Consider the following 72089-nt stretch of genomic DNA (forward strand, 5'->3'; position numbering starts at 1 on the left):
TTATACCGGGGGTCTAGTAGCGTGGCCACCAAGTACAGGTCATTCTCCTTCATCCTTTTTATACGAGGGTCCCTCAACAGACATGACAGCATGAAAGACCCCATTTGCACAAGGTTGGATGCCGAGCTACTCATTTCCCGTTCCTCCTCCTCACTAATGTCATTGACGGTCTGTTCTTTCCCCCAGCCACGTACAACACCACGGGTCCCAGATAGGTGACAACAACGAGCACCCTGGGATGCCTGCTGTGGTTGGTCTTCCTCCTCTTCAAAGCCACATTCCTCCTCTCACTCCTTTTCCTCAGACTCCTCTTGCAGCGTTGCCGCAGGTCCGGCAAGCGATGATGACAAGGCTGTTTCTGATGGTGAACAAAACTCTTCCTCTTCACGCTCATCTACAGCCTGATCCAGCACTCTTCGCAGGGCACGCTCCAGGAAGAAAACAAATGGGATGAGGTCGCTGATGGTGCCTTCAGTGCGACTGACTAGGTTTGTCACCTCCTCAAATGGACGCATGAGCCTACAGGCATTGCACATGAGCGTCCAGTACCGTGGCAAAAAAATTCCCAGCTCCGCAGAGGCTGTCCTAGCACCCCGGTCATACAAATACTCGTTGACGGCTTTTTCTTGTTGGAGCAGGCGGTCGAATATTAGGAGTGTTGAATTCCAACGTGTCGGGCTGTCGCAAATCAAGCGCCTCACTGTCATGTTGTTTCGGCGCTGAATGCCTGAAAAGTGTGCCATGGCCGTGTAGGAACGCCTGAAATGGCCACATACCTTCCTGGCCTGCTTGAGGACGTCCTGTAAGCCTGCTTACTTAGACACAAAGCGTTGGACGATGAGATTCAACACATGTGCCATGCACGGCACAAGTGAAAACTTGCCCAAATTCAATGCCGCCAACAAATTGCTTCCATTGTCACACACCACTTTGCTGATCTCCAGTTGGTGCGGGGTCAGCCACTGATCCACCTGTGCGTTCAGGGCGGACAGGAGTGCTGGTCCGGTGTGGCTGTCTGTTTTCAGGCAAGTCAACCCCAAGACAGTGTGACACTGTCGTATCCGGGATGTGGAATAGCCCCTGGGGAGCTGGGGGGATTCAGTTGATGTGCAGCCAGACGCTGCAGCAGAAGAGGACTCAGCCGAGGAGGTAATGGAAGAGGATGGAGTAGGAGTAGAGGAGGTGGCAGTAGGCCTGCTTGCAAGTCGTGGCGGTGTCACCAACTCCGCTGCAGAACCACGCATTCCATGCTTGGCAGCAATCAGCAGGTTGACCCAATCAGTGCTCCTTCCCACTGATGAAGGAGCAGTAAGCTCCGAAACGTGTATGGGGTATTGAGCCAAGCCCATTGTAACTAGCTAGCACCAGGATCCTACAACCAAAGAAAAAGCTCCGGAGCCTATTTTCCCTCCTGCAAGCTGTAACGTCTCTTCCCGCCACCTATCTCCACGTGGCAAGCTGTTATTGAATTGAGCGGGAGATCCCTCACACGTATGTGACGTCACCGGAAGTGACGAAGAGCAGCAGCAAACCAACGGCCGGATTACACAGCGGGCGCGAAGAACACACGTGGACGCCAACCTGCAGGCAGGAGCCGCTCCCCGATCCACTGACGGCCCCGATCCATGACGGCCACCAGGAGGGTAATGTACCTGCTTTAACAGCAGCAATTGATGGCTACATAGTACTATCACCAAATCGGATACGATTGATTATCAAATAATAAGGAGATATCTATTCTGCACTATTCTACATTACTTCTTATAGGAAGCTTTGATTTTTCAGGAGACTATACCACAATATATTGCTGGATATCGAAACTTGAGACTAATTTCCTCCTACAGGTCTACAAGACATCTCCTATTATTCCCCCTTCCTCAACAGTATTTCTTTCACTAATTTATGTTATTTATGATCTATCAGGATAAGTGACATTATACATGAGGATACGTTATCAACTCCTTTTACCTAAAGACTGAATTGTCTTAAATAGATCAATTTTTATACAGATTTCTATCCATTTTTATACAGACTTCTAGGACTTTTATTCTTTCTTTAACAGGATTTTATAGAATCAATATGTTGTTATTCTAATGTGCTTTATTCATACTGCTATTTTATGTATGTAATTTTACTACTTTGATACAACCTCCTATCATATTTTACTACATAAGGTATATCTAGCCACCCCTTAATAAATATATTAATTTATTTACCCATACAACACAAATGTTCTGAGTGCCATCCCTTTCCTTCCTTGCACATATCCCTGTTATCTACATCCCCTGGCAATAATGGTTGCGCATCACTAATTTCATCCAACTGATGTGTAAATAAATCCTCTGAGGGATCAAGTGAAGTGGCTGTGGTGGCTGTGGTGGTGGTGACGGCGGGCGGGAGAGTGGTAACTTGAGAGCAGGTGACCAAAGCTGAGTTGGAGGAGGATGGTGCATCAAGGTTCTTAGCGAAAGCTGTTGAAGATTGGGTGTCCTGTGTAAGCCAGTCAACTATTTTCTCAGAATTTTTTGGGTTCAGGGTACGTGGCCTCTGAACACTGGGCATTATTCCAGGGCTAGTGGAAATCACAGCACCACGACGGCCCCTGCGGGGTGGCCTGCCTCTACCTGTCATTTTTTTCTGATTAGTTGTACTATGCGTGCAAGCTACTGTGCCACCCTATATAAGTGGTAGGCAGTGGGCACAGTACAGTCTGTGTGGGCCTGACACGCACGGGCTTGCAAATGTGATTATATCACAGAAAATTTTTTAATAAAATTTTCTTTATTTGCAAGGTATTTGAGTGAATGACACCCTGTAACGGTATGAGTGGAGGCCTAGCCACTAGCCAGTGGCCACAATACAGTCTGTGTGGGCCTGACACACACGGGCTTGCAATTTGCAAATGTGATTATATCACAGAAAAATTTTAAATATTATTATTTTTTATTTGCAAGGTATTTGAGTGAATGACACCCTGTAACGGTATGAGTGGAGGCCTAGCCAGTGGCCACAATACAGTCTGTGTGGGCCTGACACACACGGGTTTGCAAATGTGATTATATCACAGAAATTTTTTTTATATAATTTTTTTTATCTGCAAGGTATTTGAGTGAATGATACCCTGTAACGGTATGAGTGGAGGCCTAGCCACTAGCCACCGTGTGCTGCCCGCATCAATATGTCCATTCCGTTGCTCCGCTAGTGCATGTCCTATTTTTTTCTAGTTTGCGGACAAGTATAGGCATTGTTACAATGGATCCGCAAAAAAAAAAAACGGATCCGCAAAAAAAATGGATGCCACACGGAACGTCATCCATTTTTCTAGCGGATCCGCAATTTGCGGACCGCAAAACACATACGGTCGTGTGCATGTAGTCTAAGGAAACATGGAGCATCCCCCTCTCAATGACAGACTATGTTCTGCTCTTTTTTGCAGGTTGCTTTACTCACAGGAAATGGATCCACAGAATCTTCAGTGGGATGAGGACCTTAAGGCTGGTTTCAGATGAATGAGTGTCACTTTCCGGACTCACAGCGGAGCTCCCGTCCTGAACTTCCAGCACTGCTGGGGTCGCATAGCATTATATTGATTTATGATGCTATATAACTCTTACGGTTCTGGAATGTATTAGATAACAGTGACAGCATTATGTTCTAAGTGTTACATAGCATCATAAATAGGGATGAGCGAACTCGAACTGTATAGTTCGGGTTCGTACCGAATTTTGGGGTGTCCGTGACACGGACCCGAACCCGGACATTTTCGTAAAAGTCCGGGTTCGGGTTCGGTGTTCGTCGCTTTCTTCGCGCTTTTGTGACGCTTTCTTGGCGCTTTTTGAAAGGCTGCAAAGCAGCCAATCAACAAGCGTCATACTACTTGCCCCAAGAGGCCATCACAGCCATGCCTACTATTGGCATGGCTGTGATTGGCCAGAGCACCATGTGACCCAGCCTCTATTTAAGCTGGAGTCACATAGCGCCGCCCGTCACTCTGCTCTGATTAGCGTAGGGAGAGGTTGCGGCTGCGACAGTAGGGCGAGATTAGGCAGATTAACTCCTCCAAAGGACTTGATTAACTGATCGATCTGCAGCTGTGGATCATTGAGCTGCTGATCCTCAATTGCTCACTGTTTTTAGGCTGCACAGACCGTTTGTCAGTCACATTTTTCTGGGGTGATCGGCGGCCATTTTGTGTCTTGTGGTGCGCCAGCACAAGCTGCGACCAAGTGCATTTAACCCTCAATGGTGTGGTTGTTTTTTGGCTAAAGCCTACATCAGGGTGAAGCTGTCACACCAAGTGCATTTAACCAGCAATAGTCTGTTCATTTTTTGGCCATATACTAAATCAGGGGCAAGCTGCGCCTGTCACCAAGTGCATTTAACCCTCAATGGTGTGGTTGTTTTTTGGCTAAAGCCTACATCAGGGTGAAGCTGTCACACCAAGTGCATTTAACCAGCAATAGTCTGTTTATTTTTTGGCCATATCCCAGTCTAATTCTGTCACTAAATCCATACCGGTCACCCAGCGCCTAAATACTAGGCCTCAAATTTATATCCCGCTAAATCTGTCCTTAGTGCTGTAGCTGGGCGAGTTATTTAGTGTCCGTTCAAGCACATTTCTTGTTCTGGGTTGAAATACAATTCCCAATTTAGCAATTTCATAATTTAGTGGTTTCTGCTATATCAGAGCTATTTGAAATCTATCCCTAAAAGGGTATATAATATTCAAGGTGCACATTGGGTCATTCAGAATAACTTCACACACACCCGCTACTGTGTATTTCCAAGTCTAATTCTGTCACTAAACCCATACCTGTCACCCAGCGCCTAAATACTAGGCCTCAAATTTATATCCCGCTAAATCTGTCCTTAGTGCTGTAGCTGGGCGAGTTATTTAGTGTCCGTTCAAGCACATTTCTTGTTCTGGGTTGAAATACAATTCCCAATTTAGCAATTTCATAATTTAGTGGTTTCTGCTATATCAGAGCTATTTGAAATCTATCCCTAAAAGGGTATATAATATTCAAGGTGCACATTGGGTCATTCAGAATAACTTCACACACACCCGCTACTGTGTATTTCCAAGTCTAATTCTGTCACTAAACCCATACCTGTCACCCAGCGCCTAAATACTAGGCCTCAAATTTATATCCAGCTAAATCTGTCCTTAGTGCTGTAGCTGGGCGAGTTATTTAGTGTCCGTTCAAGCACATTTCTTGTTCTGGGTTGAAATACAATTCCCAATTTAGCAATTTCATAATTTAGTGGTTTCTGCTATATCAGAGCTATTTGAAATCTATCCCTAAAAGGGTATATAATATTCAAGGTGCACATTGGGTCATTCAGAATAACTTCACACACACCCGCTACTGTGTATTTCCAAGTCTAATTCTGTCACTAAACCCATACCTGTCACGCAGCGCCTAAATACTAGGCCTCAAATTTATATCCAGCTAAATCTGTCCCTAGTGCTGTAGCTGGGCGAGTTATTTAGTGTCCGTTCAAGCACATTTCTTGTTCTGGGTTGAAATACAATTCCCAATTTAGCAATTTCATAATTTAGTGGTTTCTGCTATATCAGAGCTATTTGAAATCTATCCCTAAAAGGGTATATAATATTCAAGGTGCACATTGGGTCATTCAGAATAACTTCACACACACCCGCTACTGTGTATTTCCAAGTCTAATTCTGTCACTAAACCCATACCTGTCACCCAGCGCCTAAATACTAGGCCTCAAATTTATATCCAGCTAAATCTGTCCTTAGTGCTGTAGCTGGGCGAGTTATTTAGTGTCCGTTCAAGCACATTTCTTGTTCTGGGTTGAAATACAATTCCCAATTTAGCAATTTCATAATTTAGTGGTTTCTGCTATATCAGAGCTATTTGAAATCTATCCCTAAAAGGGTATATAATATTCAAGGTGCACATTGGGTCATTCAGAATAACTTCACACACACCCGCTACTGTGTATTTCCAAGTCTAATTCTGTCACTAAACCCATACCTGTCACCCAGCGCCTAAATACTAGGCCTCAAATTTATATCCAGCTAAATCTGTCCCTAGTGCTGTAGCTGGGCGAGTTATTTAGTGTCCGTTCAAGCACATTTCTTGTTCTGGGTTGAAATACAATTCCCAATTTAGCAATTTCATAATTTAGTGGTTTCTGCTATATCAGAGCTATTTGAAATCTATCCCTAAAAGGGTATATAATATTCAAGGTGCACATTGGGTCATTCAGAATAACTTCACACACACCCGCTACTGTGTATTTCCAAGTCTAATTCTGTCACTAAACCCATACCTGTCACGCAGCGCCTAAATACTAGGCCTCAAATTTATATCCAGCTAAATCTGTCCCTAGTGCTGTAGCTGGGCGAGTTATTTAGTGTCCGTTCAAGCACATTTCTTGTTCTGGGTTGAAATACAATTCCCAATTTAGCAATTTCATAATTTAGTGGTTTCTGCTATATCAGAGCTATTTGAAATCTATCCCTAAAAGGGTATATAATATTCAAGGTGCACATTGGGTCATTCAGAATAACTTCACACACACCCGCTACTGTGTATTTCCAAGTCTAATTCTGTCACTAAACCCATACCTGTCACCCAGCGCCTAAATACTAGGCCTCAAATTTATATCCAGCTAAATCTGTCCTTAGTGCTGTAGCTGGGCGAGTTATTTAGTGTCCGTTCAAGCACATTTCTTGTTCTGGGTTGAAATACAATTCCCAATTTAGCAATTTCATAATTTAGTGGTTTCTGCTATATCAGAGCTATTTGAAATCTATCCCTAAAAGGGTATATAATATTCAAGGTGCACATAGGGTCATTCAGAATAACTTCACACACACGCTACTGTGCATTTCCAAGTCTAATTCTGTCACTAAATCCATACCGGTCACCCAGCGCCTAAATACTAGGCCTCAAATTTATATCCAGCTAAATCTGTCCCTAGTGCTGTAGCTGGGCGAGTTATTTAGTGTCCGTTCAAGCACATTTCTTGTTCTGGGTTGAAATACAATTCCCAATTTAGCAATTTCATAATTTAGTGGTTTCTGCTATATCAGAGCTATTTGAAATCTATCCCTAAAAGGGTATATAATATTCAAGGTGCACATAGGGTCATTCAGAATAACTTCACACACACGCTTCTGTGCATTTCCAAGTCTAAGGCCTCTTTCACACGACCGTTTTTTTTTTTCGTTTTGCGGGCCGTTTTTTGCGGTCCGTATACGGTCCGTATACGGAACCATTCATTTCAATGGTTCCGCAAAAAAAACGGAATGTACTCCGTGTGCATTCCGTTTCCGTATTTCCGTTTTTCCGTTCCGTTTAAAGATAGAACATGTCCTATATTTGGCCGCAAATCACGTTCCGTGGCTCCATTAAAGTCTATGGGACCGCAAAAAAACGGAATGCATACGGAAATGCATCCGTATGTCTTCCGTATCCGTTCCGTTTTTTGCGGAACCATCTATTGAAAATGTTATGCCCAGCCCAATTTTTTATATGAAATTACTGTATACTGTATTTGCCATACGGAAAAACGGAACGGAACAACGGAACGGAAACGGAACCACAACGGAAGCAAAAAACGGAACAACGGATCCGTGAAAAACGGACCGCAAAACACTGAAATGGACATACTGTCGTGTGAAAGAGGCCTAATTCTGTCACTAAATCCATACCGGTCACCCAGCGCCTAAATACTAGGCCTCAAATTTATATCCCGCTGAATTTGAATACAATACATTGGGCCAAATAATATATTTGTTGTTGTGGTGAACCATAACAATGAGAAAAACATCTAGTAAGGGACGCGGACATGGTCGTGGTGGTGTTAGTGGACCCTCTGGTGCTGGGAGAGGACGTGGCCGTTCTGCCACATCCACACGTCCTAGTGTACCAACTACCTCAGGTCCCAGTAGCCGCCAGAATTTACAGCGATATATGGTGGGGCCCAATGCCGTTCTAAGGATGGTAAGGCCTGAGCAGGTACAGGCATTAGTCAATTGGGTGGCCGACAGTGGATCCAGCACGTTCACATTATCTCCCACCCAGTCTTCTGCAGAAAGCGCACAGATGGCGCCTGAAAACCAACCCCATCAGTCTGTCACATCACCCCCATGCATACCAGGGAAACTGTCTCAGCCTCAAGTTATGCAGCAGTCTCTTATGCTGTTTGAAGACTCCGCTGGCAGGGTTTCCCAAGGGCATCCACCTAGCCCTTCCCCAGCGGTGAAAGACATAGAATGCACTGACGCACAACCACTTATGTTTCCTGATGATGAGGACATGGGAATACCACCTCAGCATGTCTCTGATGATGACGAAACACAGGTGCCAACTGCTGCGTCTTTCTGCAGTGTGCAGACTGAACAGGAGGTCAGGGATCAAGACTGGGTGGAAGACGATGCAGGGGACGATGAGGTCCTAGACCCCACATGGAATGAAGGTCGTGCCACTGACTTTCACAGTTCGGAGGAAGAGGCAGTGGTGAGACCGAGCCAACAGCGTAGCAAAAGAGGGAGCAGTGGGCAAAAGCAGAACACCCGCCGCCAAGAGACTCCGCCTGCTACTGACCGCCGCCATCTGGGACCGAGCACCCCAAAGGCAGCTTCAAGGAGTTCCCTGGCATGGCACTTCTTCAAACAATGTGCTGACGACAAGACCCGAGTGGTTTGCACGCTGTGCCATCAGAGCCTGAAGCGAGGCATTAACGTTCTGAACCTGAGCACAACCTGCATGACCAGGCACCTGCATGCAAAGCATGAACTGCAGTGGAGTAAACACCTTAAAACCAAGGAAGTCACTCAGGCTCCCCCTGCTACCTCTTCTGCTGCTGCCGCCTCGGCCTATTCTGCTGCTGCCGCCTCGGCCTCTTCCTCCGCCTCTGGAGGAACGTTGGCACCTGCCGCCCAGCAAACAGGGGATGTACCACCAACACCACCACCACCACCTCCGTCACCAAGCGTCTCAACCATGTCACACGCCAGCGTTCAGCTCTCCATCTCACAAACATTTGATAGAAAGCGTAAATTCCCACCTAGCCACCCTCGATCCCTGGCCCTGAATGCCAGCATTTCTAAACTACTGGCCTATGAAATGCTGTCATTTAGGCTGGTGGACACAGACAGCTTCAAACAGCTCATGTCGCTTGCTGTCCCACAGTATGTTGTTCCCAGCCGGCACTACTTCTCCAAGAGAGCCGTGCCTTCCCTGCACAACCAAGTATCCGATAAAATCAAGTGTGCAATGCGCAACGCCATCTGTGGCAAGGTCCACCTAACCACAGATACGTGGACCAGTAAGCACGGCCAGGGACGCTATATCTCCCTAACTGCACACTGGGTAAATGTAGTGGCAGCTGGGCCCCAGGCGGAGAGCTGTTTGGCGCACGTCCTTCCGCCGCCAAGGATCGCAGGGCAACATTCTTTGCCTCCTGTTGCCACCTCCTCCTTCTCGGCTTCCTCCTCCTCACCTTCACCACCAACTTCAGCACAGCCCGGGGTAAACGTCAGCAGGCCATTCTGAAACTCATATGTTTGGGGGACAGGCCCCACACCGCACAGGAGTTGTGGCGGGGTATAGAACAACAGACCGACGAGTGGTTGCTGCCGGTGAGCCTCAAGCCCGGCCTGGTGGTGTGTGATAATGGGCGAAATCTCGTTGCAGCTCTGGGACTAGCCAATTTGACGCACATCCCTTGCTTGGCGCATGTGCTGAATTTGGTGGTGCAGAAGTTCATTCACAACTACCCCGACATGTCAGAGCTGCTGCATAAAGTGCGGGCCGTCTGTTCGCGCTTCCGGCGTTCACATCCTGCTGCTGCTCGCCTGTCTGCGCTACAGCGTAACTTCGGCCTTCCCGCTCACCGCCTCATATGCGACGTGCCCACCAGGTGGAACTCCACCTTGCACATGCTGGACAGACTGTGCGAGCAGCAGCAGGCCATAGTGGAGTTTCAGCTGCAGCACGCACGGGTCAGTCGCACTACAGAACAGCACCACTTCACCACCAATGACTGGGCCTCCATGCGAGACCTGTGTGCCCTGTTGCGCTGTTTCGAGTACTCCACCAACATGGCCAGTGGCGATGACACCGTTATCAGCGTTACAATACCACTTCTATGTCTCCTTGAGAAAACACTTAGGGCGATGATGGAAGAGGAGGTGGCCCAGGAGGAGGAGGAGGAGGAGGAGGAAGAGGGGTCATTTTTAGCACTTTCAGGCCAGTCTCTTCGAAGTGACTCAGAGGGAGGTTTTTGGCAACAGCAGAGGCCAGGTACAAATGTGGCCAGACAGGGCCCACTACTGGAGGACGAGGAGGACGAGGATGAGGAGGAGGTGGAGGAGGATGAGGATGAAGCATGGTCACAGCGGGGTGGCACCCAACGCAGCTCGGGTCCATCACTGGTGCGTGGCTGGGGGGAAAGGCAGGACGATGACGATACGCCTCCCACAGAGGACAGCTTGTCCTTATCCCTGGGCAGCCTGGCACACATGAGCGACTACATGCTGCAGTGCCTGCGCAACGACAGCAGAGTTGCCCACATTTTAACCTGTGCGGACTACTGGGTTGCCACCCTGCTGGATCCACGCTACAAAGACAATGTGCCCACCTTACTTCCTGCACTGGAGCGTGATAGGAAGATGCGCGAGTACAAGCGCACGTTGGTAGACGCGCTACTGAGAGCATTCCCAAATGTCACAGGGGAACAAGTGGAAGCCCAAGGCCAAGGCAGAGGAGGAGCAAGAGGTCGCCAAGGCAGCTGTGTCACGGCCAGCTCCTCTGAGGGCAGGGTTAGCATGGCAGAGATGTGGAAAAGATTTGTCAACACGCCACAGCTAACTGCACCACCACCTGATACGCAACGTGTTAGCAGGAGGCAACATTTCACTAACATGGTGGAACAGTACGTGTGCACACCCCTCCACGTACTGACTGATGGTTCGGCCCCATTCAACTTCTGGGTCTCTAAATTGTCCACGTGGCCAGAGCTAGCCTTTTATGCCTTGGAGGTGCTGGCCTGCCCGGCAGCCAGCGTTTTGTCTGAACGTGTATTCAGCACGGCAGGGGGCGTCATTACAGACAAACGCAGCCGCCTGTCTACAGCCAATGTGGACAAGCTGACGTTCATAAAAATGAACCAGGCATGGATCCCACAGGACCTGTCCGTCCCTTGTCCAGATTAGACATTAACTACCTCCCCATAACCATATATTATTGGACTCCAGGGCACTTCCTCATTCAATCCTATTTTTATTTTCATTTTACCATTATATTGCGAGGCTACCCAAAGTTGAATGAACCTCTCCTCTGCCTGTGTGCTAGGCCTAAATATATGCCAATGGACTGTTGCAGTGGTGGCTGACATGAAGCCTGATTCTCTGCTATGACATGCAGACTAATTCTCTGCTGACATGAAGCCAGATTGTCTGTTACGGGACCTCTCTCCTCTGCCTGGGTGCTGGGCCTAAATTTATGACAATGGACTGTTGCAGTGGTGGCTGACGTGAAGCCTGATTCTCTGCTATGACATGCAGACTGATTCTCTGCTGACATGAAGCCAGATTGTCTGTTACGGGACCTCTCTGCTCTGCCTGTGTGCTAGGCCTAAATATATGCCAATGGACTGTTGCAGTGGTGGCTGACGTGAAGCCTCATTCTCTGCTATGACATGCAGACTGATTCTCTGCTGTCATGAAGCCAGATTGTCTGTTACGGGACCTCTCTGCTCTGCCTGTGTGCTAGGCCTAAATATATGCCAATGGACTGTTGCAGTAGTGGGTGACGTGAAGCCTCATTCTCTGCTATGACATGCAGACTGATTCTCTGCTGACATGAAGCCAGATTGTCTGTTACGGGACCTCTCTCCTCTGCCTGTGTGCTAGGCCTAAATATATGCCAATGGACTGTTGCAGTGGTGGCTGACGTGAAGCCTCATTCTCTGCTATGACATGCAGACTAATTCTCTGCTGACATGAAGCCAGATTGTCTGTTACGGGACCTCTCTCCTCTACCTGGGTGCTGGGCCTAAATTTATGACAATGGACTGTTGCAGTGGTGGCTGACGTGAAGCCTCATTCTCTGCTATGACATGCAGACTGATTCTCTGCTGACATGAAGCCAGATCCTCTGTTACGGGACCTCTCTCCTCTGCCTGGGTGCTGGGCCTAAATTATGACAATGGACTGTTGCAGTGGTGGCTGACGTGAAGCCTCATTCTCTGCTATGACATGCAGACTGATTCTCTGCTGACATGAAGCCAGATCCTCTGTTACGGGACCTCTCTCCTCTGCCTGGGTGCTGGGCCTAAATTATGACAATGGACTGTTGCAGTGGTGGCTGACGTGAAGCCTGATTCTCTGCTATGACATGCAGACTGATTCTCTGCTGTCATGAAGCCAGATTGTCTGTTACGGGACCTCTCTGCTCTGCCTGTGTGCTAGGCCTAAATATATGCCAATGGACTGTTGCAGTGGTGGGTGACGTGAAGCCTGATTCTCTGCTATGATATGAAGACTGATTCTCTGCTGACATGAAGCCAGATTGTCTGTTACGGGACCTTTCTCCTCTGCCTGGGTTCTGGGCCTAAATTTATGAAAATTGACTCTTACAGTGGTGGGTGACGTGAAGCCTGATTCTCTGCTATGATATGAAGACTGATTCTCTGCTGACATGAAGCCAGATTCTCTGTTACGGGACCTCTCTCCTCTGCCTGGGTGCTGGGCCTAAATTTATGACAATGGACTGTTGCAGTGGTGGCTGACGTGAAGCCTGATTCTCTGCTATGACATGCAGACTGATTCTCTGCTGACATGAAGCCAGATCCTCTGTTACGGGACCTCTCTCCTCTGCCTGTGTGTGTGCTGGGCCTAAATATATGCCAATGGACTGTTGCAGTGGTGGCTGACGTGAAGCCTCATTCTCTGCTATGACATGCAGACTGATTCCCTGCTGACATGAAGCCAGATTCTCTGTTACGGGACCTCTCTCCTCTGCCTGTGTGTGCTGGGCCTAAATATATGCCAATGGACTGTTGCAGTGGTGGCTGACGTGAAGCCTCATTCTCTGCTATGACATGCAGACTAATTCTCTGCTGACATGAAGACAGATTCTCTGTTACGGGACCTCCCTCCTCTGCCTGGGTGCTGGGCCTAAATATATGCCAATGGACTGTTGCAGTGGTGGCTGACGTGAAGCCTCATTCTCTGCTATGACATGCAGACTAATTCTCTGCTGACATGAAGACAGATTCTCTGTTACGGGACCTCCCTCCTCTGCCTGGGTGCTGGGCCTAAATATATGCCAATGGACTGTTGCAGTGGTGGCTGACGTGAAGCCTCATTCTCTGCTATGACATGCAGACTGATTCTCTGCTGACATGAAGCCAGATTCTCTGTTACGGGACCTCTCTCCTCTGCCTGTGTGTGTGCTGGGCCTAAATATATGCCAATGGACTGTTGCAGTGGTGGCTGACGTGAAGCCTCATTCTCTGCTATGACATGCAGACTAATTCTCTGCTGACATGAAGACAGATTCTCTGTTACGGGACCTCCCTCCTCTGCCTGGGTGCTGGGCCTAAATATATGCCAATGGACTGTTGCAGTGGTGGCTGACGTGAAGCCTCATTCTCTGCTATGACATGCAGACTAATTCTCTGCTGACATGAAGACAGATTCTCTGTTACGGGACCTCCCTCCTCTGCCTGGGTGCTGGGCCTAAATATATGCCAATGGACTGTTGCAGTGGTGGCTGACGTGAAGCCTCATTCTCTGCTATGACATGCAGACTGATTCTCTGCTGACATGAAGCCAGATTCTCTGTTACGGGACCTCTCTCCTCTGCCTGTGTGCTGGGCCTAAATATATGCCAATGGACTGTTGCAGTGGTGGCTGACGTGAAGCCTCATTCTCTGCTATGACATGCAGACTGATTCTCTGCTGACATGAAGCCAGATTCTCTGTTACGGGACCTCTCTCCTCTGCCTGTGTGTGTGCTGGGCCTAAATATATGCCAATGGACTGTTGCAGTGGTGGCTGACGTGAAGCCTCATTCTCTGCTATGACATGCAGACTGATTCTCTGCTGACATGAAGACAGATTCTCTGTTACGGGACCTCCCTCCTCTGCCTGGGTGCTGGGCCTAAATATATGCCAATGGACTGTTGCAGTGGTGGCTGACGTGAAGCCTCATTCTCTGCTATGACATGCAGACTGATTCTCTGCTGACATGAAGACAGATTCTCTGTTACGGGACCTCTCTCCTCTGCCTGGGTGCCGGGGCCTAAATATCTGAGAATGGACTGTTCCAGTGGTGGGTGACGGGAAGCCAGATTCTCTGCTATGGAACCTCTCTCCAATTGATTTTGGTTAATTTTTATTTATTTAATTTTTATTTTAATTCATTTCCCTATCCACATTTGTTTGCAGGGGATTTACCTACATGTTGCTGCCTTTTGCAGCCCTCTAGCTCTTTCCTGGGCTGTTTTACAGCCTTTTTAGTGCCGAAAAGTTCGGGTCCCCATTGACTTCAATGGGGTTCGGGTTAGGGACGAAGTTCGGATCGGGTTCGGATCCCGAACCCGAACATTTCCGGGATGTTCGGCCGAACTTCTCGAACCCGAACATCCAGGTGTTCGCTCAACTCTAATCATAAATCAATGTAATGCTATGCGGCCTCGGCAGTGCTGGAAGTCCAGGACGGAAGCTGTGCTGTGAGTCCGGAGCGTGACACTCGCTTGTCTGAAACCAGCCTAACAGATCTACACTCTGCTTGTAAAGTATGTCCAAACCCATGAAGCCTTTCATCTCCGGGACATGTTGGCTGTTGGACTCCAAAAGGAAGATTATTTCCACAGGGCTTTGGTATGCACCACCTCTTAACACTGGTATGCTCCACAATTATACAGTACAGACCAAACGTTTGGACACACCTTCTCATTCAAAGAGTTTTCTTTATTTTCATGACTATGAAAATTGTAGATTCACACTGAAGGCATCAAAACTATGAATTAACACATGTGGAATTATATACATAACTAAAAAGTGTGAAACAACTGAAAATATGTCATATTCTAGGGTCTTCAAAGTAGCCACCTTTTGCTTTGATTACTGCTTTGCACACTCTTGGCATTCTCTTGATGAGCTTCAAGAGGTAGTTACCTGAAATGGTTTTCACTTCACAGGTGTGCCCTGTCAGGTTTAATAAGTGGGATTTCTTGCCTTATAAATGGGGTTGGGACCATCAGTTGCGTAGTGGAGAAGTCAGGTGGATACACAGCTGATAGTCCTACTGAATAGACTGTTAGAATTTGTATTATGGCAAGAAAAAAGCAGCTAAGTAAAGAAAAACGAGTGGCCATCATTACTTTAAGAAATGAAGGTCAGTTAGTCCGAAAAATGGGAAAACTTGGAAAGTGTCCCCAAGTGCAGTCACAAAAACCATCAAGCGCTACAAAGAAACTGGCTCACATGCGGACCGCCCCAGGAAAGGAAGACCAAGAGTCACCTCTGCTGCGGAGGATAAGTTCATCCGAGTCATCAGCCTCAGAAATCGCAGCTTAACAGCAGCTCAGATTAGAGACCAGGTCAATGCCACACAGAGTTCTAGCAGCAGACACATCTCTAGAACAACTGTTAAAGGGAATCTGTCACTAGCAATTTACCCCAATTTTTTTTTCATGAATCCATGTTTAACAGAGTACCTTTATTCCATCTGTGTTGTTCTTTTGATTGTGAGTCTTGTCATTTCTTCAAAAAATCGATTCTTCTGATATGTAAATGACGCTGTAAGGAGCCCAGAGGGGCGTTATTCTTTCTCCACGGTGCCTAGGAACGCCCCTCTGAAATGCAGTGCCCGCCTAAGTTTGAAAAATAATAACGCCTCCAAGTTCATCTAAATCGCCTCCAAGAGGCGCGGCTAAGTGCTCAACACCCCCCCCCCCCCAGCGTCGTGCTCTGCAGCAAACACCCCGATCCTCCTCTCGCCGGCATCCCAAATCCCGCGCAGGCGCAGTGCCGCCAGTCATCTTATCATAGCGCAGGCAATCGCCGGCACTGCGCCTGCGCGGGATTTGGGATGCCGGGGCACTTCAGAGGGGCGTTCCTGGGCACCGTGGAGAAAGAATAACGCCCCTCTGGGCTCCTTACAGCGTCATTCAGAAGAATTGATTTTTTGAAGAAATGACAAGACTCACAATCAAAAGAACAACACAGATGGAAAAAAGGTACTCTGTTAAACATGGATTAATGAAAAAAAAAAATTGGTAAATTGCTAGTGACAGATTCCCTTTAAGAGGAGACTGTGTGAATCAGGCCTTCATGGTAGAAGATCTGCTAGGAAACCACTGCTAATGACAGGCAACAAGCAGAAGAGACTTGTTTGGGCTAAAGAACACAAGGAATGGACATTAGACCAGTGGAAATCTGTGCTTTGGTCTGATGAGTCCAAATTTGAGATCTTTGGTTCCAACCACCGTGTCTTTGTGCGACGCAGAAAAGGTGAACGGATGGACTCTACATGCTTGGTTCCCACCGTGAAGCATGGAGGAGGAGGTGTGATGGTGTGGGGGTGCTTTGCTGGTGACACTGTTGTGGATTTATTCAAAATTGAAGGCATACTGAACCAGCATGGCTACCACAGCATCTTGCAGCGGCATGCTATTCCATCGGGTTTGCGTTTAGTTGGACCATCATTTATTTTTCAACAGGACAATGACCCCAAACACACCTCCAGGCTGTGTAAGGGCTATTTGACCATGAAGGAGAGTGATGGGGTGCTGCGCCAGATGACCTGGCCTCCACAGTCAACAGACCTGAACCCAATCGAGATGGTTTGGGGTGAGCTGGACCGCAGAGTGAAGGCAAATGGGCCAACAAGTGCTAAGCATCTCTGGGAACTCCTTCAAGACTGTTGGAAGACCATTTCAGGTGACTACGTCTTGAAGCTCATCAAGAAAATGCCAAGAGTGTGCAAAGCAGTAATCAAAGCAAAAGGTGGCTACTTTGAAGAACCTAGAATATGACATATCTTCAGTTGTTTCACACTTTTTGTTATGTATATAATTCCACATGTGTTAATTCATAGTTTTGATGCCTTCAGTGTGAATCTACAATTTTCATAGTCATGAAAATAAAGAAAACTCTTTGAATGAGAAGGTGTGTCCAAACTTTTGGTCTGTACTGTATACAGTATATTCTGCACCTTCATCGTGAAAGGTCTTTTCCGTTCAAAATTGGGTGTCGTAACGGTATGTATACATTTACTCTAAACTAAGGTCTGCTCTTTTTGGCCCCTTTAGTCTGCCCTACCACAGCAGTTATGGCATAACTCTACTGTTTGTTGTAGAGATAGGTTAGGTTCTGATAGCCGATCCGACCACAAATATGATTTGGCAGTACAATGTTAAACAGTTGAGATAAGGGTGCATTCACATCACTGTTTAGGTTTCCATTCTTCTGATCCATCATAAGAAGAGAGAGAGAGAAAAAAAACGGATCCTATTGCATCAGTGTCATCCATTTGAGCCATTTCCGTCTGAGCCATTTTCCTGCATGCAGTACTTCTGTTTCCATCTAAAGAAAACGGATCTCAGACAGAAATGGCTCGAACGGATGACAACTGATGAAACAGGATCCATATTTTTTTTACTGGATTCTGTAAAAAAAACGGATCCTATGCAATCCTATGCATAACTGATGCAACAGGATCCGTTCTTTTACAGGATCCTGTTTTTTTCCTCTCTTTCTGCCTCTGATGGATCCAAGAATACTTGTATTCTTCAAGAAACAACAATTTTGGAGCATCTTTTCTTATAACTCTACATTGTGTCATTCCTCTGCTATTCCTCCCATAAATGTGTGAATAAATTGAGAACTGGGTGTTATTTGGGGTATGCCAATGCACAGTCTCACACTTTCCTATCCTACATTATAAAAACACTTAACAACCCTGAGCACACTGTCTGTCTAAGGCTGGAGCTGGTAAAATTTATGGCAGGTCCAAAACCACATACAGGTTAAACTCGAAAAATTTGAATATTGTGCAAAGTTCATTTATTTCAGTAATGCAACTTAAAAGTTGAAACTAACATATGAGATAGACTCATTACAGGCAAAGCGAGATATTTCAAGCCTTTATTTGTTATAATTTGGATGATTATGGCTTACAGCTTATGAAAACCCCAAAGTCACAATCTCAGGTCCCTTTGCTCAGGGGGTATGGACTAATTAGCTGACTAGAGTGTGACACTTTGAGCCTAGAATATTGAACCTTTTCCCAATATTCTAATTTTAAGTTGCATTACTGAAATAAATAAACGTTTGCACGACATTCTAATTTTTCGAGTTTCACCTGTATACAACTACATAAATGATCTTTTACTGCTCAAAGTCAACAGTCCTGAAATCTAACAGGTCTTTATTAAAATAACTTAATTAAAAATAGATTTAATATACAAATGAATAGGTGATCTTCCAATGATAGATTTTCTTTATGAACCATTTTAAGAATCCCCTAATATTTGGTAGAAACATAGTTAATGCTGTAAATTTAAAAGCATAATAATGATTTACCATATCTCTTGCAATGAATATGCAGAGCGCGGTTCATGTGAGGTTTAGTAAGGAAGTCGCTGTGATTAATGCTTATTTCATTTGTATTCTGGCAGGAGATTGGCCTTTATCTCGAGTGCTTGTCCGTATTCTATAATTTCTTTTATTTATACCCTTCTTGGAGACAAGTTCGGCAATATTCAGCTGGCACAGTGTGACTTTTGTGCATCCTTAGCTATAAAATAGTTTGATTAATCATTTCACCTTTCAACTTGAGAATCAAAAGACTATTTATATGAAACAAACACATATTTTCCGCAAGAGCTGACAGCCCTTCTTGTTGAACCGCTTTATGGGATGTTAAGAGTTCCAAAAGAAATATCACAATCTGTCTTCAGACGCTGACTGTCACGGGCATCAGAAGTTTATGGATCGAAGTTAGCGCTCATTCGGGAAAATTATTCAGGCCTAAAACAAAGCGCATCATTTCATTGAGCGGCACTCTCGGTTAGTTCATTCGTACGGCAATCAGAACTGTCGGATGTGAACATAAAACAGATTATTTGTGAATAACATAGACGGTGTTGTATAGGAGATTATACAGAAGTGTTGTAAAAGAAATTAATAAAGTTTTGGAGTGAATAATGGGAGATTATAAATGTACCATAAAGTATAAAATTTGAATTGCAGTAGTAATACAAGACGATAAAAAAAATGGCTAATGAGTCATAGCTGCAAAATGAACAAGAAAAATTGATTACGAGATAAATTTCTGCTACAGAATAATTTTACAATCACTCACTTAAAGGGGTTTTCTCTTTTACTGTAGAACATTCACTTGCAAATAGCCTGCACACAGAAACTCTTAATTTCTGCACGAAATCTGCACCAAAATCCACATGAGTTGCTTGAGGATTTTGTTGCTGATTTTGATGCGGTTTTGCCCTAACCTCACCCTTTGCATTGCAAAAGGTGAGATCCACACAAAAAATTCTGCACTAACAATTGACATGCTGTAAATTTGAAAAAATCTGCATGGCAGGTCAATTTCCGTATTGACTTTTTCTGGTACTGTATTATGCTGCATCTTTTCTGCCTTAAAATCCATTTGGAAAAACTGAGCGTAACCTGCAATGTGTGCAGGTAATCTTAGCGTAATCTGCTTTAAAGGACTAATCCCACAAAAATCTTTATTCTTTGACCTGTTATAAAGGTACATGATGCAACCTGTAGTACAGTATTTGTAAGTTATAACCTCCTTTCTGATCCTCTGCTATGTCATGTGACAAGTTCTCAGACTTTCCAAATTACACAGCATCATATGTCTGGAAAGGAAAACAGTTTCTCTATGTATTACTATGGGAGCCTCAACGTCAGTCTCAGAGGAATGAATTGAGAAGTAACTGACATCCTATCCTGTGCCAGTTGGAGATCAGAGTGTTGGTCACATGACACAGCTGAGGACCAGAAGGGAGGGGATAACTTACAACGGTAAGAAGATTACATTCACTAAAGTTTATATTATGTACCTTTCTAACAGGTCAGAGAATAAACATTTTTGTGGGAGTGCTACTTTAAAAAAGGGGTGTTCTAGAATCTGATAGTCTGAGCTGAGAGCATGTAGAAAAAGAACCTCTTGCTTTGAAGGATCCAGCATGCCAGTAAATCAATGGGTATAATTTAATACTTCACATTCCCTACCTTTATAGATGAGCGAAGTTTTGAAAAATTTGATTCGGCAGCTTTGTCCAAGTTCCACAAAAAAGAAAATTAATTTGTCACAAATTGCTATAAATCAGGTATATCCAGGCCACTCTGTCGTAGGGTATTGCCACATGGAATGGTCGTGCTGCGGGAGGGTTGTGGCCATGCTGTAGTGAAGAGCCGCAGGGCCAATTAACCAACAGCTGGCTTTCATTTACTAATGAAGATCGCAGTGTATAGTTGGTCTTTATTGTTGATTTCCACGTGGCACCTGTAATGCACCTTTAATCTGGGGCTGTACCCACTTCTCGAAATCCAGGGCTCTCCTGCTCTACAGCTGGGAGCTCTTCTGCTGCCCTCTGTTTTTCCTCCTTTTTCACATTATCTAATATCGATGAGAATATATCATCGGGAACATCCAGCTCCTCCCCACTTTGCATCTTGCTGACTTTTCTAGGACAAGGAGATTTTGAAGGATGATTTGGCAGAAGTAAAGCCAGCAAAAGATGAAGATGGTCATCATTAAGACCTGGTCCCCCTAAGGGGTGTAGACTGGATGGTATTGGTAGGAATGCTGGCAGTGGGATCATAAAAGCCTCTTATTGGTATTGAATTACATATCTTAATTTACGGATGATGCAAGAAATCTCCCTGCAGTCTCCCTGTATTCTCCCTGCACTTTCCCTCTCCAATATTCTTCTATTAATAATTTTCAGAAACACTGTCCCTAGAGCATGAGCGCTTGCCATGTCTCTCCCAATGCTCAGCTCACAGGACAATGGCGGAGACCTCACAGGATGAAGGTTTTATAGGGCTGTGGATTGGCTGGCTACATGGCATTATGGGCTTGTCTCCTCTACACTTAGTTTTACTTTGCAACACGTGCAGGTGCCATTTTAAGAAAACCTGATTCATTACCACGAAGTGCAAGAAAATTCAAGTTTGTTGTAAATCAATGTTTTCCTAAACTTTGGACAGAATTCCACTTTGAATGCTTCACTTCTTTCAACGCTTCCTATGGTGGTGCTGCAGTAGATTTGCTTATAGATTTGTCTTCAGTTTATACAGGTCCTTCTAAAAAAAATTTGCATATTGTGATAAAGTTCATTATTTTCTGTAATGTACTGATAAACATTAGACTTTCATATATTTTAGATTCATTGCACACAACTGAAGTAGTTAAAGCCTTTTATTGTTTTAATATTGATGATTTTGGCATACAGCTCATGAAAACCCAAAATTCCTATCTAAAAAAATTAGCATATCATGAAAAGGTTCTCTAAACGAGCTATTAACCTAATCATCTGAATTAACTAATTAACTCTAAACACCTGCAAAAGATTCCTGAGACTTTTAAAAACTCCCAGCCTGGTTCATTACTCAAAACCGCAATCATGGGTAAGACTGCCGACCTGACTGCTGTCCAGAAGGCCATCATTGACACCCTCAAGCAAGAGGGTAAGACACAGAAATACATTTCTGAACGAATAGGCTGTTCCCAGAGTGCTGTATCAAGGCACCTCAGTGGGAAGTCTGTGGGAAGGAAAACGTGTGGCAGAAAACGCTGCACAACGAGAAGAGGTGACCGGACCCTGAGGAAGATTGTGGAGAAGGACCGATTCCAGACCTTGGGGGACCTGCGGAAGCAGTGGACTGAGTCTGGAGTAGAAACATCCAGAGCCCCCGTGTACAGGCGTGTGCAGGAAATGGGCTACAGGTGCCGCATTCCCCAGGTCAAGCCACTTTTGAACCAGAAACAGCGGCAGAAGCGCCTGACCTAGGCCACAGAGAAGCAGCACTGGACTGTTGCTCAGTGGTCCAAAGTACTTTTTTCGGATGAAAGCAAATTTTGCATGTCATTCAGAAATCAAGGTGCCAGAGTCTGGAGGAAGACTGGGGAGAGGGAAATGCCAAAATGCCTGAAGTCCAGTGTCAAGTACCCACAGTCAGTGATGGTCTGGGGTGCCATGTCAGCTGCTGGTGTTGGTTCACTGTGTTTTATCAAGGGCAGGGTCAATGCAGCTAGCTATCAGGAGATTTTGGAGCACTTCATGCTTCCATCTGCTGAAAAGCTTTATGGAGATGAAGATTTCATTTTTCAGCACGACCTGGCACCTGCTTACAGTGCCAAACCCACTGGTAAATGGTTTACTGACCATGGTATTACTGTGCTCAATTGGCCTGCCAACTCTCCTGACCTGAACCCCATAGAGAATCTGTGGGATATTGGGAAGAGAAAGTTGAGAGACGCAAGACCCAACACTCTGGATGAGCTTAAGGCCGCTATCGAAGCATCCTGGGCCTCCATAACACCTCAGCAGTGCCACAGGCTGATTGCCTCCATGCCACGCCGCATTGAAGCAGTCATTTCTGCAAAAGGATTTCCGACCAAGTATTGAGTGCATAACTGAACATAATTATTTGAAGGTTGACTTTTTTTGTATTAAAACACTTTTCTTTTATTGGTCAGATGAAATATGCTAATTTTTTTAGATAGGAAATTTGGGTTTTCATGAGCTGTATGCCAAAATCATCAATATTAAAACAATAAAAGGCTTGAACTACTTCAGTTGTGTGTAATGAATCTAAAATATATGAAAGTCTAATGTTTATCAGTTCATTACAGAAAATAATGAACTTTATCACAATATGATAATTTTTTGAGAAGGACCTGTATGTTAAAGGGGTTGTCCCACTTTGCTTTTTCAATCTTACCAGCAGTAGATGTCCTGATAACTTCCTGGTTTGGCTCCGGCAGTTTAGTGAAGGCCACGCCTCCTCATGACTCACCCTGAGAGCTCAGTCCTTGCGTGCTCGTTCATGTAGATGAGTCATCCTTCTGGAGCCGACAATGTATGTGAGGCCCCCCCCCCAGTATAATAAACATTGAGTGCGGCCCCCCCCAGTATAATAAACATTGAGTGCGGCCCCCCCCCAGTATAATATACATTGAGTGCGCCCCCCCAGTATAATAAACATTGAGTGCGGCCCCCCCCAGTATAATAAACATTGAGTGCGCCCCCCAGTATAATAAACATTGAGTGCGCCCCCCAGTATAATAAACATTGGTGGCACAGTGGGCAGTGCCAATGAGGCTTAAAAAAATTAATAAAAAATTAACTCACCTCCACCAATTGATCGCGCAGCTGCCGGTCTCCTGTTCTTTCTTTAGGACCTGTCAAAGGACCTGTGGTGACATCACTGTGGTCATCACATGGTACATCATATGATCCATCACCATGGTAATGGACCATGTGATTAGCTCAGTGACGTCACCACAGGTCCTGAAGCAAGAACAGGAGACCGGCAGCTGCGCGATCAATTGGTGGAGGTGAGTTAATTTTTTATTATTTTTTTAACCCTCATTGGCACTTCCCACTGCGCCACCAATGTTTATTATACTGGGGGGGGCCGCACTCAATGTTTATTATACTGGGGGGGGCCGCACTCAATGTTTATTATACTGGGGGGGCCGCACTCAATGTATATTATACTGGGGGGGGCCGCACTCAATGTTTATTATACTGGGGGGGGGGGGCCGCACTCAATGTTTATTATACTGGGGGGGCCTCACTCAATGTTTATTATACTGGGGGGGCCTCACTCAATGTTTATTATACTGGGGGGGGCCGCACTCAATCAATGTTTACAGTGTATCACTGTATTCCGGCGGCAGGAGGGAGCTCACGGCGTCCTCGGTTGCTATGACGCCGTGCGCTCCCTCCTGCTACAAGAAAACAGTAATACATTTATATGATCGGGCGCCCGCGCATGCGCAGAACTATGCGAAGTGCGCGCTCACAGTGTGAGTGAGAGGCCGGCTGTAGGATTGCAATAGTTATCAGTGCGCAGGTGCGGCATGGATGCGGCCGGCGAGATGCGGCCGTATCCATGGGATACCAGCACAAACAAAGGGGAGTGAAAGGAGCGTTTTTAGGCTGAATGCTATGTTTTTTTTAATGACATGTATTAGAAGAAATGTTCAGTGGGGGGCAATGATTTAATGTAACCCTATTTAATGAAGTGGGACAACCCCTTTAAGGATCAGTCTGTAATCAAAGGATCCTAATACTAAGAAGTCCTTGGTGACAGCAATAAAAAAGGATTGCTGTAAAGCCGGTCTTAATAAGCCCTATACCTGGCGCAGCCTAATAACTATACTGAATGAGTGGAGACAGATTAATCTGGAACACTTGCAGCCAGTGGCGTAACTACCAAGGAAGCAGGGAAAGCAGCTGCTTCGGGGCCCGGAGCCCCGACAGCGTGCGTGACAGTTTATTTTCAAGTTAGTTAAATTTTGTGTTCAGGGCCCCTTCACAGCAGCAGCTAATGTGACCTAATCTTACTGTCTCCTAAAGTCTCCTGGTGTGTCTGGGATTTGAACCCACAACCTCCAATGTATCAGAGGCAAAGCATTAACCCACACAGCCATAAAGGTTGCATTGCAACTGATTGAAAAAATATGAGACTTCTACTGTTATAGCTGGCTAAGTGTACATCTATACACATGACAGCTGCCCCAACACACCTAGCACTGCTATATCTGTATATGACAGCTGTCCCAGCACACTCAGCTCTGCTATATCTCTATATATGAGCAGCTGTCATGTGTATAGATGTACACTTAGCTATAACAGTAGAAGTCTCATATTTTTTCAGTCATCAGCAAGGCAGCTGGTATGGTCTTGTGGTTAGCTGCTTTGCCTCTGAAGCAGAAGGTCGTGTGTTCGAATCCCAGCAGAAACTTTTCTGAGATACAAGCACTGGCTCCATATATGGACATACAGGGCGGGACACAGGAAGAGGCTGCATCGCATCACTGACATGGAGGTAAGTAGAAGTGTTTATTATATATATTTTTTTTAATACCCGACTGTTACTGCCATGGGGGAGCGGGAGGCACTTGATACTGGCACATGTGGGAGAGGGTTGGCACCTGATACTGGCACCTGGGGGGAGGGGAGGTTGGCACCTGATACTGGCACATGAGGGGAGAGGTTGGCACCTGATACTGGCACATGGGGGAAGAGGGAGAGAGGCACTTGATACTGGCACTTTTTTGTGGGGGGGGAAGATGGCACTATGATACCGGGACATGGGGGAGGAGAGAGGCACTTGATACTGGCATGTGGGGGGTTGGTACTTGATACTGGCACATGGGTGGGTTTGGCACTATGATACTGGCACATGGGGGGGAGAGAGGCACTATGATACTGGCACTTTTTTGGCGGGGAGATGGCACTATGATACTGGGACATGGGGGGGAAAGAGAGAGTCACTTGATATTGGCATGTGGGGGGGGGGGTTTGGCACTTGATACTGGCACATGGGTGGGTTTGGCACTATGATACTGGCACATGGGGGGGAGGGAAAGGCACAGAGGCACTTGATACTGGCACATTGGGGAGGGGGAGATGGCACTATGATACTGGCACATGGGGGGTGGGAAGGAGAGAGGCACTTGATACTGGCACATGATGGGGGGGCATCTATGGGGACACTTACTGGCACATTATTGGGGGGCATTATAGGGGACACTAGGCCGTCAGCCTATCAGAGGCCGGACACTGAGGGGCATCTACTGTGGCACTATATATGGGGCATTTTATACTGGTACATTATGGGGGCACTAGCAGGAAGGGGGGAGAGGAGCACTATGGGGAAATTTTTTGGGGGCACCATATAAGGGTATTTTATACTGGCACATTATGGGGGCACTATGGGGACATTAGCTCAACTGGGGGCATTACAAGGGGGTATTTTTGCACTGTCACATTATAAGAATTATTACTACTGGGGGGGGGGCATTATGGTGGGCTTTATTACTCCCCCATGGTAAGACCCCTAGTAGCAGCACAAGCCTCTCCCTGCTCTGCTATCCCTCTGCCTCTTCTTCAAATCCTTATTATGAAATCTTTCTTATTAGGATAAAACACAGCATCAGCTCCGCCGAGCCCCCGGCCAAAGTGTGGAAGTGGCGTCCGAGATCCCCAAGGGCCAAGCCAAGTAACTGTAAGTTTTCATGTGAAATATATTTGTTATACACATATAGCCTACACTGTGTCCCACAATATACCGCTATACTGTGCCACACAATATACAGTATACCGCTACACTGTGCCCCACAATATACAGTATACCGCTACACTGTGCCCCACAATATACAGTATACCGCTACACTCTGCCCCACAATATACATTATACCGCTACACTGTGCCACACAATATACAGTATACCGCTACACTGTGCCAAAGGAGTGGGGTTTACACAGGAGGAGGGAGGTGCGAAGCGCGCTGAGGGGGGCCCTTACAAATATTTGCTGTGGGGCCCAGTCACTTCTAGTTACGCCCCTGCTTGCAGCCATACATCACGCTGAAAAGGGAGTATTCGGCGCGGGTGCAATACGTGACGTGAATGCATTGCACCCGCACTGAATGCTGACCCATTCATTTCAATGGGGCTGTGTACACGTGCGTTGTATTTCATGCATCACTTGTGCGTTGCGTGAAATTCGCAGCAGGTTCTATATTCAGCGTTTTTCGCGCAACGCAGGCCCCATAGAAATTAATGGGGCTGCGTAAAAATCGCATAGCATCCGCAAGCAAGGTCCTTCTATCTTCATTCAGCAGGACCTGTGCTGACGTCACCACGCTCACGACGTGGTGAGCGAGATGATGTCAGCGCAGGTCCTTTTGCAGGTCCTACAGGAAGAAGAAAGAAGACTATACCAGCTGTGCAATCAAGTGGATGAGGTTTATTTTTTTAACTCCTCAATGGACATTTTAGTTAGCATTCTGTATTAAGAATGCTATTATTTTCCCTTGTAACCATGTTAGAAGGGAAAATAAAATCAACAGAACACCTAACCCAAACCCAAACTTCAGTGAAGAAGTCCGGGTACGGGTCTGGGTAACCAAAACGCATTGCACTCGCATGGAAAAAACTAAACAACAGAACGCAATCGCAGACAAAACTGACTGAAATTGCGTGCCTACTCGCACGGGTCTGCCGCAATGCACCAGCAACGCATCCGGACAAAATCCGTGATGCCGTTGTGAAAGAGGCCTTAATATAACAGTTATGCAAGTTAAATAATAAAAACGATTACAATACCTACATAGTGCTGGAGCTTCTTTGATTTTTGCATTTCTATCACGGCAAATTTGCACCTGTCCATTTATTTAACTTTGTTCGGAGGTACTGACTAATGTTATCTTTTGGGAAGTTGTATACACATGTATACCTCTACGTGTATTGTGGATGTCGGAGTGCAACCAGTGCCATTGCCTCTGGGTGCCTGATGTTTCATACAGCAGGCATTTGCGACTAATGTCCGCGATTGGCCGTAATGCCGACTGCAGACATTTAACCCCTCAAATGCCATTGTCAAATGTTGAGATCGGGGAAGATGTTCCTTTACAGTAATGAGCCTGAGCCTGTACTAAGCTTCCAGGCTCAATACTTGTATATTAGAGTTCAGGTCAGCAAGTGGCAGCACTGAACTGTAATATAGGGATTTCTGTATACAAGGTGGGCCATTTATATGGATAAACCTTAATAAAATGGGATTGGTTGGTGATATTAACTTCCTGTTTGTGGCACATTAGTATATGTGAGGGGGGAAACTTTTCAAGATGGGTGGTGACCATGGCGGCCATTTTGAAGTCGGACATTTTGAATCCAACTTTGGTTTTTCAATAGGAAGAGGGTCATGTGACACATCAAACTTATTGGGAATTTCACAAGAAAAACAATGGTGTGCTTGCTTTTAACGTAACTGTATTCTTTCATGAGTTATTTACAAGTTTCTGACCACTTATAAAATGTGTTCAATGTGCTGCCCATTGTGTTGGATTGTCAATGCAACCCTCTTCTCCCACTCTTCACACACTGATAGCAACACCGCAGGAGAAATGCTAGCACAGGCTTCCAGTATCCGTAGTTTCAGGTGCTGCACATCTCATATCTTCACAGCATATGCTGAAACTATGGATACTGGAAGCCTGTGCTAGCATTTCTCCTGCGGTGTTGCTATCAGTGTCTGAAGAGTGGGAGAAGAGGGTTGCATTGACAATCCAACACAATGGGCAGCACATTGAACACATTTTATAAGTGATCCGAAACTTGTGAATAACTCATGAAAGAGTAAAGTTACGTTAAAACCAAGCACACCATTGTTTTTCTTGTGAAATTCCCAATAAGTTTGATGTGTCACATGACCCTCTTCCTATTGAAAAAACAAAAGTTGGATTCAAAATGGCTGACTTTAAAATGGCCGCCATGGTCATCACCCATCTTGAAAAGTTTCCCCCCTCACATATACTAATGTGCCACAAACAGGAAGTTAATATCACCAACCATTCCCATTTTATTAAAGTGTATCCATATAAATGGCCCACCCTCTAGAATAATGGAGAAAATGCCATTATTCTATACAGATTGTAATCTGATGATTGCAAGTTGGGGTACAATTGGGGACCTAACAAAAAGTTAAAAAATAAGTAAAAAAAGTTTAGAAATATATATAAAAAAAGAAACTATATAAAAAGTCATTAAATCACCCCCCTTTCCCCAAGATAAAAATAAAATAAAAATAAATAAATAATTTTACAAAAATGACATCATGGGCATTGCCGTATGCAAAAACTTAAATAAAAAATAAAAAACGTATTCTGTACGGTGAATGTCGTAATGGAAAAAAAGAATGGCTGATTTTCCATTTTTTCATCAATTTACTTCCTTAAAATAAAAAGTGATCAAAAAGTCATACACACCCCCAAAATGGTATTAGCACAACAAGTACAACTTGTCCCACAAAATACAAGCCCTCATACAGATATGTGAATGGAAAAATAAAACGTTATGGCTCCGGGAAGACAGGTGGCGGAAAACAAAAACGCAATAATTTAAAATTGCTGTGTCAGGAAGGGGTTAAGCACCAATTCAGTACAATAATGCATGCATGATATAGGGTAGACATTTAAGGACGTAATAGAGTGAAATCAAGTTGCTTAGAAAAGCTGGTCATCTCATGACCCACATATTAGGACAAGAGCCAAGAGAAAAGGTAAAGAAGGACACATCCTTACATTGCACTTACTTTTAAGCAACCATATACTGAAATAAAATAATTCCATGGTACAATTCTGCTCAATAAAACCTTGCATAATTGCGCACTGGGATTTCTTGGACTCATTAGTGGAAATTATTCTGAGATCCCATAAAAAGTAGAACTTTGTTGTAAGTTGACTAAAAAGACAAAAAAATGGACACAGAGCTCCCTTGTGTGGTACTGTCAGGCGATGGGAATATATAACTAGAGATGAGTGAATTTCTGAAAACTTTGATTCAGCTGATTCGCCGAATTTCACATAGAATGTCGCTTCGTGACAAATTACTTCATCATGAAGCGCATTTTTTTGTAAGTAGCAGGTGAAATGACAGGGAGCTGCGATAGCGCCGCTCCCGTCATCATTGTACCCCTCAGATGCCGTGTTCATACGTGATCGCGGCATCTGAGTGTAAAATTAACAATAAAAAAAAGGTTGAATCAAACTTACCTCCTCCATTTGCTTGTGATGGGCCGGCTGCCGCCATCTTGCTTGAAGATATCGGCCAAAATCCTGTGAGGCACGAAATTACGTCATCACGCCGGCTGTAGTGGTGACGTATGACGAGATCTTCAAGCAAGATGGAGGCCGGCGGCCCGTCGCGAGCAAATGTAAGGTAAGTTTGAATTTTTTTGTTTATTTTTATACTATTTCAGGTTAAATCGATTCACTGACACGAAGCACAAGGAAATTCGGCTTCTAGGCGAATCGAATTTATCCTGAATCTGGGATCGAATTCTACACGCACAGTTTTGCAGCAATCCGACATTTCTATCTAGGTGAATTTATTTTTGTCTGTATATGAAATGATAAAACATACACTTTTGCCTGTCCTAATTTATCATCCCTGGTTAGCTACTGTAGCATGTCTTGGTGCTTTTATCCACTAACATCTGTCTAGGTTGTCACCAATTATCAGCAATCTTCCTATGCAGAAAGCAAAATGCAGATAAGGAAGAGGGTGGCAGCATCTTCAATCACACTTGTGGTATGAGGTATGAGAAGAATCGGGGAGGGGTATACTTTATATGCGGGGACATTCAGCTTTGTTAGGACTATCAGTCAATCAATTATTCAGTGTAGATCAGGCAATCAGGCGCCGATGTTCTGCAATCAGCATAAGACTGTAAACCTTAATAGTAGCATAGCGCTCACCACGTCTTTAAATGCAAAATTACCATCTCGTTGCATATTCTCGGATGGAGAGAAATTTGCTGTTTGAACAATAACATATTTATTTTTACATTTGTGGCAAATCAAAATGCAAATGGATGCAAAACAACAGAATAAGGAATAATAGTCGCCTGCCGAGGAAAGAGACATAATCAGTGGAGGATACTACAACTGATTGCACATAAAGTACTACAATTCCGGGTAGCAGGGCCGGCATTGAGGGGGGTAGGGCAAACTGGGCAATTGCTCAGGGCCCCCATTATCTAAGCGGCCCCCTGCTTCAGTGCTGCTGTTCACCTGAACGTCCGCGGACAGCTGAAAAGCAGCAGTTTATACTGCAGTGTCGCGGCCAGCTAATTAACCCTGCAGGAGCGAGGGAGCCGGGGCTCAGGAGCTCCTCCTCCTCCTGTGAGGATTTACAGGGCGCAGTGAAGGGGGCGCTGTCTGCTTACCAGCTCCCCTGAGCTTCATTTCTTCTCTACTGCTCTCTGTCACTGATGCTGCAGTGCTGATGGTGGGCCTTAAAGGGGTTATCCCATCTTAGGCAATGGAGGCATATCACTAGGATATGCCTCCATTGTCTGATAGGTGCAAGTCCCACCTCTGGGACCCGCACCTACAAGGAGAACGGAGCCGGGGAGAATTGTGGCTGGGGGATCCGGGGTTTCGCGGGGTTCGTCCACCACGAGGCGCCGCTCCCCGCCTCTCCCATTGAAGTGAATGGGAGAGCATGCATGGCCACCACTCCCATTCGGAATTTTCGGCGGCTCCATAGAAATGAATGGAGGGTGGCTGCGCATGCGCAGTGCGCGCCTCCTCAACTTTCTCCGCTCCGTGCGGTTCGCAGAGGAGGGACCCACACCTATCAGACAATGGAGGCATATCCTAGCGATATGCCCCCATTGTCTAAAATGGGATAACCCCTTTAACAGGCCTCCCTGGGCAATTCCAACATGGCACATGCCACAAACGCTCAGGATTCATAGAACAGGGGACCCGCTGCCGGGTGCAGTAGAAAGCAGAAGATTCCTGGAGCCACTCCACCACACCGCACCACAGTCTGCTATGTGCAGCACGTTCTGCCAGACCTGGATGGATAACAGCAAAGTTATGTCCAAAGACTGACATCCCCAAGTAGGTGTATATGTACTATGCTGCCTGCTGTGTCCACTAAGTGTACAGTATGTGTAACTGTATATATGCTGTGTGTAGGTGTGCCTATCTATCTATCTATCTAAAGCAGTACTTTCAGGCCCATTTAACCCATGGTGCTCGGTCAGAAGCTGAGCAGGCGCCATAGCTGCTGGGTTTCTGTTGTTTCACACCACAGACACCTGGACATTTACCCACTCAGATTCCATGGTTGCAATTGACCACAGCATCTTAGGGGTTAACCATGGGAGCACTGCACCCCCAAGATCCAGGGAGCTGTTCGGTTGCTATGGCAGTCTTGGGCCCATCCTGTGGCAGAGCTCCATAGGAACACAGCTAATCTTCCATAGACTGTAATAGTAATTCATTGCAGTATAGGGGAGAAGCGATCAAATAATCACATGTTCAAGTTCTCTAAGGAAACTTTAATAAATGTTTAATAAAATATATAAAAATTCAAATCACTCCGTATCTCCATATTAAAAACCAACAAAAAATAAACATCATAGGCATAATTTCCCAAAACACCCATAAGATTAAAATATGAATGTATTTAACCCATATTGTGAATGTCATAACAAATCAAAAAGTCACACACACTCCAAAATGGTATAAATAAAAACTACAGATCATCCCGCAAATAATAAACCCTCTCACAGCTTTGTAAACATAACTATAAAACATGTTTGGGGGGGTCAGACAACTATATAAATGTGTAATCGTACTGACCTGGAGAATGGAGGGAACACACATGTTCAGGGGCGTAGCTAAAGGCTCATGGGCCCTGGTGCAAGAGTTTAGCTTGGGCCCCCCATCCCTCATTGCTTTGTGGCCAGGGGCAGGGAATTACATAGCCTTCCTGCTGCCTGAGACAAAAATTTAAACTGCACTCCCCACCATGCCAAATTCTTGACCTAACACCTTCCCTCCAGCCAGAGGTGTAACTTGACCTGCATGCACCTTCTATAAAACAGGTGTCTTCTTATGTGGTTCAATGGTCTTTGGGGCCCCTCAGGCTCCTGGGCCCGGTAGCGACTGCTACCTCTGCACCCCCTATAGCTACACCCCTGCACATGTTCACATATTTGTTTTCATTTATGGAATTGATGGAATGTCGCTGTGTTGTTAGTCCAATATTAGAAGATTTGGGGCTCCGCTTTTGATTTTGCCTAGGGCCACATTTTGTTTAAAACTGGCCCTGCCGTGTAGTAATCAATAATTACATGTATTATATATTTCAAGACTTTATGTATAAGGGCATCCATGTGTAGATGCTGTTATCACCTATGCTCTATTGTGTTTTTGGCACAGAAGGGAACAATATAAGACTAGGAACTCTAAATAGACTGCTTACCTGGTGGGCTGGATGGTCTACACCAGGGATCAGCAACCTCCGGCATTCTAGCTGTTCTGAAACTACGACTCCCAGAATCTTCTTTTCAGTTCTATGAGAGTTACAAGAACAGCCGAGTAAGTGAACATACTGGGAGTTGTACCGTAGCTTCCCAGCAGCTGGAGTAACAAAGGTTGGTGATCCCTGGTCTACGTTATTGTGATCCAGATGCCTGCATTTGTAATACTTTTTGTTATATTTTTGTTCAGCAATTTTTATGGGAATAAGTTATTTTTGTGAGAGCCAACTTGGCTGTATGATGAATACCACCTAATGGGTTGATCTGCCGACATCTGAGATAGATCACATCTCAGCAGTTGCATTGAGGGCCTGGCTGTGTATTACAGCCAAGCTTCTGACACAACCTTAGGGGTTAATGCACACGACCGTATGTATTATGTCATCCATAAAACAAGGATAAAAAAAAAACGTGCCTACAAGATTGTCACAGCGGAAACATTTGACATGATGAGGCACTAATGTCCGTTCATCACAAATATATCCAACATGCATTGCTAATGGGTTAAAGCAGGGATCAGCAACCTCCGGCACTCCAGCTATTCAAAAACTACAACTTCCAGAATCTTCCTTTTACTTATATGGGAGGTTTAAGGACAACCGAGTAAGTGTGCATGGTGGGAGTTGTAGTTTCACAGCAGCTGGAGTGCCAGAGGTTGCTGATCCCTGGGTTAAAGCATTGTGCAGGATTACAAAAACCTGGCCGCTTTCTTCCAAAAACAGCACCATACTTGTCCGTGGGTGGTATGTGATATTGCGGCTCAGCTCTACCGTAGTACATGGGACTGAGCTGCAGTTCCACACACAACCTGTTTCTTTTAGAAGAAATCAGCCATGTTTTTCTAATCTTGCACAACCTCTTTATTGAGGAAAATCTGACAGTATGATTCTTAGACATAAAAAAAAACACTTGTAAATCTCCGCTCTGAAGCTTTTATCAACAGGTACACAGCACAACTGGAAAAGGGATTTGACCTCGAACCAGAGAACAAGAAAAATGTTGTGTTTTGGGATCTTTATTTGCAAATATATTACTTGCAAGTGCATATGGTGTTTTTGGTTTGGGACACTAGGAAATGAGTTTAGTTGTCCCTTAAAGGGGTTTGTGCCGAAGTAAAGCCCTAGAAAATAAGAGCTGAAACGAGAGATGTAATTTCCGTTTTGTTACACACCAGGAAAGGCAGAGGAGAGGGAACGCGCTGGACAGAAATGCTGACAGCCAAAGCTGTGACACTAGCAATTGTTTATTGTTGCCAGGGGCTCTGCAATTATTTTTTTATTCCTTAGGAGATTTGCATAGAAAATAAAACACACGACTGAGCAATTAAACCAAGCATATTTCACAATATTGACCCAAATGCCATAAAGGCATAAAGTAAATTAATTGGTCGTCATAAATATCATAATAAAGTAAAACTAAATCCTTAGAAATGAAATTACGGATAGTAGTCACTGTGTTTATCTTATTAATAAAATGGGAAAATTGCATTTACATAAATGCTCTGCTCACGGATTCAAGACTATTACAGCTCAGTGCTCTCCAGTGCCTCCATTCTCCTGTGGGGACATACGGATGCATAGTCGCCACATTTACCGTATATCGTTTTTGTGTTTTAAAAATAAAACTTTGAAACAAATATCTTTTTTCTTTGCATTCCCATATTCTGCCCCCCATAACTGTTATGTGTATGTCTACTGAGCTGTGTGTGTATAGGGAGGTGCTTAATTTTTGCAGGGCAACCTGTTCTTGCAGAGTAAAATAGGACTGTCTGTAATTTTATAGTCTATGGGCGTTCTGGAAGTGGTTAAAGGGGTTCTGCCAAGATTGGTGTAAAAAATGATTATCAGACATTATACAGAACATGACAATCTCTTTCTAACAAAGCTAGAACCAGCCCTGTGCCTCACATGGGTCCAGAGATCTGTTCATTTCTCCAGTTGCTCTTCTAGATTTTCTTCAGACTGGCAGGGGGGTGTCCTTTCTGCTGCAGCTCTCTTCCTGTACCTGTCACAGCTTCCAACTGTGTCAGTTAAGGGAAGGAACGGAGCATGTGTGACCACTAGTGTTGAGCTTTGATTTGGCTCTGTTGCTTTGTGATGAATTACTTCGCCACTAAGCGCATTTCTTTGTAAGTAGCGGAGTTGGGATACCCGCGATTGTGCTGCCCCCGTCATTGAACCCCTCAGATGCTGCGTTCATCACTGATTGTGGCATCTGAGATTAAAAATGAGGGCCTTCAGGGGTTAATCAACAAAAAAAAATAAACATTTTAGCGCGAAGAGGCTGCTGTGGCCATCATGATTGAAGATCCCACGCAAAGATGGCGCGGCACGTGAGATTTCATGCAGGATCTTCAAACAAGATGGCTTCGGCGGCCTCTTTGTGCTCAAATGGATGAGGTGAGTATTATTATTATTTTAGGGAAAATGCTATTTTAGGGAAAATTGATTTATTAACACGAAGCCTGAGGAAATTCAGCTTTGGGGCAAATCGAATTTTCCCTGAAATTTGGATCAATGTCCACTTTTGATACTTTGATTCTCTGAACCCTACTAATGATCATCAGATTTTAGTAAAAAAAAATGTTTTTTCTTTATTTTGCGTCCAGCAAAACCCATGCATTGCAACACTAACCTAGCTGAGTTAGACCAAGAGCGGTGTTCATCCTGAGCTTGCAAGTTTATGAATACAATTCCAGAAGCGTACAAGTAAAAGATGTAGTGTGAGACATGGCAAGGAGCAAGGGAGGAATTTCCTCGCACTTTGTGGTAATGACTAATCACCGCAATTACTCATAAATAGTTACAGTCGCATCACTGGTAAATATAAATCACCGTTATTTTTAGGGATGCAAAAATTAAAACCAAAAAACTTTATTGTAATAATATATTAAAAAAGCTGGGAGGACAACACTTCTAAATCTATAAGTCCGATACCATAAAAGAGAGCAGCCTGAGATCCAGCCGGATACTCAACCCAGGTGCACGTGTCTCTGTACACTCACTGCTGTTCCTATAAATAAGGCTACATGGACACAAATGTTGTTCTTTTCCATGTCTGTTCCGTTTTATTTTGCGGATAGGATGGCGACCCATTCATTTCAATGGGTCCGAAAAAAATGCGGACAGCACACTGTGTGCTGTCTGCATCAGTATGTCCATTTCGTAGTCCCGCAAAAAAAATAGAACATGTCCTATTCTTATCCGTTTTAGGCACTGTTACAATGGATCCGCAAAAAAAAAAAAACGGATGGCATATAGACCGCAAAACCCATACGATCGTGTGAATGTAGCCTAATTGGGATCAATAGTGAGGGTCTAGGTGGGGATATATAGTGTCTAACTGGTTATCACCGCTCTCACCCTCAATGTAACACAGATGCATCAATTGTCCCTGAAATTAATCAATTTTCCCTGAAATGGCAGTAAAAAAAAAAATCATACACCTCATCCATTTGAGCATGAAATCACCGCAGAGGCCATCTTGATTGATTATGCCACGTGAAATCTCATGTGTGGTGACATATCACTTCACCACGCCAGCCAGTGTGATGACATAATCACGCACCATGCGAGATTTCGTGCAGGATCTTCATATTCTTCAATCAAGATGGCCAAATGGGCATCTTCGCGCTCAAATGGATAAGAGGAGTCTTATTTATTTATTTTTTTACTGATTAATCTTTGAAAGCCCTAATTTTTCAACTCAGATTCCGCGATCAGCGATGACCGCGGTATCTAAGAAATTCAATTAAGGGGGGAGGGGCAGCGCAATCGCTGTTTCTGGTCATCTGTACCTTCCCTCTCTAGATGTATAACCCAGAGGTGCACCTAGATTTTCTGCTGCCTGAGGCGAAAACTAAAATGTCGCTACCCTCCCCAATGCCAATTTCTTAAACTAACCTGTCACGGGAGAGGAAAGTAGAGAGGAAGTGCACGCCCTTGACTGCCACCCTCAACCCTGTCCCTGCCTACTTGCACTACCCGCCCTAGGCGACGGGGCGCAACTGGACGGCGGTCCCTGACCTAAGTAAGTGCAGAGTAGAGAGGACAGAGACAGAGAGGGAACTGGACAGCAAAGGCAGAGAACGGCACACGTGTGCCGTTAGAAGACAGATGGACAGGGAGGTAAACAAGACGGAGGTACCCTCTGATGGAGATGGCAATGATGGGTCAACTAGCCGAGGTCAGTCCGGGAGGTCATGTCAGTACAAAGGGGAAAGGCAAGAGACAAATCCGAGAACAAGCCGAGGTCAAATCCGAGAGGTAGCGACAGTACTAAAGGAAAGGCAGAGACAAATCCGAGAGCGAGTCGAGGTCAAATCCGAGAGATAGCGTCAGTACTAAGGGAGCAGGCAGAAGGGTGGTCAGAAGACGGACAAGGTCAAATTCCTGTGGTCAACACGGTAGTAGCACAGAATATCCACAGCCTAAATGACCAAATTACAGGCAACCTGTGGCCAGCATGTTGCCTGTTTAAATAGTGGTTGAAAGGGATCATGTGACGTGGCCAGCATCACATGACCCATCCCTCCTGCCTGTAGCCGAGCGCCGAGTGCCTAGCTCGGCACTCAGACCCACCTGGTTCCTATGGTGATGGGGAACGCTCCTGCAGGAGGAGAGCTGCTGGGCGTATCGCATCCCCCGTCACCATGACAACGGAGACACCGGGAAGTAGGAAGCGCAGCCTGGCTGCAGTGAGATCGGGCAGCGCAGGGGAACAGAAGCCCGCTGCCTGCGTGTCATAACACTAACCCCTTTGCCACAATGAAAGCGCTGCCCCCCTCTTGCCCTTATCTGGTGCAGCCTGAGGTTATCGCCTCACCTGGCCTCATTGGTGGTGCACCCCTGGTATAACCTGTACGCTAAAACTTTTAGAAAGTTCTCCTATTCTATGTAAAGTATCACTTGATAAAGGTCAGAAAAGATGTTTCTACTGCAAATCATTACATGAATTGAATGGCCAAACTATGTAATACTTAATACTGCAGCACTCGAGGCAATGAAAGCTGCAGCTTTGAAGTGGCAGTCTTAAGAAGAGGTGAGACACAGTTATAATTACAGGTCACAGGAATTTCCTAGTTGACATTTTCTTGATTGCATCATCCAATCTCTTTGGATTTTATCACAGGCATGAATATTATTTATATGCATCATTACAATTACTGAAAGCCAAGAAGATGATTAATATTCAGCTGGTGAAAAGTAACGATTAGCAATTTGTCATTAAATGCATTATTTTGGAGCCACATGACGGTTTAATTGAAAATTGTATGTGAAAGATACAGGATTCTCTGTCGGAGGTTTTGCTTACATTATGGCCGTGCTCTAATTCAAGTTTAAAGGGAATGTTAAACACTAGGTATAAATGCAGTGCTGGCTAATAAGATAATGTATCTTTATTGGGGTTGAGGATCTTTTCTTATTTCCTTGTATGGAGAAAGATAGTTGATAAAAAAAAATATGATTGTCTGTATCTGCCACTTTGGGGCTAGGGGGCTACTGGAGCATACTGCATATACTGTAATGATATACTATGGTCACCATCTGGACTCACAAGTGGCAAACCCAGAAACTGCCACCAGTCTTCCTAAATCATTATGGGTGTTAGGAAGCGGGGTAAGGCTACTTTCACACTGACGTTCGGTGCGGATCCGTCTTGTATCTGCACAGACGGATCCGCACCGATAATGCAAACGCTTTTATCCGTTCATAACGGATCCGTTTGCATTATTCATTCAAAAAAAAGTCTAAGTCATAGCATCAGGAGAAAGCCACCGAGTGGCACAATGACCGAGTCTGAAGTTGGCAGCAGTATGAAGAGGCCACTGAGTGGCTCATTGAAAGAGTCTGGAGTTGGCAGCAGTATGAGGAGGCCACCGAGTGGCACAATGACAGAGTCTGGAGTTGGCAGCACTATGAGGAGGCCACTAAGTGGCTAAAAGACAGAGTCTGGAGTTGGCAGCAGTATGAGGAGGCCAAAGAGTGGCACAATGACCAAGTCTGGAGGTGGCAGCCGCATGAGTAGGCCACATAGTGGCACAACGACAGAGTCTGGAGGTGGCAGCAGCATGAGTAGGCCACAGAGTGGCACAATGACCAAGTCTGGAGGTGGCAGCAGCATAAGTGGGCCACAGAGTGGCACAACGACCGAGTCTGGAGTTGACAGCAGCATGAGGAGACCACAGAGTGTCAAGGTGACATAGTTGGAGGTGACGGCAGCTTTAGCAGACCACAGAGTGGCAAGGTGACATAGTGTGGATATGGCAGCAGCATCCGGAGACCACAGTGTGGCAAGGTGACATAGTGTGGAGATGGCAGCAGCAGCTGCATCAGGAGACCACAAAGTGACCTGGTAACAGAGTAGGACGGTGGGTGGCAATACCAGTACCCGCTGATGAAGGTGGGTAAAATAAGGAGCACTTGGCATCAGATGTGTGGCCTCAGGCCGATTGCAGCATCAAAGTAGTAACTGAGGCAGGTAGTCAGAAGAAACCGTTCTCTTGTATCAAAGTGTTGGTGTGGCACCATGGATTAATTAGTCTGCTGCATCAGGAATTAGCGGTTGGAAATCCTGGCTGATCCACGCCTGATTCATCTTGAGAAAGGTCAGTCTCTCCACATTTTGGGTAGACAGGCGAGTTCTCCTTGGGGTAACTATGGCCCCCCCCTGCACTAAACACCCGCTAAGATGCCACACTACTGGCCGGGCAGGACAGCTTTTCCAGGGCAAACTCTGCTAGTTGCGGCCACAAATACAGTTTGGCTACCCAGTAGTCCAGTGGATATTCAATGTGGGGTGGCAGGGTGCTGTCCAAATATGTCACCACCTGCTGGTTCAGGTTCTGCTCTACACCTAGCTGCTGATGCTGCTGGTGAGTAGTTTCTTCACTATGCGGGTGAAGAAAGCTACTTATCAGCGACTGTAGACTCAAGCTGCTGCTGATGGAGCTGGTACTGCTCCTGCCACCCCTCCCCAGCAGCCATGGCAGTGGAATGTGAGTGCAAAGGGTCCCCCGGTCACACCTGCGAGAGAATGTACGATGGTGTAGATATGCATCGGCCAACTGACTACATAGGATGTCTCTGTAGTAGTTCAGTTTGTCCTCCCTCTCAGTGGGTGTAAAAAAGGCCCCCATTCTGGACCGGTAGGGTCCAACAAGGTGGAGAGCCAGAAGTCATCCCTCTGCCGAATGGTGACAATTCGGCTGTCACTACGCAAGCAAGTGAGCATGCATCATGCCATTTGTGCAAGTGACTCGGAAGAACTCCCTGCCTCCATCTCCACTGCATACTGCCACGGTGTGTCCAGGTCCTCTGTCTCATCTTCCTCATCGCCCTGTAGCTCCTCTGGCTGCTCTTGCTCCTTCTGTCCTGTCAGCTAAGTAGAAAAACCACCTATTTGGCTACCCATTGTCTGTCATCCACCGTCCTCCACCCCCTCCTCCTCCTCTTCCAGTTCAGCTCCCACAGGGCTCATGTGGTGGTGAGATCGATGCACCACGTCTCCTGTCCCCTGACCAGCCATTGTTACTATCATCTGTTGCAGGACATGAAGCAGTGGAATGACGTTGTTCATTCCATGATCCTGGCGACTCCCAGATAACGTGGCCTCCTCAAAGGGCCTGAGCAAACGGCAGGTGTCGCGCATGAGCTGCCACTGGCTGACATCGAAGTTACACAGTGAAGTACCCCTATCTGCTTGCATCAATCGTTGATGGCCTTTCTCTGTTCGTATAGTCGGTCTAACATATGAAGGGTGGAATTCCAATGGGTGGAAACATGGCATATAAGCCTATGTTGGGGGATGCCGTTCTGCCTCTGCAGCTCAGGGAGGGTGTGTTTTGCTGTGTACGAGTGGCTGAAGTGCATGCAAAGTTTTAGGATGTCTTGCAGATGGGTGGCAGACTTCAGGAACCACTTGACAACCAGATTAAACACATGTGCCATGCAGGGTGCATGGCTCAGCCTTCCATGACGCAGCGCCGACACCATGTTCTTTCTATTGTCTGTCAGCATGGTTCTGATTTTTAGTTGTCGCGGAGAACGCCAGGATTCGATTTCTTGATGCATCACACGGAGCAGTTCCTCTCCTGTGTGACTCCATTCGCCAAGGCAAACCAGGTGCTTGCGCCAGAAACATTCAGGCCTCTGCCACTCATCTGTGCATGGCCTGGCACTTCTGTGCCTGACTAGAGATGTCGCGAACATAAAATTTTCAGTTCGCGAACGGCAAATGCGAATTTCCTCAAATGTTCGCAAACGGGCAAAACGGGCGAACCGCCATAGACTTCAATAGGCAGGCGAATTTTGAAACTCACAGGTACTCTTTCTAGCCACAGTAGTGATGGAAAAGTTGTTTCAAGGGGACTAACACCTGGACTGTGGCATGCCGGAGGGGGATCCATGTCAAAACTCCCATGGAAAATTACATAGTTGACGCACAGTTGGGTTTTAATCCATAAAGGGCATAAATCACCTAACAATCCTACATTTTTTTGAACAACATGGTTTAAAACATCCAGTGTGTGTATACGATCAGGTATAATGTTGTATCGATCAGGTAGTGTAAGGGTTACGCCTGGTTCACAGACATTGACAGACCAAACTCCCCTTTTAATGCACCACAAACAACCGCAAACAGTCCATTTGCCCAACCGCAAACTCCCCATTTTCACAAGGTTGGATACCAAGCTAGCCATGTCCCGTTGATGTCATTGAAGGTTTCTTCCTCCACCAAGCCACGTACAACACCAAGGGTCCCCAATTGAATAGATTTTTCGAACTGGGAGATGGTTAAAAAAACGCTGGCTCCCTTCCCTTTGTTTTAATCCACAGTCACTGCGTCTGCGCAGTACAATTTACTGTCACACCCGATATGAGTGTTATTTTCTGTAGTTCTCTTTTCATCAGTTTAATCCCTGTTACGTCCCCAATCTGGGCTCCATTTATTGAATTGATTTTTCGAACGGGGAGATGGTTAAAAAAAACATGGCTCCCTTCCCTTTGTTTTAATCCACGGTCACTGCGTCTGCGCCATGCAGTTTACTGTCACACCCAATATGAGTGGTATTTTCTGTAGTACTATTCTCATCAGTTTAATCCCTGTTACGTCCCCTATCAGGACGTGTATTAAATGGAATTTAGACAACAGCAAACAGTTGTCAAAAGTTGACAAACTCCTTGCAGAAATGTGATTATCTGTGTGCGTCCTTCTTGTTAATTCCAATTTGGGGCACTGCGCGTGCGCCGTGCAATGTACTCTGCCACATGGTTTGAGTGGTGTGTTAACTAGTTCTATTCTTAGCAGTTTAATCCCTGTTACGTCCCCTATCCGGGGACTTGTGTTGAATTGATTTTAGGAACCGGGAGATGGAAAAAGCAGCTTGGTCGGTCCTCTTACTCCCAAGTTGGGGGCACTGCGCGTGCACAGAGCAATGTGCTGTGACACCCTATATGAGTGGTGTCTTACTCTTAACTAGTACTATTCCTATCAGTTTAATCCCTGTTACGTCCCATATCAGGGATTGCCTTTTGTGAAAAAAAATTTAGGCCGGGTACTTTCGACTGCCTTCACAGTGACAGACCAAACTCTGATACACCAAACTGAATTGATTTTAGGAACCAGGAGATGGAAAAAGCAGCTTGGTCGGTCCTCTTACTCCCAAGTTGGGGCACTGCGCGTGCACAGAGCAATGTGCTGTGACACCCTATATGAGTGGTGTCTTAACTAGTACTATTCCTATCAGTTTAATCTCTGTTACGTCCCCTATCTGGGGACGTGTGTAGAATTGATTAACCATTGTCGAATTAACGAACCATTATGACATCCTTGAAATATTTTAGTTCTGAGCTCTGTACTTGCTTTGTATTGGAATTGATGGGGATTTTTTAAATTGTCTGCATTATTTCTAATAAACTATTAAGAGACTGTATTATGATTTTTTATTTTATGTATTAAAAACCCATACAACAAAAAAATAATAATTCATGTTTTTTCTATGAAAAATTATCCAGCCGATCGCTTTTGGTCTGATCATAATGAAGCAAAGGCCTTATCATCTGGGGTGTGGCAACATTGCCAACACACTCATAGAGGTGATGATCGCTTCATTGTGATACGCAAGCCCCTTCACCACAACAAGGTAACGATCATGAAGGGGAATTGACACTTGTATGTGCCTTTTTTTGTTGTTTTGTTTTTGCAGCCACAGTGCAGCACCATAGGACAGAAAAATTTGGCATGTACACATGCCTGAAAAATAATGGTATTGTTGCAGCCGCTGTTGTTTTCCAAGCAGAAAGGTGACTAAAACATTGCGGCTTGAACCCTAGTTGGTGGCGGAGAATTCACAAAAGTCATCCGGTATGCAGACATTAAATACAGCAGTGTGGGGACCATTTTGAGGCCAAGGCATGTCATCGGGCCTGTTGTTAGTCAAACGTATCCCCCACTGTCAGTCCCTTCGGGATCCATGCCTCATTCATCTTAATGAAGGTGAGGTAATCAACACTTTTTTGACCGAGGCGACGTCTCTTGTCAGTGACAATGCCTCCTGCTGCACTGAAGGTCCTTTCTGACAGGACACTTGAAGCGGGGCAGGCCAGAAGTTCTATCGCAAACTGGGATAGCTCAGGCCACAGGTCAAGCCTGCACACCCAGTAGTCAAGGGGTTTATCGCTCCTCAGAGTGTCGATATCTGCAGTTAAGGCGAGGTAGTCTGCTACCTGTCGGTCGAGTCGTTCTCTAAGGCTGGATCCCGAAGGGCTGTGGCGATGTGTAGGACTGAAAAAGCTCCGCATGTCCTCCATCAACAACACATCTGTAAAGCGTCCTGTCCTTGCCGCCGTGGTCGTGGTAGGAGGAGGATTACTTTCACCTCTTCCCCAGTTAGATTCCCGTTGTGCTGTGACATCCCCCTTATAAGCTGTGTAAAGCATATTTTTTTGTTTGGTTTTGAACTGCTGCATCCTTTCCGACTTTCAATAGTTTGGTAACATTTCCGCCACTTTCTGCTTATACCGGGGGTCTAGTAACGTGGCCACCCAGTACAGGTCGTTCTCCTTCATCCTTTTTATACGAGGGTCCCTCAACAGACATGACAGCATGAAAGACCCCATTTGCACAAGGTTGGATGCCGAGCTACTCATTTCCCGTTCCTCATCCTCAGCCCATATCCCTGTTATCTACATCCTCTGGCAATAATGGTTGCGCATCACTAATTTCATCTAACTGATGTGTAAATAACTCCTCTGAGGGATCAAGTGAAGCGGCTGTGGTGGCTGTTGTGGTAGTGGTGGTGGTGGCGGCGGGCGGAAGAGTGGTAACTTGAGAGCAGGTGACCGAAGCTGAGCTGGAGGAGGATGGTGCGTCAAGGTTCTTAGCGGAAGCTGTTGAAGAATGGGTGTCCTGTGTAAGCCAGTCAACTATGTCCTCAGAATTTTTCGGGTTCAGGGTACGTGGCCTCTGAACACTGGGCCTTATTCTAGGGCCAGTGGAAATCACAACACCACGACCATGACCGCCCCATGCGGCGTGGCCTGCCTCTGCCTGTAATATTTTTTTAGATAAGTGGTACTATGCGTGCAAGGTACTGTGCCACCCTATATAAGTGGTGGGCAGTGGGCACAGTACAGTCTGTGTGGGCCTGACACACACTGGCTTGCAACTGCGATTATATCACAGAGAAAAAATAAATTGACTTTAGTTTTATCTGCAAGGTATTGTAACACCCTGTAACAGTATGAGTGGTGGCCTGGCCAGTGGCCACAGTACAGTCTGTGGGCCAGACACTCACTGGCTTGCAACTGCGATTATATTTATTACAGAGAAAACATTTTTTACATTAGTTTTATCTGCAAGGTATTGTGACACCCTGTAACGGTATGAGTGGTGGCCTGACCAGTGGCCACAGTACAGTCTGTGGGCCAGACACTCACTGGCTTGCAACTGCGATTGTATTTATTAGAGAAAAAAATTAATTGACTTTAGTTTTATCTGCAAGGTATTGTGACACCCTGTAACGGTATGAGTGGTGGCCTGGCCAGTGGCCACAGTACAGTCTGTGTGGGCCAGACACTCACTGGCTTGCAACTGCGATTATGTTTATTACAGAGAAATAATAAATTGACTTTAGTTTTATCTGCAAGGTATTGTGACACCCTGTAACGGTATGAGTGGTGGCCTGGCCAGTGGCCACAGTACAGTCTGTGGGCCAGACACTCACTGGCTTGCAACTTCGATTATATCACAGAGAGAAAATAAATTGACATTAGTTTTATCTGCAAGGTATTGTGACACCCTGTAACGGTATGAGTGGTGGCCTGACCAGTGGCCACAGTACAGTCTGTGGGCCAGACACTCACTGGCTTGCAACTGCGATTATATTTATTACAGAGAAATAATAAATTGACTTTAGTTTTATCTGCAAGGTATTGTGACACCCTGTATGAATGGTGTGCACACAGTACAGTCTGTGAGCCTGCAGCCTCTCACTGTCTGGCAACTGCGATTATATTGAAAAAAAAAAAAAATTGCCTTTTTCTTATCTGCAAGGTACTGTGACACCCTATATGAGTGGTGTGCACACAGTACAGTCTGTGGGCCTGCAGCCTTTCACACACGGGCAGGCAACTGCAATATATACAGGTATATATACATATATATATGTACAGTCGTGGCCAAAAGTTTTGGGAATGACACAAATATTAGTTTTCACAAAGTTTGCTGCTAAACTGCTTTTAGATCTTTGTTTCAGTTGTTTCTGTGATGTAGTGAAATATAATTACACACACTTCATACGTTTCAAAGGCTTTTATTGACAATTACATGACATTTATGCAAAGAGTCAGTATTTGCAGTGTTGGCCCTTCTTTTTCAGTACCTCTGCAATTCGACTGGGCATGCTCTCAATCAACTTCTGGGCCAATTCCTGACTGATAGCAACTAGGGATGAGCGAACTCGAACTGTATAGTTCGGGTTCGTACCGAATTTTGGGGTGTCCGTGACACGGACCCGAACCCGGACATTTTCGTAAAAGTCCGGGTTCGGGTTCGGTGTTCGTCGCTTTCTTGGCGCTTTTGTGACGCTTTCTTGGCTCTTTTTGAAAGGCTGCAAAGCAGCCAATCAACAAGCGTCATACTACTTGCCCCAAGAGGCCGTCACAGCCATGCCTACTATTGGCATGGCTGTGATTGGCCAGAGCACCATGTGACCCAGCCTCTATTTAAGCTGGAGTCACATAGCGCCGCCCGTCACTCTGCTCTGATTAGCGTAGGGAGAGGTTGCGGATGCGACAGTAGGGCGAGATTAGGCAGATTAACTCCTCCAAAGGACTTCACTTGATTAATCGATCGATCTGCAGCTGTGCATCATTGAGCTGCTGAAATTCAAATGCTCACTCACTGTTTTTAGGCTGCCCAGACCGTTTGTCAGTCACTTTTTTCTGGGGTGATCGGCGGCCATTTTGTGTCTTGTGCGGTGCTGCGACCAAGTGCATCCAAGCTGCGACCAAGTGCATTTAACCCTCAATGGTGTGGTTGTTTTTTGGCTAAAGCCTACATCAGGGTGAAGCTGTCACACCAAGTGCATTTAACCAGCAATAGTCTGTTCATTTTTTGGCCATATACTAAATCAGGGGCAAGCTGCGCCTGTCACCAAGTGCATTTAACCCTCAATGGTGTGGTTGTTTTTTGGCTAAAGCCTACATCAGGGTGAAGCTGTCACACCAAGTGCATTTAACCAGCAATAGTCTGTTCATTTTTTGGCCATATACAAAATCAGGGGCAAGCTGCGCCTGTCACCAAGTGCATTTAACCCTCAATGGTGTGGTTGTTTTTTGGCTAAAGCCTACATCAGGGTGAAGCTGTCACACCAAGTGCATTTAACCAGCAATAGTCTGTTTATTTTTTGGCCATATACTACATCAGGGGCAAGCTGCGCCCGTCACCAAGTGCATTTAACCCTCAGTAGTGTGGTTGGTCAAGCTGTGACACCAAGTGCATTTAACCAGCAATAGTCTGTTCATTTTTTGGCCATATACTACATCAGGGGCAAGCTGCGCCCGTCACCAAGTGCATTTAACCAGCAATAGTGTGGTTATTTTTTGGCCATATCCCAGTCTAATTCCGTCACTAAATCCATACCGGTCACCCAGCGCCTAAATACTAGGCCTCAAATTTATATCCCGCTAAATCTCTCGTTACCGCTGTCCTGTTGTGGCTGGGAAAGTTATTTAGTGTCCGTCAAAGCACATTTTTTGTTCTGGGTTGAAGTACAATTCCCAATTTAGCAATTTCATAATTTAGTGGTTCCTGCTATATCAGAGCTATTTGAAATCTATCCCTAAAAGGGTATATAATATTGAAGGTGCACATTGGGTCATTCAGAATAACTTCACACACACCCGCTACTGTGTATTTCCAAGTCTAATTCTGTCACTAAACCCATACCTGTCACCCAGCGCCTAAATACTAGGCCTCAAATTTATATCCTGCTAAATCTCTCGTTACCGCTGTCCTGTTGTGGCTGGGAAAGTTATTTAGTGTCCGTCAAAGCACATTTTTTGTTCTGGGTTGAAATACAATTCCCAATTTAGCAATTTCATAATTTAGTGGCTTCTGCTATATCAGAGCTATTTGAAATCTATCCCTAAAAGGGTATATAATATTCAAGGTGCACATTGGGTCATTCAGAATAACTTCACACACACCCGCTACTGTGTATTTCCAAGTCTAATTCTGTCACTAAACCCATACCTGTCACCCAGCGCCTAAATACTAGGCCTCAAATTTATATCCTGCTAAATCTCTCGTTACCGCTGTCCTGTTGTGGCTGGGAAAGTTATTTAGTGTCCGTCAAAGCACATTTTTTGTTCTGGGTTGAAATACAATTCCCAATTTAGCAATTTCATAATTTAGTGGTTTCTGCTATATCAGAGCTATTTGAAATCTATCCCTAAAAGGGTATATAATATTCAAGGTGCACATTGGGTCATTCAGAATAACTTCACACACACCCGCTACTGTGTATTTCCAAGTCTAATTCTGTCACTAAACCCATACCTGTCACCCAGCGCCTAAATACTAGGCCTCAAATTTATATCCTGCTAAATCTCTCGTTACCGCTGTCCTGTTGTGGCTGGGAAAGTTATTTAGTGTCCGTCAAAACACATTTTTTGTTCTGGGTTGAAATACAATTCCCAATTTAACAATTTCATAATTTAGTGGTTTCTGCTATATCAGAGCTATTTGAAATCTATCCCTAAAAGGGTATATAATATTCAAGGTGCACATTGGGTCATTCAGAATAACTTCACACACACCCGCTACTGTGTATTTCCAAGTCTAATTCTGTCACTAAACCCATACCTGTCACCCAGCGCCTAAATACTAGGCCTCAAATTTATATCCTGCTAAATCTCTCGTTACCGCTGTCCTGTTGTGGCTGGGAAAGTTATTTAGTGTCCGTCAAAGCACATTTTTTGTTCTGGGTTGAAATACAATTCCCAATTTAACAATTTCATAATTTAGTGGTTTCTGCTATATCAGAGCTATTTGAAATCTATCCCTAAAAGGGTATATAATATTCAAGGTGCACATTGGGTCATTCAGAATAACTTCACACACACCCGCTACTGTGTATTTCCAAGTCTAATTCTGTCACTAAACCCATACCTGTCACCCAGCGCCTAAATACTAGGCCTCAAATTTATATCCTGCTAAATCTCTCGTTACCGCTGTCCTGTTGTGGCTGGGAAAGTTATTTAGTGTCCGTCAAAGCACATTTTTTGTTCTGGGTTGAAGTACAATTCCCAATTTAGCAATTTCATAATTTAGTGGTTCCTGCTATATCAGAGCTATTTGAAATCTATCCCTAAAAGGGTATATAATATTAAAGGTGCACATTGGGTCATTTAGAATAACTTCACACACACGCTACTGTGCATTTCCAAGTCTAATTCTGTTAGTAAATCCATACCGGTCACCCAGCGCCTAAATACTAGGCCTCAAATTTATATCCCGCTGAATCTGAACACAATACATTGGGCCAAATAATATTTTTGTTGTTGTGGTGAACCATAACAATGAGAAAAACATCTAGTAAGGGACGCGGACGTGGACATGGTCGTGGTGGTGTTAGTGGACCCTCTGGTGCTGGGAGAGGACGTGGCCGTTCTGCCACATCCACACGTCCTAGTGTACCAACTACCTCAGGTCCCAGTAGCCGCCAGAATTTACTGCGATATATGGTGGGGCCCAATGCCGTTCTAAGGATGGTAAGGCCTGAGCAGGTACAGGCATTAGTCAATTGGGTGGCCGACAGTGGATCCAGCACGTTCACATTATCTCCCACCCAGTCTTCTGCAGAAAGCGCACAGATGGCGCCTGAAAACCAACCCCATCAGTCTGTCACATCACCCCCATGCATACCAGGGAAACTGTCTCAGCCTCAAGTTATGCAGCAGTCTCTTATGCTGTTTGAAGACTCCGCTGGCAGGGTTTCCCAAGGGCATCCACCTAGCCCTTCCCCAGCGGTGAAAGATATAGAATGCACTGACGCACAACCACTTATGTTTCCTGATGATGAGGACATGGGAATACCACCTCAGCATGTCTCTGATGATGACGAAACACAGGTGCCAACTGCTGCGTCTTTCTGCAGTGTGCAGACTGAACAGGAGGTCAGGGATCAAGACTGGGTGGAAGACGATGCAGGGGAGGATGAGGTCCTAGACCCCACATGGAATGAAGGTCGTGCCACTGACTTTCACAGTTCGGAGGAAGAGGCAGTGGTGAGACCGAGCCAACAGCGTAGCAAAAGAGGGAGCAGTGGGCAAAAGCAGAACACCCGCCGCCAAGAGACTCCGCCTGCTACTGCCCGCCGCCATCTGGGACCGAGCACCCCAAAGGCAGCTTCAAGGAGTTCCCTGGCATGGCACTTCTTCAAACAATGTGCTGACGACAAGACCCGAGTGGTTTGCACGCTGTGCCATCAGAGCCTTAAGCGAGGCATTAACGTTCTGAACCTGAGCACAACCTGCATGACCAGGCACCTGCATGCAAAGCATGAACTGCAGTGGAGTAAACACCTTAAAACCAAGGAAGTCACTCAGGCTCCCCCTGCTACCTCTTCTGCTGCTGCCGCCTTGGCCTCTTCTGCTGCTGCCGCCTCGGCCTCTTCCTCCGCCTCTGGAGGAACGTTGGCACCTGCCGCCCAGCAAACAGGGGATGTACCACCAACACCACCACCACCACCTCCGTCACCAAGCGTCTCAACCATGTCACACGCCAGCGTTCAGCTCTCCATCTCACAAACATTTGAGAGAAAGCGTAAATTCCCACCTAGCCACCCTCGATCCCTGGCCCTGAATGCCAGCATTTCTAAACTACTGGCCTATGAAATGCTGTCATTTAGGCTGGTGGACACAGACAGCTTCAAACAGCTCATGTCACTTGCTGTCCCACAGTATGTTGTTCCCAGCCGCCACTACTTCTCCAAGAGAGCCGTGCCTTCCCTGCACAACCAAGTATCCGATAAAATCAAGTGTGCACTGCGCAACGCCATCTGTGGCAAGGTCCACCTAACCACAGATACGTGGACCAGTAAGCACGGCCAGGGACGCTATATCTCCCTAACTGCACACTGGGTAAATGTAGTGGCAGCTGGGCCCAAGGCGGAGAGCTGTTTGGCGCACGTCCTTCCGCCGCCAAGGATCGCAGGGCAACATTCTTTGCCTCCTGTTGCCACCTCCTCCTTCTCGGCTTCCTCCTCCTCTTCTTCCACCTGCTCATCCAGTCAGCCACACACCTTCACCACCAACTTCAGCACAGCCCGGGGTAAACGTCAGCAGGCCATTCTGAAACTCATATGTTTGGGGGACAGGCCCCACACCGCACAGGAGTTGTGGCGGGGTATAGAACAACAGACCGACGAGTGGTTGCTGCCGGTGAGCCTCAAGCCCGGCCTGGTGGTGTGCGATAATGGGCGAAATCTCGTTGCAGCTCTGGGACAAGCCAATTTGACGCACATCCCTTGCTTGGCGCATGTGCTGAATTTGGTGGTGCAGAAGTTCATTCACAACTACCCCGACATGTCAGAGCTGCTGCATAAAGTGCGGGCCGTCTGTTCGCGCTTCCGGCGTTCACATCCTGCTGCTGCTCGCCTGTCTGCGCTACAGCGTAACTTCGGCCTTCCCGCTCACCGCCTCATATGCGACGTGCCCACCAGGTGGAACTCCACCTTGCACATGCTGGACAGACAGTGCGAGCAGCAGCAGGCCATAGTGGAGTTTCAGCTGCAACACGCACGGGTCAGTCGCACTACAGAACAGCACCACTTCACCACCAATGACTGGGCCTCCATGCGAGACCTGTGTGCCCTGTTGCGCTGTTTCGAGTACTCCACCAACATGGCCAGTGGCGATGACGCCGTTATCAGCGTTACAATACCACTTCTATGTCTCCTTGAGAAAACACTTAGGGCGATGATGCAAGAGGAGGTGGCCCAGGAGGAGGAGGAGGAGGAGGAGGAAGAGGGGTCATTTTTAGCACTTTCAGGCCAGTCTCTTCGAAGTGACTCAGAGGGAGGTTTTTGGCAACAGCAGAGGCCAGGTACAAATGTGGCCAGACAGGGCCCACTACTGGAGGACGAGGAGGACGAGGATGAGGAGGAGGTGGAGGAGGATGAGGATGAAGCATGGTCACAGCGGGGTGGCACCCAACGCAGCTCGGGTCCATCACTGGTGCGTGGCTGGGGGGAAAGGCAGGACGATGACGATACGCCTCCCACAGAGGACAGCTTGTCCTTACCCCTGGGCAGCCTGGCACACATGAGCGACTACATGCTGCAGTGCCTGCGCAACGACAGCAGAGTTGCCCACATTTTAACCTGTGCGGACTACTGGGTTGCCACCCTGCTGGATCCACGCTACAAAGACAATGTGCCCACCTTACTTCCTGCACTGGAGCGTGATAGGAAGATGCGCGAGTACAAGCGCACGTTGGTAGACGCGCTACTGAGAGCATTCCCAAATGTCACAGGGGAACAAGTGGAAGCCCAAGGCCAAGGCAGAGGAGGAGCAAGAGGTCGCCAAGGCAGCTGTGTCAATGCCAGCTCCTTTGAGGGCAGGGTTAGCATGGCAGAGATGTGGAAAACTTTTGTCAACACGCCACAGCTAACTGCACCACCACCTGATATGCAACGTGTTAGCAGGAGGCAACATTTCACTAACATGGTGGAACAGTACGTGTGCACACCCCTCCACGTACTGACTGATGGTTCGGCCCCATTCAACTTCTGGGTCTCTAAATTGTCCACGTGGCCAGAGCTAGCCTTTTATGCCTTGGAGGTGCTGGCCTGCCCGGCGGCCAGCGTTTTGTCTGAACGTGTATTCAGCACGGCAGGGGGCGTCATTACAGACAAACGCAGCCGCCTGTCTACAGCCAATGTGGACAAGCTGACGTTCATAAAAATGAACCAGGCATGGATCCCACAGGATCTGTCCGTCCCTTGTCCAGATTAGACATTAACTACCTCCCCTTAACCATATATTATTGGACTCCAGGGCACTTCCTCATTCAATCCTATTTTTATTTTCATTTTACCATTATATTGCGAGGCTACCCAAAGTTGAATGAACCTCTCCTGTGTCTGGGTGCCGGGGCCTAAATATATGCCAATGGACTGTTCCAATGTTGGGTGACGTGAAGCCTGATTCTCTGCTATGACATGCAGAATGATTCTCTGCTGACATGAAGCCAGATTGTCTGTTACGGGACCTCTCTCCTCTGCCTGTGTGTGTGCTGGGCCTAAATATATGCCAATGGACTGTTGCAGTGGTGGCTGACGTGAAGCCTCATTCTCTGCTATGACATGCAGACTAATTCTCTGCTGACATGAAGACAGATTCTCTGTTACGGGACCTCCCTCCTCTGCCTGGGTGTGCGCTGGGCCTAAATATATGCCAATGGACTGTTGCAGTGGTGGCTGACGTGAAGCCTCATTCTCTGCTATGACATGCAGACTGATTCTCTGCTGACATGAAGCCAGATTCTCTGTTACGGGACCTCTCTCCTCTGCCTGTGTGTGTGCTGGGCCTAAATATATGCCAATGGACTGTTGCAGTGGTGGCTGACGTGAAGCCTCATTCTCTGCTATGACATGCAGACTAATTCTCTGCTGACATGAAGACAGATTCTCTGTTACGGGACCTCCCTCCTCTGCCTGGGTGCTGGGCCTAAATATATGCCAATGGACTGTTGCAGTGGTGGCTGACGTGAAGCCTCATTCTCTGCTATGACATGCAGACTAATTCTCTGCTGACATGAAGACAGATTCTCTGTTACGGGACCTCCCTCCTCTGCCTGGGTGTGCGCTGGGCCTAAATATATGCCAATGGACTGTTGCAGTGGTGGCTGACGTGAAGCCTGATTCTCTGCTATGACATGCAGAATGATTCTCTGCTGACATGAAGCCAGATTCTCTGTTACGGGACCTCCCTCCTCTGCCTGGGTGCTGGGCCTAAATATATGCCAATGGACTGTTGCAGTGGTGGCTGACGTGAAGCCTCATTCTCTGCTATGACATGCAGACTAATTCTCTGCTGACATGAAGACAGATTCTCTGTTACGGGACCTCCCTCCTCTGCCTGGGTGTGCGCTGGGCCTAAATATATGCCAATGGACTGTTGCAGTGGTGGCTGACGTGAAGCCTCATTCTCTGCTATGACATGCAGACTGATTCTCTGCTGACATGAAGCCAGATTCTCTGTTACGGGACCTCTCTCCTCTGCCTGTGTGTGTGCTGGGCCTAAATATATGCCAATGGACTGTTGCAGTGGTGGCTGACGTGAAGCCTGATTCTCTGCTATGACATGCAGACTGATTCTCTGCTGACATGAAGCCAGATTCTCTGTTACGGGACCTCCCTCCTCTGCCTGTGTGTGTGCTGGGCCTAAATATATGCCAATGGACTGTTGCAGTGGTGGCTGACGTGAAGCCTCATTCTCTGCTATGACATGCAGACTAATTCTCTGCTGACATGAAGACAGATTCTCTGTTACGGGACCTCCCTCCTCTGCCTGGGTGCTGGGCCTAAATATATGCCAATGGACTGTTGCAGTGGTGGCTGACGTGAAGCCTCATTCTCTGCTATGACATGCAGACTGATTCTCTGCTGACATGAAGACAGATTCTCTGTTACGGGACCTCCCTCCTCTGCCTGGGTGTGCGCTGGGCCTAAATATATGCCAATGGACTGTTGCAGTGGTGGCTGACGTGAAGCCTCATTCTCTGCTATGACATGCAGACTGATTCTCTGCTGACATGAAGCCAGATTCTCTGTTACGGGACCTCCCTCCTCTGCCTGGGTGCTGGGCCTAAATATATGCCAATGGACTGTTGCAGTGGTGGCTGACGTGAAGCCTCATTCTCTGCTATGACATGCAGACTAATTCTCTGCTGACATGAAGACAGATTCTCTGTTACGGGACCTCTCTCCTCTGCCTGTGTGTGTGCTGGGCCTAAATATATGCCAATGGACTGTTGCAGTGGTGGCTGACGTGAAGCCTCATTCTCTGCTATGACATGCAGACTGATTCTCTGCTGACATGAAGCCAGATTCTCTGTTACGGGACCTCCCTCCTCTGCCTGGGTGCTGGGCCTAAATATATGCCAATGGACTGTTGCAGTGGTGGCTGACGTGAAGCCTCATTCTCTGCTATGACATGCAGACTAATTCTCTGCTGACATGAAGCCAGATTCTCTGTTACGGGACCTTTCTCCTCTGCCTGGGTGCTGGGCCTAAATTTATGAAAATGGACTCTTACAGTGGTGGGTGACGTGAAGCCAGATTCTCTGCTATGGGACCTCTCTCCAATTGATTTTGGTTAATTTTTATTTATTTAATTTTTATTTTAATTCATTTCCCTATCCACATTTGTTTGCAGGGGATTTACCTACATGTTGCTGCCTTTTGCAGCCCTCTAGCTCTTTCCTGGGCTGTTTTACAGCCTTTTTAGTGCCGAAAAGTTCGGCACTTCCGGGATGTTCGGCCGAACTTCTCGAACCCGAACATCCAGGTGTTCGCTCAACTCTAATAGCAACCCATTCTTTCATAATCACTTCTTGGAGTTTGTCAGAATTAGTGCGTTTTTGTTTGTCCACCCGCCTCTTGAGGATTGACCACAAGTTCTCAGTGGGATTAAGATCTGGGGAGTTATCAGGCCATGGACCCAAAATGTCAACGTTTTGGTCCCCGAGCCACTTAGTTATCACTTTTTCCTTATGGCACGGTGCTCCATCGTGCTGGAAAATGCATTGTTCTTCACCAAACTGTTGGATTGTTAGAAGAAGTTGCTGTTGGAGGGTGTTTTGGTACAATTCTTTATTCATGACTGTGTTTTGGGGAAAAATTGTGAGTGAGCCCACTCCCTTGGTAGGGGTTTCCTCATGCCAGCCCACACATATCCGCCACCACCCAGAACAAATAATGGTCGCTGTCTTATGTAAATACAGCGGAATAAAAGGCCTTTTCTGTCTGGTCAATGCCTAATGTTTGGGACCTCGGAGGAATTCAACACCTGTGACGACCACGTGTTATCAAATTTTAACTATTTTCATTTGGTGGTTTTTTAAGAGGGGGGATTTCATTAGCCATGTTTTTATTCCAATTTAATATTTTTTGTTCTTTTTAACATTTGTATTTGACATTTATTTGTACTGGCCTGCAGTAAAATTGTTATCTAATGACTGTCTAATATACCTCCAGCCACATAATCACTTGATGTTTTCTGTCCGATGAATTAATAATTTTTTGGGCCTGTAATCTAAATGGCCAATAGTAAAATTGTTATGCAGTGACCGCCTAATGTTCCTCCTGCCACATTATCAATTGTTCTTTTCTGTATGGTGAATTAATAATTTGTGGGGCCTGTAGTTCACTGGCCTGCAGTAAAATTTATATCCAGTGACCATCTAATATACCTCCGGACACATAATCACTTGATGTTTTATGTACGGCGAATGCATAATTTTTGCGGCCTGTAATCTAACTGGCCAATAGTAAAATTGTTATACGGTGACCGCCTAATGTTCCTCCAGTCACATTATCAATTGTTCTTGTCTGTATGGTGAATTAATAATTTGTGGGGCCTGTAGTTCACTGGCTTGTAGTAAAATTGATATCCATTGACCGTCTAATATTCCTCCAGCCACATAATCACTTGATCTTTTATGTACGGTGAATGCATAATTTTTGGGGCCTGTAATCTAACTGGCCAACAGTAAAATTGTTATATGGTGACCGCCTAATGTACTTCCAGCCACATTATCAATTCTTCTTTTCTGTGAATGAATAATTTTTGGGGCCTGTAGTCCACTGGCCTGCAGTAAAATTGCTATCCATTGACCATCTAATATAACTCCAGCCACATTATCAATTCTTCTTTTCTGTACGGTGAATGAATAATTTTTGGGGCCTGTAGTCCACTGGCCTGCAGTAAAATTGATATTCATTGACCATCTAATATACCTCCAGCCACATAATCACTTGATCTTTTCTGTACGGTGAATGCCTAATTGTTGGGGCCTCGGAGGAATTCAACACCTGTGATGACCACTGTACGCTTTGACCAGAAAAAAATTTAAGAATCTGATTGAAGTGCGTATATATATTTCTTGAAGTACTGAAATACGCAATTATACACTTTTAACAGAAATCACTGCAGCAGTGCACTGAGAATATTTATTTCTTGTTGCACTAAAAAATTGGCCACTATACGCTTCGACCAGAAAAAAATTAAAGAGTGAAGTGCGTTTATAGTTTTCTTGAAGTACTGAAATACACCCCTATACGCTTTCACCAGAAATAACTACAGCAGTGAACTGAGAATATATATTTCTTGTTGGACGGAAATAGGCCACTATAAGCTTTGACCAGAAAAAAATTTAAGAATCTGATTGAAGTGCGTATATATAGTTCTTGAAGTACTGAAATATACGCAACTATACGCTTTCAACAGAAATAACTGCAACAGTGCAGTGTGCGTATATTTCTTTTTTTACTGTAATACGCCTCAATACGCTTTCAACAGAAATAACTGCAACAGTGCAGTACGTATATATTTTTCTTTTTTTACTAAAATACGCCCCTGTACGCTTTCAACAGAAATAACTGCAGAAGTGAAATGCGTATATATTTTTCTTGTAGTACTGAATAAGATACTAAGATATAAAGAAGAAAGTAAACTCCAGTTTGTGCGATATAGTAGATTTCATTTAATCAGAAGTGCAGTAAATCATATACATGAGTGACGTTTCGGTCACAATCCGGCCTTCATCAGACTGGTACCGCTATAGAGACTGCTCAGATGACGGGCGTAGTATTCGTAGATGCAAACTAGAGTTTACTTTCTTCTTGATACAACGGGGTGGGAACCCGACCTCCAGTAGTGTACATGCAAGAGTGCCACAAGCTTTTCTCATCAATACTAAGATATAAGCCACTAAAGGCTTTTCGACATAACACTTTTAAGCCCAATAACAAATAGCTGGAATGACGGAGCTGTCTAATGACTATTTGGATCCCCAAATAATCGTTTCCTGCACTTGTAAATCACTTTCCTATCAATGTCCCTAGCACCTTCTGACATCTCTCCCTGCACTAAGGTGCTGTGAAATGATTCCTGCCTATCCTTTCCCTGCACTTATAAATATTTTTTTTTCCATTTCCTGTCCCTAGCGCCTTCACACATCTGTCCCTGCACTCTGAACGCTGCAAAATAGCAGAATCTAAAATGGCGGCCTTATTTATAGGGCTGGCTGGCTGCTGATTGGCTGCATGCAAGCATGTCAATCTGGGCGGTCCCGCCTTCCCAGAGTTCCTTGCCCCATGTCCTCAGTCCTTAGACATGTAGCCTCCATTTTAGGAAAATTGCGAATCGTTACCATGAAGCGTGAGGAAATTTGCATTCGTTGAAAAACAAATTTTTCCTGAAATTCTAAACAAATTCCACTTTGGCAGCTTCGATTCGCTCATCTTTAGATATAATGTATCTCAAGACTTCTGGGTGGTGAATATCATGTTTATGAATTATAAATGCATCTGCCTTAGTTCGTGACGCAAGATACTTTGTCTAGCAAGAATCTTACTAATTAGGCCCATCGTATTTACACTGCTTACATCTAATTAGAAATACTTTGTAACCAAAAGTGTATTAAATACATTAATTAGCCTTGTGCACAATGGTAAACAATAAACAGCAAGCAAGGAAAAGGAGAGATTAACTATATATATGGATGTATACTCTATGTGGCCGGTAGTCATCCTTGTGTAATGAGAGCAGTAAATACAAGATAATGCAGGTTTTTATCACCCCACAATCTGCTTTCAGAACTAAAAATGTATTTGGTAACAATATAAATCCTAAGCAAAAATAGAGCAATGTAAAATGAGTCAAAGTAGCAGTACTACAGAGAATAATAAAACGCACATTACAGTGATTCCCGAGGTTCAAAATGACTTAGAAATTACAAGCAGCGGTCGGCTGTAGACTCTGTACAAACACAAGCAGGACCAGGACTGTATTTCTAATTTTAGCTGAAGTTGTTGAGTGCCAAAGAAGAAGATATTTTTTGTGTATTTCGATTTATTCTATATAATGTCATAATTGCCAACGGTTCCAAATTTGCAGGAACTGTCCTTTTATTTCAAAGGCAGTCCCAGCAAGTTTGAGCTTTCCCAGGCCAAAAATGGGTGGAATTTGTGTGAATCTCACCCATAAGTAGGCTTTCCCAGGTGGATTTGGGGTTTTCTCATGGGTTGGGCTTACATTCCCTGAATTTATCGTCTACAGTATTGGTAAGTAAGTATGTAAAATATGTCCATGAGGATCAGTTTTATTTTTGTACTTTGGATTTATTTAGCTTTTTATTTTATTTTGAGACATTTTCGGTTTGAGTCTATTAAAACGCTAGCAATCTGCAGCAATAATGTATTTGTTGTGTACCTTGCATACAGGCAAGGAAGTATACAAGATTTTCCCAGTATGGTTATACATATGCAGTATATACATGCATAAAAATATATCCTCACAATACAGTGAATAAGTAAAACTACACAATGTATGCAGATAATGTTGCTAAATTGTACACATAACTAATGCCACTGCATACTATGTTACCATAGTATACAAATAAATAATACAGCGATGTATTGCCCTAAATAATAAATACACTGTCTCTTAGTAACAGACTATTATTGGCTAGTCTTTATTCTGATTATTTGGACTTCCACTGTTCATGTAATCCATATATGTTATACGTAACCAGGAATATATTAAATTAGTGTCCTTAATTTGATGAAAAGAGGTAAAACACTTATATCAAAAACAGGGTTATTAAAACCTTAGTCCATTTAGCTTGCACCACCTACAGCGGGTTCGTTTCAGTGTACCGGCTTCTTCATGCATTCACCTGTGCACTCAGTTGATATCTCTTTCTACGGGCAAGTTCATTCAAGACAGGGAGCAGTAGCACTCCACTATGCAATGTTTTGAAGGGCCTCTCTTGAGAAAGGGACACTTGAGGGACACTTGAGAGGAAGGGAGGCGGTGCAAGCTAAATGGACTAAGGTTTTTATAACCCTGTTTTTTATATAAGTTTTTTACCTTTTTTCATCAAATTAAGGACAATGACTTAATATATTCCTGGTTATATATAACATATACAAGTAATACACTAGCACAAGAACAGTTGAGGGCCACCCATATGTAAAATTGTCAGTAGAGTTGAGCTTTTACAATCTCACATAGACCAAAGTAGTTGGCTGAGATATATTTTTTTTTAATTGTCTACTTTTATCCACAGTTATGAACAAAAGTCCTACGAAATTGTACAGTCTTTCATAAATTTTCGCTATATCTCTTAAAGGGATTGTGCTGGGGGTTTATATTGATGACCTTTCCTCAGGATAGGTCAGCAATATCAGATTGGCGAGGGTCCGAGCCCCGGCACCCCCGCCAACCAGCTGTTTGAAGAGGAGGCCGTGCTCCTTGTCATCTTGCTCACCTCGGCGGGTGGTGTAATGACAATGGCTTTTCCATTCACTTCAGGGGGACATGCATTTGTAATTACACTGTGTTGCCACTGTAAGTGAGACAATGCGCAGTGTAATATTGAAGAGGATGCAGTGCTCACTTGAGCACCACGTCTGTAGCTGGCTAGCTAAGACCTGTCCTAGGTTGCTAATATAGCTTGTGTGTTTTTTACAGCTAGACCTGCCAATAACCTTAATACTGTTCCTATGTTTGTGTGTTAAAGACAAAAGCAGAGTTATTTATAGTGACTTCATGTTTGGATGTCATGTAATAGTCATATTTTGTGTCCACCGAAGAAGAAAAAGATAATGTGCCTTTAAGATTCATTATACACTGCCTGTCCAAAAAAAAAAGTTGCCACCCAAAAAAAAGGGCACACACTCTAATATTTAGTTGGACCGCCTTTAGCTTTGATTATGGTATTGTTTCGATAAGCTTCTGCAATGTCACAAGATTTATTTCCATCCAGTGGTGCATTAATTTTTCACCAAGATCTTGCATTGATGATGGTACAGTCTGACTGCTTCGCAAAGCCTTCTCCAGCACATCCCAAAGATTCTCAATGGGGTTAAGGTCTGGACTCTGTTGTGGCCAATCCATGTGTGGAAATGATGTCTTATGCTCCCAGAACCACTCTTTCACAATTTGAGCCCGATGAATCCTGGCATTGTCATCTTGGATTATGCCCGTGCCATCAGGGAAGAAATAATCCATTGATGGAATAACCTGGTCATTCAGTATGTTCAGGTAGTCAGCTGAACTCATTCTTGGAGCACATACTGTTGCTGAACCTAGACCTGACCAACTGCAGCAACCCCAGGTTATAGCACTGCCCCCACAGGCTTGTACAGTAGGCACTAGGCATGATGGGTGCATCACTTCATCTGCCTCTCTTCTTACCTTGATGCGCCCATCACTCTGGAACAGGGTAAATCTGGACTCCTCAGACCACATAATCTTCTTCCATTGCTCCAGAGTCCAATCTGTATGCTCCCTAGCAAATTGAAGCTATTTTTTCTGGTTTGCCTCACTGATTAGTGGTATTCTTATGGCTGCACAGCTGTTCAGTCCCAATCCCTTGAGTTCCCTTCGCATTGTGCATGTGGAAATGCTCTTACTTTCACTATTAGACATAGCCCTGAGTTCTACTGTTATTTTTCTTCAATTTGATTTCACCAAACATTTAAGTGATCACCGATTACGATCATTCAGGATTTTATTCCTGCCACATTTCTTCCTCGAATACGATGGGTCCCCACTATCCTTCCAGTTTTCAGTCCCAATCCCTTGAGTTCCCTTCACATTGTGCATGTGGAAATGCTCTTACTTTCACTATTAGACGTAGCCCTGAGTTCTACTGTTATTTTTCTTCAATTTGATTTCACCAAACATTTAAGTGATCACCGATCACGATCATTCAGGATTTTATTCCCGCCACATTTCTTCCTCGAATACGATGGGTCCCCACTATCCTTCCAGTTTAGTTTTTAATAATACGTTGGATAGTTCTTAACACACAGTTAGAGCAGCGGTTAGGACCCCTTGCCATGCTGAGAACCGTGACGTGGTGCATGATGGGCTCCGATATCTCCATGACTGGAATATATTGGCAAAAGTCTCAGCTTTTAATACCTTCATTTATGTCTTGCCAGCATAGTCAGTGTTATATCTGTTTGGTGCATTCTCTCTCTGTGTTTCATATGATTGCTACATTCTGTGTAGTTTGCTCTTGTGGTGCATGTGGACCGCGCCGACATCCTCCATTGTATGCATATTTTGCTGGGGTTAGTCGATTACTGCGGTCCACATGCGGTCGGGCTGCTCCCCCAATAGAAGACACGCCACAGTGTCAGGGGTTTGGCAGCTCCTCCAGAATTGCCACTATATATATTTTTTTGTTTTTTTGTTTCTGCCTTGTTAGATTTGAGTGCGTTTGCCTTTACTTGGCATTCTAACACTCTTTTGCACCTGGTAACCTCCATCACATGGTCTGGTGTGGGTGTGGCTCGCGGCCTGGCTTCATTCACATTGTACAACCGCAGTATTCATGCTGGGCATTTGTGGGGAGCTTGGCTGCGAGCTGAATTATATCACCTTCAGACCATGTTCACACCACAGTTAGAGCAGCGGTTAGGATCCCTTGCCATGCTGAGAACCGTGACGTGGTGCATGATGGGCTCCGATATCTCCATGACTGGAATATATTGGCAAAAGTCTCAGCTTTTAATACCTTCATTTATGTCTTGCCAGCATAGTCAGTGTTATATCTGTTTGGTGCATTCTCTCTCTGTGTTTCATATGATTGCTACATTCTGTGTAGTTTGCTCTTGTGGTGCATGTGGACCGCGCCGACATCCTCCATTGTATGCATATTTTGCTGGGGTTAGTCGATTACTGCGGTCCACATGCGGTCGGGCTGCTCCCCCAATAGAAGACACGCCACAGTGTCAGGGGTTTGGCAGCTCCTCCAGAATTGCCACTATATAGTCAGTGTTATATCTGTTTGGTGCATTCTCTCTCTGTGTTTAACCCAATTTTAGTAGTTTCTGCAATCTCCTTAGATGTTTTCTCTGCTTGATGCATGCCAATGATTGACCCTGAAACAGACTAACATATTTTCCACGACCACGAAATGTGTCTTTCGACATGGTTGTTTAAGAAATGAGAAGCAACTCATTGCACCAGCTGGGGTTAAATAACTTATTGCCAGCTGAAAGATAATCGCCCATGCAGTAATTATCCAATAGGAGGCTCATAACTATTTGCTTAGTTAAATCCAAGTGACAACTTTTTTTTTTTTGGGACAGGCAGTGTATAATGTAAGGTAAGCTCAATGACACAGCAGAAACAACAGAAAGCATAGCGTTAAACTGTTGTTGCTGGGCAGGAGTCTTGACCAATCACAGCCAGCCTCACACACAGCAGGAGTTTTGACCAATCTCAGCCAGCCTTACACGCAGCCTGTGTGGGAAATTCCCCTAGCAGGAGCTGCTAGAAATCAATATTCACCAGAGAGAGAAGCTGAACAGACTTTCACTCCACTAAGAGCTGTGTGTTTTATGGAAGCAGAGTGGCCAAAATAGGTATTTAAAACAGTTATATAATGTTCCTACTGTTAATATAGTGATTAGAACTGTATACTGAACCAGTTATATGTGTGTTTACTTACAGTTCCACCAATTGCAAACTACAAATACCATACAAAAAATTGCAACCATTCAAATTCCATATTGCAATCCAAATAGCATACAACCATACCAGATCATACTCAACCAATCTGCAAATAGTTACTGCTAACTGCATATTGCAAATTGTGACCAAATTCAGCAAGATAACTGTTAGTTAGACTTAGATATACCTCTCAGAGAGATCATAAAGTGCTTAAATAACTTAAAGTGAGGATACAGATACTCAAGAGAGAAACATATCCACCATTATATCTTGAATGACAAGACTGAACAGTTGAACCACCATTTTATGCAAAGTTGAAGTTAATAAAGAAGTTATTTCAAGCATTTGGTTTGCTCTTTAAACCTACTGCTTCCATAGATCTGCGCTAGAGGAGTCACTTTATAGTGCTGTGCCTGCCACAATGTCCTCATCAAACAGCTGATCGGCGAGGTGCTGGGACCTGGACTCTGACCGATCTGATATTGATGACCTATACTGAGGATAGGTCATCAATATAAAACCCCTACACAAGTCCACATTATGGCACTGTATAAGAAGGAAAATACTTCCATATATAGCCCACGCAATTTGTGTCATACAGTGCCCAAATAATATGCCGCATCCAAAAAATACTACCCCGTAGAAATGACATAATAATAATAATAATATTTATTTATTTATATAGCGCCACCTTAGTCTGCAGCATTTTACAAATTCAGAGGGTTCATGTACAAAGCAAAAGACATCACAACTTAACTGGCTAATATACCACTGAAGCACTGGGAGTGAGGACCCTGCTTGCAAGAGCTTACAATCTATGAATCACATAATGCAATTTAGATCCCCAAAACATGTGACCACACATAGAAAAATAAAACTAGCTAGTTTAGTTCTCTCCGTGAGAGCCCTTTTCAAAAGCCATGTTGGCTATTCCCTAAAAAAAAACATGGAGGAAGCGAAGAGCTATTTATAATCATGTCGGCAGTCCTATCAGTCACTGACATGTATTCTTGTATGCACAGTCATACAGGGAAGGCTGTCAATCACTGAATAGACCAACCACCAACTGGACCCCTAGGCCCAAAATGAGAAGAAAAAAATTACAAGTTTTGCTAAATCTTATCCCCTAAAACTACATATTGAACTAAGCTTCTCCAGCTCTAACATAATGCCTGCAGATTGCACAGCTACCATAGACCATGAACATGGACCCACTTTGCCAACTAACCAGTTTGGATTTGGGCTAGACCTAAGGGCGTTGTCCTTCCCCGGTATTCACTGTTTAAGCCCTGTACAAGGATGCGGACTTCACTGTATGGGAACAACCAGGCTGCTCTTGGAGTAGTGCCAGTGTAGTTGGCAGCTGAATCTCAGTGGTCAGAGACACCAGCACAAAACACCAAAAGATCATGTGGAACTTGAAGTCAGGAAACAGGCCAAGGTCAAGCAGGCAGAGTTTGTGCATATATCCGAGAAACTAATCTGAGGTCAAGGCAGGCAGCAGAAAATCTGAGTCAGTAAATAGGCAGACAGGGCAATACTCCTTCAATGGTTAACTAGACGACTAGAAACCTGAGCTCAGACAAGGGCAGAGCAGCAGAAGCTGATTACAATTAGAAGCAGCCATACAACTGCCCACAGCAAGAAGAGCAGGGGAGTGGTGGTAATAGAAATTGGAGTAGTAGTAACTCAATCAATAATGTTCTTTATAGCGACAGGCATGGCCCACCGATGTAACAACTGCACTAGTGACAGGTTCCTTTTAAGAGAAACTGTGAAATCTCTTTGTGGGTTTGAGTTCCTCAATATAAAGCTCCCTATATGATCAAAAAGTTGTTCTGATCAAATTGACCCAAAAAAAATCACTTAATAATAAAAGATTCAACCAAAGAAAACAAAAGGCATCATGCATTTATAGTATATCTAGAGAAATATTTGATGCAATCTGTAAGAACAATTGTGCAGTTACCATTGACCTCGGTCCTCGGCGTAAAGACATTTAAATATACAGTAACGAGAAGAAAGAGAGATTGTAAAACTGATCGGATATTTAGTCAATTAAAAAAGTATATGATGGACACACACTGGAATAACTAGAAACCAGAGCAGCTTCTTCCCTCTTCTAAAATACTTAACACCTACTTATAAAAGATGTATAACACAAGCCTGGCCTGGCTCCTGTATCCTGTGCTGTGCTATACACTTTTTATAAGACATTTGTTTGAAGTCAGGAGGTTGCAGCCTTAGTGGAAGCCCTGGCAGGCGCAATTACTTTCAGATACATAGGGATCTGTTACACATTCTATCTTGTAGCTAATTTTTATATATGTTATTTATTTCACATACTACAACATATGTGACGGGTTTCAATCAATGCATTTTTTTGTAGGGATTAAAGGGGTTGTGCAGTGGCAGAAAAATCATGACCTATCCTCAAGGGTAAGTAATCAATATCAGAATGAATGGGTTCCGGGAGAAATGTGTGATGGAGCAGTTGTAATTTTTGATCAAACGAATGCTGGTACCCCTTCAAACAATCTGATATTGATGATGCCCACCAATAATAATACTGTACACTCAACTGGAACATTATCCTCATTTCTGTGTGGAGAAGAATGCTATCCTAAAACACTATGAGAGAAATTTATCATAAGGGAGAGAATTTTTAAAATGCATTTTGCTGGAGTCTGCATTGCCATAAATTGCTCTAAATGTATCAAATGTTGCACAATGTTTGATAAATTTGATGTTAAAGGGGTTCTCCAGGAATTTAAAACATGAAATATATTAACAAATAAACTTAGCAATACAAAGATATACCACCGGCGCTGATTACAATATTGAAGCAGCAGTGTCAAAAACAGCTCCGCAATAGCTGTTATGAAAGGGTTAAACACATGATTTATAAAAGGAAGAGACACCGCGCTGAGCCTAGTTCACCTGACCCTAAATAACCTCTTGTTCCAATCGCGTAAAACCAATCCACCTCAGTTTTTAAAAAGTATGATTACCTTGGTTCTGATGTGTGGGATTAGGGGACCACCTTCTCGGGCACCACACATCAGAACCAAGGTAATCATACTTTTTAAAAACTGAGGTGGATTGGTTTTACACGATTGGAACAAGAGGTTATTTAGGGTCAGGTGAACTAGGCTCAGCGCGGTGTCTCTTCCTTTTATAAATCATATATTAACAAATACCTTTCAATACTTAATGGCTTGTTTTGTCTATGGAGCAGTCATTAGGAGAAATAAAATGGCCTCCGTCCTATCAGTACACACAAAACCTGTCCTAATCACACAGGAGGACAAGTTACTTCACCACAATGAGACATAGTACTGCCTCATCCTCCTCTCTGCTCTGCTTGTCAGGAATCATGATCCTGAATACAGTTGAATGTCTGTGGGAATGGAGATGATGAGGAGACATGAGAGAAAGGTTGGGGTATGGCTAATGAGCAGCAGCACGCTTACAGTCTCTATTACCACAGCAGCACATTACCACAGCCTGTCCTGTCCGTCCTCTCTGTACTTCATGTCTCCTCATGAACTAAATTCCCCAGAGATTCAGCTAAAGTTCTTATCATCTGTATTCAAAATCATAATCCCTGACGAGTCGCTGTACCTTCAAGTACATGGTCCGGGAATAATTTCACAGGGTGCCAAAAGGAAGGAAGACAGTATAAAAAAGGGGGTGGCGGAAGGTTCTACTAGATTGGACAAAAAAATAATGGACAAAAAAATTGGTAGAGCATAGTAGGGCAGGCTGCCAATGGTCTCAGCATAACCTTGATAACCTCAGGGTAGGTGATAGAGAAGAAAAGTAGTGTTGCGTCGAAACGCTAAAAAGGACCAGGGAGGAGACGCCAAAATCCCTAGGATCTAGGACTTGGATTGTGAGGATCCCTAAAATAGAATCTATGGAGCTTGTAATACTTACATACTGTCACGGATGGTGTTGCAGAAAGCTGGAACTTATTAATAAACATCCGACTGGCTTGATCCCAAACTAAGGAGCATATGGGTGAGCCCTATAAAACCCCTAGAGCTCTCCCTGACTGCTATGCCCATGCAAAGGTCTTTATGGTAGACGATTGCATGCCCTCGTAGCTTATACTATGTGACACCTGAAAACCCTATAATAGTGAGGGGACACGACCACCGGCTCCCTGCACTTAATACGGATGGAGTCAGGGTCACCTAGAATCAAGCCAGCAAGGAAACACAAATAAAGGAAACAGACTTATCTGAGGAATCAAGAGAAGCAGCATCCAGCAAGTGAACACAATCCAGGAAGAAGTATAAACCGCAAAGTGATGCAGTATGGGAGGGAATATAAAGGGAGACAATCAGTGCAAATAGGTGACAGCTGGGAGAAGGAAAGGAAATGAGAACGTGAAACCAAAACAAAGAACATCATAAAACAGGTAGAGAAGAACGTCTGCCAGATCTTCTCACAGAGCTGGCGGTGACAGTACCCCTCCCTCTACGGGTGGACTCCGGACACTCAGAGCCCACCTTCTCAGGATGAGACCTATGGAAAGCCCTGATGAGTGGCCTTAATGTCCGCCACTGGGACCCACATCCTCGCCTCAGCGCCATAACCCTCCCAATGAACGAGGTACTGGGGAGAACCGCGGATAATGCGAGAATCCACAATCCTAGAGACCTGAAATTCAAGATTACCATCAACAACAATCGAAGGAGGAGGGTACAGTGGGTTGGACATAAGGTTTTAATAGGGACCTGTGAAAAACATTATGGATCTTCCAAGTCTGAGGAAGATCAAGACGGAAGGCAATGGGATTGATGACGGACAAGATCTTGTAAGGCCCAATAAACCTAGGACCCAACTTCCAGGAGGGAACCTTCAGTTTGATATTCTTTATAGACAACCACACCAGATCCCCCACATTCAGGTCCGGACCAGGCACACGTCTCTTATCCGCCACACGCTTATATCTCTCACTCCTCTTCAGATTACCCTGAATCTTTTGCCAAATAAATAACAAAGACGAGGAAAATCTCTCCTCATCAGGTAAACCAGAAGATCCCTCTCCAGAGAATGTCCCAAAACTGCGGATGAAACCCATATGCACCCAAAAATGGTGACTTATCAGAGAACTCCTGGCGACGGTTATTTAAAGCAAACTCAGCAAGGGAAAAAAAGAACACCAATCCTCCTGATTCTCCGCCACAAAACAGCGCAGATATGTCTCCAGATTCTGATTGACGTGTTCGGTCTGACCATTCGACTGCGGGTGTAAAGCAGAAGAGAACAACAACCGAACCCCCAAGCGAGAACAGAAGGCCTTCCAGAATCTGGAAACAAATTGCGTGCCCCTATCAGAAACGATGTCTGAAGGAATGCCATGCAATTTAACAATGTGATCAACAAACGCTTGCACCAGCGTCTTAGCATTGGGTAACGCCGGAAAGGGAATGAAATGTGCCATTTTGCTAAAACGGTCCACTACTACCAGAATCACAGTCTTCCCCGAGGAACGAGGCAGGTCCGTAATGAAGTCCATGGACAGATGCGTCCAAGGATGGGAAGGAATCGGTAACGGGAGGAGAGAACCCGATGGCCGTGAATGAGGGACCTTGGCACGAGCACAGGTCTCGCAGGCTGCCACAAAACCCTCAACAGTCTTACGAAGAGCCGGCCACCAGAATCCCCGAGCAATGAGATCCACTGTGGCTCTGCTCCCCGGGTGCCCAGCAAGGACAGTATCGTGGTGCTCCTTAAAAACCTTGTGTCGTAAAGCGACGGGCACAAACAACCTCCCAGGGGGACAAAGTTCAGGAGCCTCTGCCTGGGCTGCCTGAACCTCTGCCTCCAAATCAGGATATAGAGCAGAGACGACCACCCCTTCAGCCAAAATGGGAGCCGGGTCTTCAAAGTTCCCCCCTCCCAGAAAACAACGTGACAGGGCATCCGCCTTCACATTTTTAACCCCAAGGCGGAACGTAACAACAAAATTAAACCTAGAAAAGAACAAAGACCATCTGGCCTGTCTCGGGTTCAGACGCTTGGCCGATTCCAAGTAGGCCAGATTCTTATGGTCTGTAAACACGGTAATAGGGTGTCTGGCTCCCTCTAACCAATGGCGCCATTCCTCAAATGCTAATTTGATGGCCAACAACTCCCTATCTCCCACATCGTAATTTCTCTCTGCAGAGGAGAGTTTTCTTGAGAAAAAGGCACACAGTCGCCATTTGGCAGGAGAGGGATCCTGAGATAAGACCGCACCCACACCCACCTCAGAAGCGTCCACCTCAACAATAAAAGGTAGAGAGACATCAGGTTGTACCAAAATAGGAGCGGAAGCAAAACTCTCTTTGATACTAGAAAAGGCTTTAAGCGCATCTACCGACCACGAAGAAAAATCTACCCCCTTTTTAGTCATATCAGTGAGTGGCTTAACAACAGAGGAATAATTCAAAATTAACTTTCTGTAATAATTGGAAAAACCCAAAAACCGCATCAGCTCTTTCTGATTCTTAGGAAGCTCCCAATCAAGCACAGCGCTGACCTTCTCAGGGTCCATGCGAAAACCAGAAGCGGAGAGACGAAAACCAAGAAATTGAATCTCTGGAGCCGCAAACACACATTTTTCCAGTTTAGCGTACAATTTATTATCCCGCAGAGCTGACGTAGGTGGTCTCGATGAGTCTTAAAATCAGGAGAAAAAATCTAAATGTCATCCAGATACACCAGTACAAATTTTCCCATTAAATGATGAAAAATGCTGTTCACAATATGTTGGAAGACGGCCGGAGCATTCATCAAACCAAAGGGCATAAGCAAATTCTCGAAATGACCCTCAGGGGTATTGAAGGCCGTCTCCCATTCGTCCCCTTCCCTGACCCTGACTAGGTTGTATGCCCCTCTTAAATCCATTTTAGAAAAAACCTTAGCCCCAACAATCTGGTTAAACAGGTCCGGGATCAGAGGAAGCGGATATGGGTCACGAATCGTGATACGGTTCAGCTCCCTGAAATCCAGACAAGGTCTTAAAGAACCATCTTTTTTTCTTAACAAAAAAAAAGAACAGCGGCAACAGGTGACTTCAAGGGTCGGATGTGTCCCTTTTTCAGGCTCTCAGAGATATAAATACCCATAGCGACTCTTTCAGGTTGGGAGAGATTGTATAAACGTGATTTTGGCAGTTTGGAGCCTGGGATGAGATTAATAGGGCAGTCGTACTCCCAGGTGCGGGGGAAACTCCTGGACACCACTCTTGGAAAACACATCCGAAAATTCAGAGAGAAAAGATGGCGCAGTCTTGGTAGAAACCTCTGAAAGAGAAGCCGTGAGGCAATTCTCTCATGCAAAACTCACTCCAACCATTTATTTGCCTTGCTTGCCAATCAATGGTGGGGTTATGTTTAGTGAGCCAGGGTAGCCCCAACACTAGAGGAGTAGGTAATCCGCTTAAGACGAAACATGACATATCCTCAACATGAGCGTCACCCACAGTCAAACGGATATTGTGAACTATGCCCTTTAACGATCTTTGAGAAAGGGGAGCAGAATCAATAGCAAAAACAGGTATATCCTTTTTTCAAAGTGCATACCTGGAAACCATGCGTTATTGCAAATTGATTAACAATGAGATTGACAGCTGCTCCACTATCTACAAAAATCTCACAAACAATGTTCTTGCTGTCTAGCGCCACCCTGGCAGGTAGGAGAAAACGGGAACTACAAGTAAATGGCAAACCTTCAATTTCCGCATCAACCTTGCCAATAGTAGCAAATGGAAAGTTTTTAGAGTTTTTTTTAAATTTTTTTATTACCATCAGATGTTGGCAAACATTAGCCAAATGATTTATACCCCCACAACAGAAACAAACCCTCCTCTGAGAGCTGAATCCTCTACTATCAGAGGCAAGCAAACCCAGCTGCATGGCCTCCTCCTCAGAGGGGATTGAGAGAGACTGAGACCCCTGCGCAATGAATGAGACAGCCCCACTGTCCTTGGACTGAATATGACAGGAAGTAGTAGTCTCCTCTCTCTCTCTAAGACGCCTGTCAATACAAACAGCTAGAGACATGGCAGATTCTAACGAGGCTGGTCTTTTATGAAAAGCAAATGCATCTTTCAATCTTTCCGAAAGACCATGGCAAAATTGACTTCGGAGTGCAACATCATTCCAACCAGTATCAGCTGCCCATCTCCGAAATTTTGAACAATATATCTCTGCGGACTGTTTACCCTGGCATAAAAGACGCTGTTTAGATTCAGCCAGAGCAATACAATCCGGGTCATCATATATCTGCCCCAGGGCTACAAAAAATGCATCCACTGATCGGAGGGGCCGTGCCCCGACCGGCAGCGAAAAGGCCCAAGACTGAGTGTTATCCCTGAGCAGCGAGATGATGATCCCCACCCTCTGCTCCTCATCACCAAAGGAATGGGGAAGTAGGCAAAAATTGAGTTTGCAAGCCTCTCTAAAGCGAACAAAATTCTCACTACCCCCGGAGAACGTATCCGGAAGCGAGATCTTAGGCTTGGAACAAACTCCATGAATGCCAGCAGAACCGGTCACCTGAAACTGAGACACAGTTTTATGGAGATCTGCTACCTCCAGCGAAAGACCTTGCATGCGGTCAATCAAGGCTGAAACCGTATCCGCTGTGCCCTTGCAAAGGTCTTTATGGTAGACGATTGCATGCCCAAGTACCTAATACTATGTGACACCTGAAA

This window comes from Bufo gargarizans, chromosome 6 (genome assembly GCF_014858855.1).
Source record: "Bufo gargarizans isolate SCDJY-AF-19 chromosome 6, ASM1485885v1, whole genome shotgun sequence".
Classification (NCBI taxonomy): domain Eukaryota; kingdom Metazoa; phylum Chordata; class Amphibia; order Anura; family Bufonidae; genus Bufo; species Bufo gargarizans.